The following is a 72,089-nucleotide window of genomic DNA, read 5'->3' on the forward strand; positions in this document are numbered from 1 at the left end:
TCCATTTGTTTCATGGGGGCTGAAATTCCTAGAAATGAAACCAATCCCAACGTGCACTTTCCAGTCTGTCTCTTTTACACTTAGTTCAGTTTTGCAGAGCTACTTGTCTTTGTTATAGGCTTATGCCATTTCTTCTCTACGTAGGGTAGAATAAGGCATTCGTTCATCCTGTTTGAAGACTTCTAAGACTATATCCCGTTCTATGACCCACTCTTATTCAAAACCGTCATTTGGGTTGGCTCACGATGTGCACTTCTGGATCAGTATCTATGAATATTAATGCACGCGTCTGTTTTCTGAATACAAGTGTGTTGAGTACATGCTAACAGCGATAATAGGTCGATGCGTGCTGAATGAAACTTGACATCACTTTGAGTATTTTGTCTTGAATAATCATGGATGTTTGATATATGTCAGACAACTGTAACCTTTTGGTGTATGTCTGTTTGTCTGATTGTTTATTTTGCAAACACATTAGGCCATGCATCCCTCCTTTTGCTTCAGACAGACAGTCATGTAAGCTGATTCACTTAAGATAGTGCTTAAAATCACCTATGATTTCCTGCTACCCTCTCCCATCTTTAGGATTTTGATGTCCTCCTTGCCTTCTTCTTCTTACTTCTTTGCAACTCAGGCTCTTCTTGCATTTGCAATAATGGTTTTGTTATTTCCATTTCATCTTGCTACTTTTCTACTCAGGGTAGGATTCTCAATTTTTGTTTTAGGATCAGTCTCAAACTGCTGAATTCTTTTAAGGTTTGCCGGTCAGTGAATATCCCTAGCTCTGCCGTTGTTATAAATGGCGGTCATTTGGCATAGGCTACCCTAGATTGCAGCTTTTTCTCATTCAGGATATGGTCTATGTCCTGGCACTCCTCCCCTTGTTGCAAATTTTCTGCCGAGATATCAGCTGAACCCCCTCTGGAGGTACTTTTGTGACTAAGTTTCTTTCCTCGAGGTGAATTTTACATCACTGGGATGATCATGAAATTTGTTTATTTGAATTCTACTGCTTCTTGTTGGTCTATTGGTATTCCACCTCTTTTGGACGCTGTGTACTTCCTGAATTCGTATAGATGATACTTTCTTGGATTTCAGCAAGTTTCATTCTGATTTTTCTACAAATTCCTTTTCAGAATGTACTAGTTTATCAATTGCTTTCCATTTGGGAATCCTATGAGTCCTATTCTTACCTGCTTGGTCTTAACCCAGGATTCAACAGTGATGTTAGCGTTGGTTTGCACTCGCTTTTCTGTGTCTTCTTCTGATGGAGGGATTTCTGTTCCCCCGTCCTCTAAGCCATTCACGATTCATTCTGCATTAATTAGTCTGCTTAGGATTGACTTTAGCCCAGTTTTTATCTCATCCATTGTGTTTTCTTATACTATTGGTTTCTTCTTTAGAGTTTCTCTTCCCCTTTTCTGGTATTCTGCCTTTTGTGATTCTGAGGCACTGTGGTTCATCATTGTTTTCCTCACCTCCATTTTCAGAGCTTGCTCTGGTAACGTTTTGCCGTCTAGTTGTTTGAAAGCTTATTTTTTGGGCCTTCAATCTCTTTGGAACTGAAAATGGTACTTCCTGTTTCTTTTACTATACTTCTTTTACCCTATAGTTCAGGTAATATCATGTATCTAATATAGACAAATTGGGCTTGGATAAGTGCAAACTTTAGACTTTTTGGTGTACGCATTTCCAAGGTATTTCTGTGAGGACAATTTTCCCTAGACCTTGATGCCATGCCCTGTTCCTGTGTGTGTTGTCTGGTATATCTCTAAATCCTGGTGTTGTCTTTGTTGTGATGAACACACCATACTGTTTCAGTTAGTTGATCCTCTTTTTTATTACATTTATCTCACAATTCTGAAAGGGCGCAGGGCACTTCCTCTAGTGGAAATGAAGCTTCTATAGGTTTTCAGCTCTGCATTCTTCTGTATGTCATTTTGAAGTGTCTCCAAAACAGCCAACAGAGAGTGCGCTTGTACTTTCTACTGCCATGGGAATGTCCCAATGTTACCAGTTCTTCCCAGAGCTTCTGTGTCTACAAAAACAACAGTGGAAGCATATGTATGGATGTCATACTTCAGGGCCTGCTGGGATGATCCCGCAGGCCGACCTATGTGTCCTCGGTGCAGTACCCTGTCAGTGCCGTCCAAAATGTAGCATCTGCATTTGGGTGATAATGCTGTAAGAAATGCTTCATCTTCTCGTACTGTGGACTTTGACCACTCTTCCTATTTCGCTCATTCTTGAGTAATGGGTTCACGAAGGCAACCACAGAGCTGTTCCGCATCCTCTGCCTCACACCAGAGTGTAATCCCTATCCAGGTTTGGAATGTAGCAGATCCTAAATCTTTTAATACTGATTTCAAACCCAACGCCCCCTGGAACCCTCAGTCCAGATGCATGATACCTCTGATTGAGCCCCACGTGTGCTCTATTGGCAAAATGTCAAATTGGACCCTGGTCCTGCAGATGCAGTGGATGTGGCCATAGGACATATCGATAAACTCAAACTCACGTGCCAGTGCTGTTCCTGTCTCACTGAATTCACAGTTTCCTTTGCTCTCTTGAAAGAACCCACCAAAACCCACAATGCATTCGAGATCCCTGAGTTCTGCGAGAGCAATCATCCTTAGCCCTATCCCTCTTTTTCCGCTGCCTCTGCTAGCTCAGATTTGGCAGCTCGGATCTTGGTCTCAGATTCAATTGTGGGGATATTTTGAACTGATTTCTTTGAGTTCTGTCAGCCAAGCTTCTGCTGTGCACTCTTCTAACACTCAGCACATCACCTTCAATCCCATGCCTGCTGCCCGCTTGAGAGTGTGCTTCCACGGAAAACAGAGTTTCACCTTTGATGCTCCTTTACCAGAGGTCAGATCCTGCACTGGTTTCCATTCTCTACTTTGCCTTTTCCTGCTTACGGTTTTTCTGAGGCCTCATCATGTCTTTGGATGTAACAGACCACTCTTACTCAAGTGTCCTGTGCCAAGGGCTGGGTGAGTGTGTGTTTACAATATTTGGTGTATGGTGTCTAGTGAGAGCAGTTTGCACTTGTTCTCTTCCTACTGGGCATCGACAAATCAACACATTTCACAAATAATTCACAGAAATTGGATATTAGTTTCGCTCCTTTTTCTTTACCGCCATGGACGGATGATTTGTCCTAAGACTCCAGCTTTGACATTATATTGATAAGACAGTTGCAGTCTTTAAGAAGGTTAATAGAATCGATTTACGTATTTTGGGATTTATATGAAAGTGAAGTTAGTTTTCGAAAATAACCAAATGAACCTAGAAACCAGACTTGACAATTTTTGTAAGATTTTGTCAGCTCTAAGGAAAAAACAGACAGTCTCAATGTAAAATAGCAGTCCAAATGTTTGAAGGGGACATGCCAACTCTTTTCTCTTGAAGCCTCCAACAACAAAAGGAACAATGAAATACCTATTGGAACCATGAAATAACCCACAACATTGTTTCCCTTGTGCACCAGGTGCCCTTTACTCCCAATGACACATACTAGGCAATGTTGTCATTTAAAGGTATAACATTCCTCTCTAGGAATATACAAGAAAATCTAAACAGAATATACACATTTAGGCTTGATTCAAAAAGCAATTAGAGGCATTTAACTATGAGAAACCTGCTGCAGATATCCTAGGCTATAGAAAACCAGGTGCTTTTCTATCAGTGCTGAGAAGGCTTAATCATCCGATCATGTTGGGTAAAACAATTTAACACAACCAAGTCTGCACCTCCAAGATATAGTGCACCCGGGGCTTGACGGAAGTGAATGACTGTCCACATAACCTGTGTCTATAATGTGTTTTCGACTTTTACAGTACAGTTCACTATCGGACTTCTAATATTATCCTGTAGTGTCTTGAAAAACTGAGATTCAAGTTCATTCAAAGATTCCCCTCACTTCCCACACTCCTTTCAGCCCAAAGAATACATAACCCCAGCATTTCCTTAATCTAGGGGAAGGTCATCATTTCTTTGTGTGAGCTAAGTATTCAATTCCTATCTATTTCAATCGAGAGTATTTGAATATTAAGGAGTTCACAGTTGTTCACCGCGTGTGAATGAGGAGGAACTCTGAATCTAGTAGGGGCTTGCTCTCCTCCTCCTGGATTCATTGCAGCTCAGGTTCTGATCCTTTGAAATGGATGCCTGAGTGGAGTGGAGGGAAGAGCATGTGATTGATAGCTAGGCACAAACGTGGGAATAGGCTTACCTGTGCTTGGTGCATTTCGGTCTGAATGATTCATAAATGCCTATTTGGGTGTGTGGATTCTCACGACCTCTTCCAAGAATATGAGCGCTTTATCATCTCTGCCATCTCTTCTCTTTTAGACGTCAGGAATCTTGGACCCGTTCTTGGAGCAGAGAATCGAGTAACTTTCTCAAGGGCACGTTGACTCTCCGTATGTTTCTGCCAGTATCAGCGAGGTTCAGTAGGTCTCATGAAAGCCTTTCGAGCCTGGTATTCTCTAGAGATGTCTCCATGCCGATATTCTCCACTGTGGCAGAACAACTTTCATCAATGTGTCCGCACATCTCCTCAATCCATGCAGCCAGTGTTTCTGCCAGCTTCTCTTCGTGTCTCCCATAAAGTCGACGTCAACAGGAATGGGCAAGTCTGAAGATACTTCGGAGCCTAACCAGTAAGCTGATGACAGGCAGATCTTCCACTGTCTGCCCTTTCAGATTCTGGAAACTGACCCGTGAACTCAGGTCTTTGGGCAGCAGCAGTATCTCGAACTTACTCAGCTTCCCGAACAAAAGACCTAAGCCAATCTCCACATAGGGCAGCAGACCCACCATCAAACTGATCCACCCACAGAATTCTGTCCAGTTACCTTGGATCCACCAGCCGCAACAAGCCTCGTGATACACACCAACATTCCACCTGGAATCCAACCGGTAACTGCCATCCACAGTGGTTGATGCATCAAGTCAGTGTTGGAGGTGATGCTGCATTAGACGAGAGTTTCCTAAGGGAAATGTGATTCTATCCACAAGGGTCCAATTTTCCTTTTCTCTTCCCTGTTTCCTTTTTTTTAAAATCTATATACACAGTACAAACTGAGGGAAGTGTGTCCATGTTCAGTTTATGGATTCACACCTATTTAAACTTTCTAACAGTTCACATTACACAGACACCCACTCAAGGAAACTCATGTTTGTGTAATATCCATTCACCCAGATTACATATCCTTCTGTTGCTTTCTGCTGAAACACCCACACTCTCAGAACATGGATCCATTTGTTTCATGGGGGCTGAAATTCCTAGAAATGAAACCAATCCCAACGTGCACTTTCCAGTCTGTCTCTTTTACACTTAGTTCAGTTTTGCAGAGCTACTTGTCTTTGTTATAGGCTTATGCCATTTCTTCTCTACGTAGGGTAGAATAAGGCATTCGTTCATGCTGTTTGAAGACTTCTAAGACTATATCCCGTTCTATGACCCACTCTTATTCAAAACCGTCATTTGGGTTGGCTCACGATGTGCACTTCTGGATCAGTATCTATGAATATTAATGCACGCGTCTGTTTTCTGAATACAAGTGTGTTGAGTACATGCTAACAGCGATAATAGGTCGATGCGTGCTGAATGAAACTTGACATCACTTTGAGTATTTTGTCTTGAATAATCATGGTTGTTTGGTATATGTCAGACAACTGTAACCTTTTGGTGTATGTCTGTTTGTCTGATTGTTTATTTTGCAAACACATTAGGCCATGCATCCCTCCTTTTGCTTCAGACAGACAGTCATGTAAGCTGATTCACTTAAGATAGTGCTTAAAATCACCTATGATTTCCTGCTACCCTCTCCCATCTTTAGGATTTTGATGTCCTCCTTGCCTTCTTCTTCTTACTTCTTTGCAACTCAGGCTCTTCTTGCATTTGCAATAATGGTTTTGTTATTTCCATTTCATCTTGCTACTTTTCTACTCAGGGTAGGATTCTCAATTTTTGTTTTAGGATCAGTCTCAAACTGCTGAAATCTTTTAAGGTTTGCCGGTCAGTGAATTTCCCTAGCTCTGCCGTTGTTATAAATGGCGGTCATTTGGCATAGGCTACCCTAGATTGCAGCTTTTTCTCATTCAGGATATGGTCTATGTCCTGGCCCTCCTCCCCTTGTTGCAAATTTTCTGCCGAGATATCAGCTGAACCCCCTCTGGAGGTACTTTTGTGACTAAGTTTCTTTCCTCGAGGTGAATTTTACATCACTGGGATGATCATGAAATTTGTTTATTTGAATTCTACTGCTTCTTGTTGGTCTATTGGTATTCCACCTCTTTTGGATGCTGTGTACTTCCTGAATTCGTATAGATGATACTTTCTTGGATTTCAGCAAGTTTCATTCTGATTTTTCTACAAATTCCTTTTCAGAATGTACTAGTTTATCAATTGCTTTCCATTTGGGAATCCTATGAGTCCTATTCTTACCTGCTTGGTCTTAACCCAGGATTCAACAGTGATGTTAGCGTTGGTTTGCACTCGCTTTTCTGTGTCTTCTTCTGATGGAGGGATTTCTGTTCCCCCGTCCACTAAGCCATTCACGATTCCTTCTGCATTAATTAGTCTGCTTAGGATTGACTTTAGCCCAGTTTTTATCTCATCCATTGTGTTTTCTTATACTATTGGTTTCTTCTTTAGAGTTTCTCTTCCCCTTTTCTGGTATTCTGCCTTTTGTGATTCTGAGGCACTGTGGTTCATCATTGTTTTCCTCACCTCCATTTTCAGAGCTTGCTCTGGAAACGTTATGCCGTCTAGTTGTTTGAAAGCTTATTTTTTGGGCCTTCAATCTCTTTGGAACTGAAAATGGTACTTCCTGTTTCTTTTACTATACTTCTTTTACCCTATAGTTCAGGTAATATCATGTATCTAATATAGACAAATTGGGCTTGGATAAGTGCAAACTTTAGACTTTTTGGTGTACGCATTTCCAAGGTATTTCTGTGAGGACAATTTTCCCTAGACCTTGATGCCATGCCCTGTTCCTGTGTGTGTTGTCTGGTATATCTCTAAATCCTGGTGTTGTCTTTTTTGTGATGAACACACCATACTGTTTCAGTTAGTTGATCCTCTTTTTTATTACATTTATCTCACAATTCTGAAAGGGCGCAGGGCACTTCCTCTAGTGGAAATGAAGCTTCTATAGGTTTTCAGCTCTGCATTCTTCTGTATGTCATTTTGAAGTGTCTCCAAAACAGCCAACAGAGAGTGCGCTTGTACTTTCTACTGCCATGGGAATGTCCCAATGTTACCAGTTCTTCCCAGAGCTTCTGTGTCTACAAAAACAACAGTGGAAGCATATGTATGGATGTCATACTTCAGGGCCTGCTGGGATGATCCCGCAGGCCGACCTATGTGTCCTCGGTGCAGTACCCTGTCAGTGCCGTCCAAAATGTAGCATCTGCATTTGGGTGATAATGCTGTAAGAAATGCTTCATCTTCTCGTACTGTGGACTTTGACCACTCTTCCTATTTCGCTCATTCTTGAGTAATGGGTTCACGAAGGCAACCACAGAGCTGTTCCGCATCCTCTGCCTCACACCAGAGTGTAATCCCTATCCAGGTTTGGAATGTAGCAGATCCTAAATCTTTTAATACTGATTTCAAACCCAACGCCCCCTGGAACCCTCAGTCCAGATGCATGATACCTCTGATTGAGCCCCACGTGTGCTCTATTGGCAAAATGTCAAATTGGACCCTGGTCCTGCAGATGCAGTGGATGTGGCCATAGGACATATCGATAAACTCAAACTCACGTGCCAGTGCTGTTCCTGTCTCACTGAATTCACAGTTTCCTTTGCTCTCTTGAAAGAACCCACCAAAACCCACAATGCATTCGAGATCCCTGAGTTCTGCGAGAGCAATCATCCTTAGCCCTATCCCTCTTTTTCCGCTGCCTCTGCTAGCTCAGATTTGGCAGCTCGGATCTTGGTCTCAGATTCAATTGTGGGGATATTTTGAACTGATTTCTTTGAGTTCTGTCAGCCAAGCTTCTGCTGTGCACTCTTCTAACACTCAGCACATCACCTTCAATCCCATGCCTGCTGCCCGCTTGAGAGTGTGCTTCCACGGAAAACAGAGTTTCACCTTTGATGCTCCTTTACCAGAGGTCAGATCCTGCACTGGTTTCCATTCTCTACTTTGCCTTTTCCTGCTTACGGTTTTTCTGAGGCCTCATCATGTCTTTGGATGTAACAGACCACTCTTACTCAAGTGTCCTGTGCCAAGGGCTGGGTGAGTGTGTGTTTACAATATTTGGTGTATGGTGTCTAGTGAGAGCAGTTTGCACTTGTTCTCTTCCTACTGGGCATCGACAAATCAACACATTTCACAAATAATTCACAGAAATTGGATATTAGTTTCGCTCCTTTTTCTTTACCGCCATGGACGGATGATTTGTCCTAAGACTCCAGCTTTGACATTATATTGATAAGACAGTTGCAGTCTTTAAGAAGGTTAATAGAATCGATTTACGTATTTTGGGATTTATATGAAAGTGAAGTTAGTTTTCGAAAATAACCAAATGAACCTAGAAACCAGACTTGACAATTTTTGTAAGATTTTGTCAGCTCTAAGGAAAAAACAGACAGTCTCAATGTAAAATAGCAGTCCAAATGTTTGAAGGGGACATGCCAACTCTTTTCTCTTGAAGCCTCCAACAACAAAAGGAACAATGAAATACCTATTGGAACCATGAAATAACCCACAACATTGTTTCCCTTGTGCACCAGGTGCCCTTTACTCCCAATGACACATACTAGGCAATGTTGTCATTTAAAGGTATAACATTCCTCTCTAGGAATATACAAGAAAATCTAAACAGAATATACACATTTAGGCTTGATTCAAAAAGCAATTAGAGGCATTTAACTATGAGAAACCTGCTGCAGATATCCTAGGCTATAGAAAACCAGGTGCTTTTCTATCAGTGCTGAGAAGGCTTAATCATCCGATCATGTTGGGTAAAACAATTTAACACAACCAAGTCTGCACCTCCAAGATATAGTGCACCCGGGGCTTGACGGAAGTGAATGACTGTCCACATAACCTGTGTCTATAATGTGTTTTCGACTTTTACAGTACAGTTCACTATCGGACTTCTAATATTATCCTGTAGTGTCTTGAAAAACTGAGATTCAAGTTCATTCAAAGATTCCCCTCACTTCCCACACTCCTTTCAGCCCAAAGAATACATAACCCCAGCATTTCCTTAATCTAGGGGAAGGTCATCATTTCTTTGTGTGAGCTAAGTATTCAATTCCTATCTATTTCAATCGAGAGTATTTGAATATTAAGGAGTTCACAGTTGTTCACCGCGTGTGAATGAGGAGGAACTCTGAATCTAGTAGGGGCTTGCTCTCCTCCTCCTGGATTCATTGCAGCTCAGGTTCTGATCCTTTGAAATGGATGCCTGAGTGGAGTGGAGGGAAGAGCATGTGATTGATAGCTAGGCACAAACGTGGGAATAGGCTTACCTGTGCTTGGTGCATTTCGGTCTGAATGATTCATAAATGCCTATTTGGGTGTGTGGATTCTCACGACCTCTTCCAAGAATATGAGCGCTTTATCATCTCTGCCATCTCTTCTCTTTTAGACGTCAGGAATCTTGGACCCGTTCTTGGAGCAGAGAATCGAGTAACTTTCTCAAGGGCACGTTGACTCTCCGTATGTTTCTGCCAGTATCAGCGAGGTTCAGTAGGTCTCATGAAAGTCTTTTGAGCCTGGTATTCTCTAGAGATGTCTCCATGCCGATATTCTCCACTGTGGCAGAACAACTTTCATCAATGTGTCCGCACATCTCCTCAATCCATGCAGCCAGTGTTTCTGCCAGCTTCTCTTCGTGTCTCCCATAAAGTCGACGTCAACAGGAATGGGCAAGTCTGAAGATACTTCGGAGCCTAACCAGTAAGCTGATGACAGGCAGATCTTCCACTGTCTGCCCTTTCAGATTCTGGAAACTGACCCGTGAACTCAGGTCTTTGGGCAGCAGCAGTATCTCGAACTTACTCAGCTTCCCGAACAAAAGACCTAAGCCAATCTCCACATAGGGCAGCAGACCCACCATCAAACTGATCCACCCACAGAATTCTGTCCAGTTACCTTGGATCCACCAGCCGCAACAAGCCTCGTGATACACACCAACATTCCACCTGGAATCCAACCGGTAACTGCCATCCACAGTGGTTGATGCATCAAGTCAGTGTTGGAGGTGATGCTGCATTAGACGAGAGTTTCCTAAGGGAAATGTGATTCTATCCACAAGGGTCCAATTTTCCTTTTCTCTTCCCTGTTTCCTTTTTTTCAAATCTATATACACAGTACAAACTGAGGGAAGTGTGTCCATGTTCAGTTTATGGATTCACACCTATTTAAACTTTCTAACAGTTCACATTACACAGACACCCACTCAAGGAAACTCATGTTTGTGTAATATCCATTCACCCAGATTACATATCCTTCTGTTGCTTTCTGCTGAAACACCCACACTCTCAGAACATGGATCCATTTGTTTCATGGGGGCTGAAATTCCTAGAAATGAAACCAATCCCAACGTGCACTTTCCAGTCTGTCTCTTTTACACTTAGTTCAGTTTTGCAGAGCTACTTGTCTTTGTTATAGGCTTATGCCATTTCTTCTCTACGTAGGGTAGAATAAGGCATTCGTTCATCCTGTTTGAAGACTTCTAAGACTATATCCCGTTCTATGACCCACTCTTATTCAAAACCGTCATTTGGGTTGGCTCACGATGTGCACTTCTGGATCAGTATCTATGAATATTAATGCACGCGTCTGTTTTCTGAATACAAGTGTGTTGAGTACATGCTAACAGCGATAATAGGTCGATGCGTGCTGAATGAAACTTGACATCACTTTGAGTATTTTGTCTTGAATAATCATGGTTGTTTGGTATATGTCAGACAACTGTAACCTTTTGGTGTATGTCTGTTTGTCTGATTGTTTATTTTGCAAACACATTAGGCCATGCATCCCTCCTTTTGCTTCAGACAGACAGTCATGTAAGCTGATTCACTTAAGATAGTGCTTAAAATCACCTATGATTTCCTGCTACCCTCTCCCATCTTTAGGATTTTGATGTCCTCCTTGCCTTCTTCTTCTTACTTCTTTGCAACTCAGGCTCTTCTTGCATTTGCAATAATGGTTTTGTTATTTCCATTTCATCTTGCTACTTTTCTACTCAGGGTAGGATTCTCAATTTTTGTTTTAGGATCAGTCTCAAACTGCTGAATTCTTTTAAGGTTTGCCGGTCAGTGAATTTCCCTAGCTCTGCCGTTGTTATAAATGGCGGTCATTTGGCATAGGCTACCCTAGATTGCAGCTTTTTCTCATTCAGGATATGGTCTATGTCCTGGCCCTCCTCCCCTTGTTGCAAATTTTCTGCCGAGATATCAGCTGAACCCCCTCTGGAGGTACTTTTGTGACTAAGTTTCTGTCCTCGAGGTGAATTTTACATCACTGGGATGATCATGAAATTTGTTTATTTGAATTCTACTGCTTCTTGTTGGTCTATTGGTATTCCACCTCTTTTGGACGCTGTGTACTTCCTGAATTCGTATAGATGATACTTTCTTGGATTTCAGCAAGTTTCATTCTGATTTTTCTACAAATTCCTTTTCAGAATGTACTAGTTTATCAATTGCTTTCAATTTGGGAATCCTATGAGTCCTATTCTTACCTGCTTTGTCTTAACCCAGGATTCAACAGTGATGTTAGCTTTGGTTTGCACTCGCTTTTCTGTGTCTTCTTCTGATGGAGGGATTTCTGTTCCCCCGTCCTCTAAGCCATTCACGATTCCTTCTGCATTAATTAGTCTGCTTAGGATTGACTTTAGCCCAGTTTTTATCTCATCCATTGTGTTTTCTTATACTATTGGTTTCTTCTTTAGAGTTTCTCTTCCCCTTTTCTGGTATTCTGCCTTTTGTGATTCTGAGGCACTGTGGTTCATCATTGTTTTCCTCACCTCCATTTTCAGAGCTTGCTCTGGTAACGTTTTGCCGTCTAGTTGTTTGAAAGCTTATTTTTTGGGCCTTCAATCTCTTTGGAACTGAAAATGGTACTTCCTGTTTCTTTTACTATACTTCTTTTACCCTATAGTTCAGGTAATATCATGTATCTAAAATAGACATATTGGGCTTGGATAAGTGCAAACTTTAGACTTTTTGGTGTACGCATTTCCAAGGTATTTCTGTGAGGACAATTTTCCCTAGACCTTGATGCCATGCCCTGTTCCTGTGTGTGTTGTCTGGTATATCTCTAAATCCTGGTGTTGTCTTTGTTGTGATGAACACACCATACTGTTTCAGTTAGTTGATCCTCTTTTTTATTACATTTATCTCACAATTCTGAAAGGGCGCAGGGCACTTCCTCTAGTGGAAATGAAGCTTCTATAAGTTTTCAGCTCTGCATTCTTCTGTATGTCATTTTGAAGTGTCTCCAAAACAGCCAACAGAGAGTGCGCTTGTACTTTCTACTGCCATGGGAATGTCCCAATGTTACCAGTTCTTCCCAGAGCTTCTGTGTCTACAAAAACAACAGTGGAAGCATATGTATGGATGTCATACTTCAGGGCCTGCTGGGATGATCCCGCAGGCCGACCTATGTGTCCTCGGTGCAGTACCCTGTCAGTGCCGTCCAAAATGTAGCATCTGCATTTGGGTGATAATGCTGTAAGAAATGCTTCATCTTCTCGTACTGTGGACTTTCACCACTCTTCCTATTTCGCTCATTCTTGAGTAATGGGTTCACGAAGGCAACCACAGAGCTGTTCCGCATCCTCTGCCTCAAACCAGAGTGTAATCCCTATCCAGGTTTGGAATGTAGCAGATCCTAAATCTTTTAATACTGATTTCAAACCCAACGCCCCCTGGAACCCTCAGTCCAGAAGCATGATACCTCTGATTGAGCCCCACGTGTGCTCTATTGGCAAAATGTCAAATTGGACCCTGGTCCTGCAGATGCAGTGGATGTGGCCATAGGACATATCGATAAACTCAAACTCACGTGCCAGTGCTGTTCCTGTCTCACTGAATTCACAGTTTCTTTGCTCTCTTGAAAGAACCCACCAAAACCCACAATGCATTCGAGATCCCTGAGTTCTGCGAGAGCAATCATCCTTAGCCCTATCCCTCTTTTTCCGCTGCCTCTGCTAGCTCAGATTTGGCAGCTCGGATCTTGGTCTCAGATTCAATTGTGGGGATATTTTGAACTGATTTCTTTGAGTTCTGTCAGCCAAGCTTCTGCTGTGCACTCTTCTAACACTCAGCACATCACCTTCAATCCCATGCCTGCTGCCCGCTTGAGAGTGTGCTTCCACGGAAAACAGAGTTTCACCTTTGATGCTCCTTTACCAGAGGTCAGATCCTGCACTGGTTTCCATTCTCTACTTTGCCTTTTCCTGCTTACGGTTTTTCTGAGGCCTCATCATGTCTTTGGATGTTACAGACCACTCTTAGTCAAGTGTCCTTTGCCAAGGGCTGGGTGAGTGTGTGTTTACAATATTTGGTGTATGGTGTCTAGTGAGAGCAGTTTGCACTTGTTCTCTTCCTACTGGGCATCGACAAATCAACACATTTCACAAATAATTCACAGAAATTGGATATTAGTTTCGCTCCTTTTTCTTTACCGCCATGGACGGATGATTTGTCCTAAGACTCCAGCTTTGACATTATATTGATAAGACAGTTGCAGTCTTTAAGAAGGTTAATAGAATCGATTTACGTATTTTGGGATTTATATGAAAGTGAAGTTAGTTTTCGAAAATAACCAAATGAACCTAGAAACCAGACTTGACAATTTTTGTAAGATTTTGTCAGCTCTAAGGAAAAAACAGACAGTCTCAATGTAAAATAGCAGTCCAAATGTTTGAAGGGGACATGCCAACTCTTTTCTCTTGAAGCCTCCAACAACAAAAGGAACAATGAAATACCTATTGGAACCATGAAATAACCCACAACATTGTTTCCCTTGTGCACCAGGTGCCCTTTACTCCCAATGACACATACTAGGCAATGTTGTCATTTAAAGGTATAACATTCCTCTCTAGGAATATACAAGAAAATCTAAACAGAATATACACATTTAGGCTTGATTCAAAAAGCAATTAGAGGCATTTAACTATGAGAAACCTGCTGCAGATATCCTAGGCTATAGAAAACCAGGTGCTTTTCTATCAGTGCTGAGAAGGCTTAATCATCCGATCATGTTGGGTAAAACAATTTAACACAACCAAGTCTGCACCTCCAAGATATAGTGCACCCGGGGCTTGACGGAAGTGAATGACTGTCCACATAACCTGTGTCTATAATGTGTTTTCGACTTTTACAGTACAGTTCACTATCGGACTTCTAATATTATCCTGTAGCGTCTTGATAAACTGAGGCCTAATACATATTCAAGTTCATTCAAAGATTCCCCTCACTTCCCACACTCCTTTCAGCCCAAAGAATACATAACCCCAGCATTTCCTTAATCTAGGGGAAGGTCATCATTTCTTTGTGTGAGCTAAGTATTCAATTCCTATCTATTTCAATCGAGAGTATTTGAATATTAAGGAGTTCACAGTTGTTCACCGCGTGTGAATGAGGAGGAACTCTGAATCTAGTAGGGGCTTGCTCTCCTCCTCCTGGATTCATTGCAGCTCAGGTTCTGATCCTTTGAAATGGATGCCTGAGTGGAGTGGAGGGAAGAGCATGTGATTGATAGCTAGGCACAAACGTGGGAATAGGCTTACCTGTGCTTGGTGCATTTCGGTCTGAATGATTCATAAATGCCTATTTGGGTGTGTGGATTCTCACGACCTCTTCCAAGAATATGAGCGCTTTATCATCTCTGCCATCTCTTCTCTTTTAGACGTCAGGAATCTTGGACCCGTTCTTGGAGCAGAGAATCGAGTAACTTTCTCAAGGGCACGTTGACTCTCCGTATGTTTCTGCCAGTATCAGCGAGGTTCAGTAGGTCTCATGAAAGCCTTTCGAGCCTGGTATTCTCTAGAGATGTCTCCATGCCGATATTCTCCACTGTGGCAGAACAACTTTCATCAATGTGTCCGCACATCTCCTCAATCCATGCAGCCAGTGTTTCTGCCAGCTTCTCTTCGTGTCTCCCATAAAGTCGACGTCAACAGGAATGGGCAAGTCTGAAGATACTTCGGAGCCTAACCAGTAAGCTGATGACAGGCAGATCTTCCACTGTCTGCCCTTTCAGATTCTGGAAACTGACCCGTGAACTCAGGTCTTTGGGCAGCAGCAGTATCTCGAACTTACTCAGCTTCCCGAACAAAAGACCTAAGCCAATCTCCACATAGGGCAGCAGACCCACCATCAAACTGATCCACCCACAGAATTCTGTCCAGTTACCTTGGATCCACCAGCCGCAACAAGCCTCGTGATACACACCAACATTCCACCTGGAATCCAACCGGTAACTGCCATCCACAGTGGTTGATGCATCAAGTCAGTGTTGGAGGTGATGCTGCATTAGACGAGAGTTTCCTAAGGGAAATGTGATTCTATCCACAAGGGTCCAATTTTCCTTTTCTCTTCCCTGTTTCCTTTTTTTCAAATCTATATACACAGTACAAACTGAGGGAAGTGTGTCCATGTTCAGTTTATGGATTCACACCTATTTAAACTTTCTAACAGTTCACATTACACAGACACCCACTCAAGGAAACTCATGTTTGTGTAATATCCATTCACCCAGATTACATATCCTTCTGTTGCTTTCTGCTGAAACACCCACACTCTCAGAACATGGATCCATTTGTTTCATGGGGGCTGAAATTCCTAGAAATGAAACCAATCCCAACGTGCACTTTCCAGTCTGTCTCTTTTACACTTAGTTCAGTTTTGCAGAGCTACTTGTCTTTGTTATAGGCTTATGCCATTTCTTCTCTACGTAGGGTAGAATAAGGCATTCGTTCATCCTGTTTGAAGACTTCTAAGACTATATCCCGTTCTATGACCCACTCTTATTCAAAACCGTCATTTGGGTTGGCTCACGATGTGCACTTCTGGATCAGTATCTATGAATATTAATGCACGCGTCTGTTTTCTGAATACAAGTGTGTTGAGTACATGCTAACAGCGATAATAGGTCGATGCGTGCTGAATGAAACTTGACATCACTTTGAGTATTTTGTCTTGAATAATCATGGTTGTTTGGTATATGTCAGACAACTGTAACCTTTTGGTGTATGTCTGTTTGTCTGATTGTTTATTTTGCAAACACATTAGGCCATGCATCCCTCCTTTTGCTTCAGACAGACAGTCATGTAAGCTGATTCACTTAAGATAGTGCTTAAAATCACCTATGATTTCCTGCTACCCTCTCCCATCTTTAGGATTTTGATGTCCTCCTTGCCTTCTTCTTCTTACTTCTTTGCAACTCAGGCTCTTCTTGCATTTGCAATAATGCTTTTGTTATTTCCATTTCATCTTGCTACTTTTCTACTCAGGGTAGGATTCTCAATTTTTGTTTTAGGATCAGTCTCAAACTGCTGAATTCTTTTAAGGTTTGCCGGTCAGTGAATTTCCCTAGCTCTGCCGTTGTTATAAATGGCGGTCATTTGGCATAGGCTACCCTAGATTGCAGCTTTTTCTCATTCAGGATATGGTCTATGTCCTGGCCCTCCTCCCCTTGTTGCAAATTTTCTGCCGAGATATCAGCTGAACCCCCTCTGGAGGTACTTTTGTGACTAAGTTTCTGTCCTCGAGGTGAATTTTACATCACTGGGATGATCATGAAATTTGTTTATTTGAATTCTACTGCTTCTTGTTGGTCTATTGGTATTCCACCTCTTTTGGACGCTGTGTACTTCCTGAATTCGTATAGATGATACTTTCTTGGATTTCAGCAAGTTTCATTCTGATTTTTCTACAAATTCCTTTTCAGAATGTACTAGTTTATCAAATGCTTTCCATTTGGGAATCCTATGAGTCCTATTCTTACCTGCTTGGTCTTAACCCAGGATTCAACAGTGATGTTAGCGTTGGTTTGCACTCGCTTTTCTGTGTCTTCTTCTGATGGAGGGATTTCTGTTCCCCCGTCCTCTAAGCCATTCACGATTCCTTCTGCATTAATTAGTCTGCTTAGGATTGACTTTAGCCCAGTTTTTATCTCATCCATTGTGTTTTCTTATACTATTGGTTTCTTCTTTAGAGTTTCTCTTCCCCTTTTCTGGTATTCTGCCTTTTGTGATTCTGAGGCACTGTGGTTCATCATTGTTTTCCTCACCTCCATTTTCAGAGCTTGCTCTGGTAACGTTTTGCCGTCTAGTTGTTTGAAAGCTTATTTTTTGGGCCTTCAATCTCTTTGGAACTGAAAATGGTACTTCCTGTTTCTTTTACTATACTTCTTTTACCCTATATTTCAGGTAATATCATGTATCTAAAATAGACATATTGGGCTTGGATAAGTGCAAACTTTAGACTTTTTGGTGTACGCATTTCCAAGGTATTTCTGTGAGGACAATTTTCCCTAGACCTTGATGCCATGCCCTGTTCCTGTGTGTGTTGTCTGGTATATCTCTAAATCCTGGTGTTGTCTTTGTTGTGATGAACACACCATACTGTTTCAGTTAGTTGATCCTCTTTTTTATTACATTTATCTCACAATTCTGAAAGGGCGCAGGGCACTTCCTCTAGTGGAAATGAAGCTTCTATAGGTTTTCAGCTCTGCATTCTTCTGTATGTCATTTTGAAGTGTCTCCAAAACAGCCAACAGAGAGTGCGCTTGTACTTTCTACTGCCATGGGAATGTCCCAATGTTACCAGTTCTTCCCAGAGCTTCTGTGTCTACAAAAACAACAGTGGAAGCATATGTATGGATGTCATACTTCAGGGCCTGCTGGGATGATCCCGCAGGCCGACCTATGTGTCCTCGGTGCAGTACCCTGTCAGTGCCGTCCAAAATGTAGCATCTGCATTTGGGTGATAATGCTGTAAGAAATGCTTCATCTTCTCATACTGTGGACTTTGACCACTCTTCCTATTTCGCTCATTCTTGAGTAATGGGTTCACGAAGGCAACCACAGAGCTGTTCCGCATCCTCTGCCTCAAACCAGAGTGTAATCCCTATCCAGGTTTGGAATGTAGCAGATCCTAAATCTTTTAATACTGATTTCAAACCCAACGCCCCCTGGAACCCTCAGTCCAGATGCATGATACCTCTGATTGAGCCCCCCGTGTGCTCTATTGGCAAAATGTCAAATTGGACCCTGGTCCTGCAGATGCAGTGGATGTGGCCATAGGACATATCGATAAACTCAAACTCACGTGCCAGTGCTGTTCCTGTCTCACTGAATTCACAGTTTCCTTTGCTCTCTTGAAAGAACCCACCAAAACCCACAATGCATTCGAGATCCCTGAGTTCTGCGAGAGCAATCATCCTTAGCCCTATCCCTCTTTTTCCGCTGCCTCTGCTAGCTCAGATTTGGCAGCTCGGATCTTGGTCTCAGATTCAATTGTGGGGATATTTTGAACTGATTTCTTTGAGTTCTGTCAGCCAAGCTTCTGCTGTGCACTCTTCTAACACTCAGCACATCACCTTCAATCCCATGCCTGCTGCCCGCTTGAGAGTGTGCTTCCACGGAAAACAGAGTTTCACCTTTGATGCTCCTTTACCAGAGGTCAGATCCTGCACTGGTTTCCATTCTCTACTTTGCCTTTTCCTGCTTACGGTTTTTCTGAGGCCTCATCATGTCTTTGGATGTAACAGACCACTCTTACTCAAGTGTCCTGTGCCAAGGGCTGGGTGAGTGTGGGTTTACAATATTTGGTGTATGGTGTCTAGTGAGAGCAGTTTGCACTTGTTCTCTTCCTACTGGGCATCGACAAATCAACACATTTCACAAATAATTCACAGAAATTGGATATTAGTTTCGCTCCTTTTTCTTTACCGCCATGGACGGATGATTTGTCCTAAGACTCCAGCTTTGACATTATATTGATAAGACAGTTGCAGTCTTTAAGAAGGTTAATAGAATCGATTTACGTATTTTGGGATTTATATGAAAGTGAAGTTAGTTTTCGAAAATAACCAAATGAACCTAGAAACCAGACTTGACAATTTTTGTAAGATTTTGTCAGCTCTAAGGAAAAAACAGACAGTCTCAATGTAAAATAGCAGTCCAAATGTTTGAAGGGGACATGCCAACTCTTTTCTCTTGAAGCCTCCAACAACAAAAGGAACAATGAAATACCTATTGGAACCATGAAATAACCCACAACATTGTTTCCCTTGTGCACCAGGTGCCCTTTACTCCCAATGACACATACTAGGCAATGTTGTCATTTAAAGGTATAACATTCCTCTCTAGGAATATACAAGAAAATCTAAACAGAATATACACATTTAGGCTTGATTCAAAAAGCAATTAGAGGCATTTAACTATGAGAAACCTGCTGCAGATATCCTAGGCTATAGAAAACCAGGTGCTTTTCTATCAGTGCTGAGAAGGCTTAATCATCCGATCATGTTGGGTAAAACAATTTAACACAACCAAGTCTGCACCTCCAAGATATAGTGCACCCGGGGCTTGACGGAAGTGAATGACTGTCCACATAACCTGTGTCTATAATGTGTTTTCGACTTTTACAGTACAGTTCACTATCGGACTTCTAATATTATCCTGTAGTGTCTTGAAAAACTGAGATTCAAGTTCATTCAAAGATTCCCCTCACTTCCCACACTCCTTTCAGCCCAAAGAATACATAACCCCAGCATTTCCTTAATCTAGGGGAAGGTCATCATTTCTTTGTGTGAGCTAAGTATTCAATTCCTATCTATTTCAATCGAGAGTATTTGAATATTAAGGAGTTCACAGTTGTTCACCGCGTGTGAATGAGGAGGAACTCTGAATCTAGTAGGGGCTTGCTCTCCTCCTCCTGGATTCATTGCAGCTCAGGTTCTGATCCTTTGAAATGGATGCCTGAGTGGAGTGGAGGGAAGAGCATGTGATTGATAGCTAGGCACAAACGTGGGAATAGGCTTACCTGTGCTTGGTGCATTTCGGTCTGAATGATTCATAAATGCCTATTTGGGTGTGTGGATTCTCACGACCTCTTCCAAGAATATGAGCGCTTTATCATCTCTGCCATCTCTTCTCTTTTAGACGTCAGGAATCTTGGACCCGTTCTTGGAGCAGAGAATCGAGTAACTTTCTCAAGGGCACGTTGACTCTCCGTATGTTTCTGCCAGTATCAGCGAGGTTCAGTAGGTCTCATGAAAGTCTTTCGAGCCTGGTATTCTCTAGAGATGTCTCCATGCCGATATTCTCCACTGTGGCAGAACAACTTTCATCAATGTGTCCGCACATCTCCTCAATCCATGCAGCCAGTGTTTCTGCCAGCTTCTCTTCGTGTCTCCCATAAAGTCGACGTCAACAGGAATGGGCAAGTCTGAAGATACTTCGGAGCCTAACCAGTAAGCTGATGACAGGCAGATCTTCCACTGTCTGCCCTTTCAGATTCTGGAAACTGACCCGTGAACTCAGGTCTTTGGGCAGCAGCAGTATCTCGAACTTACTCAGCTTCCCGAACAAAAGACCTAAGCCAATCTCCACATAGGGCAGCAGACCCACCATCAAACTGATCCACCCACAGAATTCTGTCCAGTTACCTTGGATCCACCAGCCGCAACAAGCCTCGTGATACACACCAACATTCCACCTGGAATCCAACCGGTAACTGCCATCCACAGTGGTTGATGCATCAAGTCAGTGTTGGAGGTGATGCTGCATTAGACGAGAGTTTCCTAAGGGAAATGTGATTCTATCCACAAGGGTCCAATTTTCCTTTTCTCTTCCCTGTTTCCTTTTTTTCAAATCTATATACACAGTACAAACTGAGGGAAGTGTGTCCATGTTCAGTTTATGGATTCACACCTATTTAAACTTTCTAACAGTTCACATTACACAGACACCCACTCAAGGAAACTCATGTTTGTGTAATATCCATTCACCCAGATTACATATCCTTCTGTTGCTTTCTGCTGAAACACCCACACTCTCAGAACATGGATCCATTTGTTTCATGGGGGCTGAAATTCCTAGAAATGAAACCAATCCCAACGTGCACTTTCCAGTCTGTCTCTTTTACACTTAGTTCAGTTTTGCAGAGCTACTTGTCTTTGTTATAGGCTTATGCCATTTCTTCTCTACGTAGGGTAGAATAAGGCATTCGTTCATCCTGTTTGAAGACTTCTAAGACTATATCCCGTTCTATGACCCACTCTTATTCAAAACCGTCATTTGGGTTGGCTCACGATGTGCACTTCTGGATCAGCATCTATGAATATTAATGCACGCGTCTGTTTTCTGAATACAAGTGTGTTGAGTACATGCTAACAGCGATAATAGGTCGATGCGTGCTGAATGAAACTTGACATCACTTTGAGTATTTTGTCTTGAATAATCATGGTTGTTTGGTATATGTCAGACAACTGTAACCTTTTGGTGTATGTCTGTTTGTCTGATTGTTTATTTTGCAAACACATTAGGCCATGCATCCCTCCTTTTGCTTCAGACAGACAGTCATGTAAGCTGATTCACTTAAGATAGTGCTTAAAATCACCTATGATTTCCTGCTACCCTCTCCCATCTTTAGGATTTTGATGTCCTCCTTGCCTTCTTCTTCTTACTTCTTTGCAACTCAGGCTCTTCTTGCATTTGCAATAATGGTTTTGTTATTTCCATTTCATCTTGCTACTTTTCTACTCAGGGTAGGATTCTCAATTTTTGTTTTAGGATCAGTCTCAAACTGCTGAAATCTTTTAAGGTTTGCCGGTCAGTGAATTTCCCTAGCTCTGCCGTTGTTATAAATGGCGGTCATTTGGCATAGGCTACCCTAGATTGCAGCTTTTTCTCATTCAGGATATGGTCTATGTCCTGGCACTCCTCCCCTTGTTGCAAATTTTCTGCCGAGATATCAGCTGAACCCCCTCTGGAGGTACTTTTGTGACTAAGTTTCTTTCCTCGAGGTGAATTTTACATCACTGGGATGATCATGAAATTTGTTTATTTGAATTCTACTGCTTCTTGTTGGTCTATTGGTATTCCACCTCTTTTGGACGCTGTGTACTTCCTGAATTCGTATAGATGATACTTTCTTGGATTTCAGCAAGTTTCATTCTGATTTTTCTACAAATTCCTTTTCAGAATGTACTATTTTATCAATTGCTTTCCATTTGGGAATCCTATGAGTCCTATTCTTACCTGCTTTGTCTTAACCCAGGATTCGACAGTGATGTTAGCGTTGGTTTGCACTCGCTTTTCTGTGTCTTCTTCTGATGGAGGGATTTCTGTTCCCCCGTCCTCTAAGCCATTCACGATTCCTTCTGCATTAATTAGTCTGCTTAGGATTGACTTTAGCCCAGTTTTTATCTCATCCATTGTGTTTTCTTATACTATTGGTTTCTTCTTTAGAGTTTCTCTTCCCCTTTTCTGGTATTCTGCCTTTTGTGATTCTGAGGCACTGTGGTTCATCATTGTTTTCCTCACCTCCATTTTCAGAGCTTGCTCTGGTAACGTTTTGCCGTCTAGTTGTTTGAAAGCTTATTTTTTGGGCCTTCAATCTCTTTGGAACTGAAAATGGTACTTCCTGTTTCTTTTACTATACTTCTTTTACCCTATAGTTCAGGTAATATCATGTATCTAATATAGACAAATTGGGCTTGGATAAGTGCAAACTTTAGACTTTTTGGTGTACGCATTTCCAAGGTATTTCTGTGAGGACAATTTTCCCTAGACCTTGATGCCATGCCCTGTTCCTGTGTGTGTTGTCTGGTATATCTCTAAATCCTGGTGTTGTCTTTGTTGTGATGAACACACCATACTGTTTCAGTTAGTTGATCCTCTTTTTTATTACATTTATCTCACAATTCTGAAAGGGCGCAGGGCACTTCCTCTAGTGGAAATGAAGCTTCTATAGGTTTTCAGCTCTGCATTCTTCTGTATGTCATTTTGAAGTGTCTCCAAAACAGCCAACAGAGAGTGCGCTTGTACTTTCTACTGCCATGGGAATGTCCCAATGTTACCAGTTCTTCCCAGAGCTTCTGTGTCTACAAAAACAACAGTGGAAGCATATGTATGGATGTCATACTTCAGGGCCTGCTGGGATGATCCCGCAGGCCGACCTATGTGTCCTCGGTGCAGTACCCTGTCAGTGCCGTCCAAAATGTAGCATCTGCATTTGGGTGATAATGCTGTAAGAAATGCTTCATCTTCTCGTACTGTGGACTTTGACCACTCTTCCTATTTCGCTCATTCTTGAGTAATGGGTTCACGAAGGCAACCACAGAGCTGTTCCGCATCCTCTGCCTCAAACCAGAGTGTAATCCCTATCCAGGTTTGGAATGTAGCAGATCCTAAATCTTTTAATACTGATTTCAAACCCAACGCCCCCTGGAACCCTCAGTCCAGATGCATGATACCTCTGATTGAGCCCCACGTGTGCTCTATTGGCAAAATGTCAAATTGGACCCTGGTCCTGCAGATGCAGTGGATGTGGCCATAGGACATATCGATAAACTCAAACTCACGTGCCAGTGCTGTTCCTGTCTCACTGAGTTCACAGTTTCCTTTGCTCTCTTGAAAGAACCCACCAAAACCCACAATGCATTCGAGATCCCTGAGTTCTGCGAGAGCAATCATCCTTAGCCCTATCCCTCTTTTTCCGCTGCCTCTGCTAGCTCAGATTTGGCAGCTCGGATCTTGGTCTCAGATTCAATTGTGGGGATATTTTGAACTGATTTCTTTGAGTTCTGTCAGCCAAGCTTCTGCTGTGCACTCTTCTAACACTCAGCACATCACCTTCAATCCCATGCCTGCTGCCCGCTTGAGAGTGTGCTTCCACGGAAAACAGAGTTTCACCTTTGATGCTCCTTTACCAGAGGTCAGATCCTGCACTGGTTTCCATTCTCTACTTTGCCTTTTCCTGCTTACGGTTTTTCTGAGGCCTCATCATGTCTTTGGATGTAACAGACCACTCTTACTCAAGTGTCCTGTGCCAAGGGCTGGGTGAGTGTGGGTTTACAATATTTGGTGTATGGTGTCTAGTGAGAGCAGTTTGCACTTGTTCTCTTCCTACTGGGCATCGACAAATCAACACATTTCACAAATAATTCACAGAAATTGGATATTAGTTTCGCTCCTTTTTCTTTACCGCCATGGACGGATGATTTGTCCTAAGACTCCAGCTTTGACATTATATTGATAAGACAGTTGCAGTCTTTAAGAAGGTTAATAGAATCGATTTACGTATTTTGGGATTTATATGAAAGTGAAGTTAGTTTTCGAAAATAACCAAATGAACCTAGAAACCAGACTTGACAATTTTTGTAAGATTTTGTCAGCTCTAAGGAAAAAACAGACAGTCTCAATGTAAAATAGCAGTCCAAATGTTTGAAGGGGACATGCCAACTCTTTTCTCTTGAAGCCTCCAACAACAAAAGGAACAATGAAATACCTATTGGAACCATGAAATAACCCACAACATTGTTTCCCTTGTGCACCAGGTGCCCTTTACTCCCAATGACACATACTAGGCAATGTTGTCATTTAAAGGTATAACATTCCTCTCTAGGAATATACAAGAAAATCTAAACAGAATATACACATTTAGGCTTGATTCAAAAAGCAATTAGAGGCATTTAACTATGAGAAACCTGCTGCAGATATCCTAGGCTATAGAAAACCAGGTGCTTTTCTATCAGTGCTGAGAAGGCTTAATCATCCGATCATGTTGGGTAAAACAATTTAACACAACCAAGTCTGCACCTCCAAGATATAGTGCACCCGGGGCTTGACGGAAGTGAATGACTGTCCACATAACCTGTGTCTATAATGTGTTTTCGACTTTTACAGTACAGTTCACTATCGGACTTCTAATATTATCCTGTAGTGTCTTGAAAAACTGAGATTCAAGTTCATTCAAAGATTCCCCTCACTTCCCACACTCCTTTCAGCCCAAAGAATACATAACCCCAGCATTTCCTTAATCTAGGGGAAGGTCATCATTTCTTTGTGTGAGCTAAGTATTCAATTCCTATCTATTTCAATCGAGAGTATTTGAATATTAAGGAGTTCACAGTTGTTCACCGCGTGTGAATGAGGAGGAACTCTGAATCTAGTAGGGGCTTGCTCTCCTCCTCCTGGATTCATTGCAGCTCAGGTTCTGATCCTTTGAAATGGATGCCTGAGTGGAGTGGAGGGAAGAGCATGTGATTGATAGCTAGGCACAAACGTGGGAATAGGCTTACCTGTGCTTGGTGCATTTCGGTCTGAATGATTCATAAATGCCTATTTGGGTGTGTGGATTCTCACGACCTCTTCCAAGAATATGAGCGCTTTATCATCTCTGCCATCTCTTCTCTTTTAGACGTCAGGAATCTTGGACCCGTTCTTGGAGCAGAGAATCGAGTAACTTTCTCAAGGGCACGTTGACTCTCCGTATGTTTCTGCCAGTATCAGCGAGGTTCAGTAGGTCTCATGAAAGTCTTTTGAGCCTGGTATTCTCTAGAGATGTCTCCATGCCGATATTCTCCACTGTGGCAGAACAACTTTCATCAATGTGTCCGCACATCTCCTCAATCCATGCAGCCAGTGTTTCTGCCAGCTTCTCTTCGTGTCTCCCATAAAGTCGACGTCAACAGGAATGGGCAAGTCTGAAGATACTTCGGAGCCTAACCAGTAAGCTGATGACAGGCAGATCTTCCACTGTCTGCCCTTTCAGATTCTGGAAACTGACCCGTGAACTCAGGTCTTTGGGCAGCAGCAGTATCTCGAACTTACTCAGCTTCCCGAACAAAAGACCTAAGCCAATCTCCACATAGGGCAGCAGACCCACCATCAAACTGATCCACCCACAGAATTCTGTCCAGTTACCTTGGATCCACCAGCCGCAACAAGCCTCGTGATACACACCAACATTCCACCTGGAATCCAACCGGTAACTGCCATCCACAGTGGTTGATGCATCAAGTCAGTGTTGGAGGTGATGCTGCATTAGACGAGAGTTTCCTAAGGGAAATGTGATTCTATCCACAAGGGTCCAATTTTCCTTTTCTCTTCCCTGTTTCCTTTTTTTCAAATCTATATACACAGTACAAACTGAGGGAAGTGTGTCCATGTTCAGTTTATGGATTCACACCTATTTAAACTTTCTAACAGTTCACATTACACAGACACCCACTCAAGGAAACTCATGTTTGTGTAATATCCATTCACCCAGATTACATATCCTTCTGTTGCTTTCTGCTGAAACACCCACACTCTCAGAACATGGATCCATTTGTTTCATGGGGGCTGAAATTCCTAGAAATGAAACCAATCCCAACGTGCACTTTCCAGTCTGTCTCTTTTACACTTAGTTCAGTTTTGCAGAGCTACTTGTCTTTGTTATAGGCTTATGCCATTTCTTCTCTACGTAGGGTAGAATAAGGCATTCGTTCATCCTGTTTGAAGACTTCTAAGACTATATCCCGTTCTATGACCCACTCTTATTCAAAACCGTCATTTGGGTTGGCTCACGATGTGCACTTCTGGATCAGTATCTATGAATATTAATGCACGCGTCTGTTTTCTGAATACAAGTGTGTTGAGTACATGCTAACAGCGATAATAGGTCGATGCGTGCTGAATGAAACTTGACATCACTTTGAGTATTTTGTCTTGAATAATCATGGTTGTTTGGTATATGTCAGACAACTGTAACCTTTTGGTGTATGTCTGTTTGTCTGATTGTTTATTTTGCAAACACATTAGGCCATGCATCCCTCCTTTTGCTTCAGACAGACAGTCATGTAAGCTGATTCACTTAAGATAGTGCTTAAAATCACCTATGATTTCCTGCTACCCTCTCCCATCTTTAGGATTTTGATGTCCTCCTTGCCTTCTTCTTCTTACTTCTTTGCAACTCAGGCTCTTCTTGCATTTGCAATAATGGTTTTGTTATTTCCATTTCATCTTGCTACTTTTCTACTCAGGGTAGGATTCTCAATTTTTGTTTTAGGATCAGTCTCAAACTGCTGAATTCTTTTAAGGTTTGCCGGTCAGTGAATTTCCCTAGCTCTGCCGTTGTTATAAATGGCGGTCATTTGGCATAGGCTACCCTAGATTGCAGCTTTTTCTCATTCAGGATATGGTCTATGTCCTGGCCCTCCTCCCCTTGTTGCAAATTTTCTGCCGAGATATCAGCTGAACCCCCTCTGGAGGTACTTTTGTGACTAAGTTTCTGTCCTCGAGGTGAATTTTACATCACTGGGATGATCATGAAATTTGTTTATTTGAATTCTACTGCTTCTTGTTGGTCTATTGGTATTCCACCTCTTTTGGACGCTGTGTACTTCCTGAATTCGTATAGATGATACTTTCTTGGATTTCAGCAAGTTTCATTCTGATTTTTCTACAAATTCCTTTTCAGAATGTACTAGTTTATCAATTGCTTTCAATTTGGGAATCCTATGAGTCCTATTCTTACCTGCTTTGTCTTAACCCAGGATTCAACAGTGATGTTAGCTTTGGTTTGCACTCGCTTTTCTGTGTCTTCTTCTGATGGAGGGATTTCTGTTCCCCCGTCCTCTAAGCCATTCACGATTCATTCTGCATTAATTAGTCTGCTTAGGATTGACTTTAGCCCAGTTTTTATCTCATCCATTGTGTTTTCTTATACTATTGGTTTCTTCTTTAGAGTTTCTCTTCCCCTTTTCTGGTATTCTGCCTTTTGTGATTCTGAGGCACTGTGGTTCATCATTGTTTTCCTCACCTCCATTTTCAGAGCTTGCTCTGGTAACGTTTTGCCGTCTAGTTGTTTGAAAGCTTATTTTTTGGGCCTTCAATCTCTTTGGAACTGAAAATGGTACTTCCTGTTTCTTTTACTATACTTCTTTTACCCTATAGTTCAGGTAATATCATGTATCTAAAATAGACAAATTGGGCTTGGATAAGTGCAAACTTTAGACTTTTTGGTGTACGCATTTCCAAGGTATTTCTGTGAGGACAATTTTCCCTAGACCTTGATGCCATGCCCTGTTCCTGTGTGTGTTGTCTGGTATATCTCTAAATCCTGGTGTTGTCTTTGTTGTGATGAACACACCATACTGTTTCAGTTAGTTGATCCTCTTTTTTATTACATTTATCTCACAATTCTGAAAGGGCGCAGGGCACTTCCTCTAGTGGAAATGAAGCTTCTATAGGTTTTCAGCTCTGCATTCTTCTGTATGTCATTTTGAAGTGTCTCCAAAACAGCCAACAGAGAGTGCGCTTGTACTTTCTACTGCCATGGGAATGTCCCAATGTTACCAGTTCTTCCCAGAGCTTCTGTGTCTACAAAAACAACAGTGGAAGCATATGTATGGATGTCATACTTCAGGGCCTGCTGGGATGATCCCGCAGGCCGACCTATGTGTCCTCGGTGCAGTACCCTGTCAGTGCCGTCCAAAATGTAGCATCTGCATTTGGGTGATAATGCTGTAAGAAATGCTTCATCTTCTCGTACTGTGGACTTTGACCACTCTTCCTATTTCGCTCATTCTTGAGTAATGGGTTCACGAAGGCAACCACAGAGCTGTTCCGCATCCTCTGCCTCAAACCAGAGTGTAATCCCTATCCAGGTTTGGAATGTAGCAGATCCTAAATCTTTTAATACTGATTTCAAACCCAACGCCCCCTGGAACCCTCAGTCCAGAAGCATGATACCTCTGATTGAGCCCCACGTGTGCTCTATTGGCAAAATGTCAAATTGGACCCTGGTCCTGCAGATGCAGTGGATGTGGCCATAGGACATATCGATAAACTCAAACTCACGTGCCAGTGCTGTTCCTGTCTCACTGAATTCACAGTTTCTTTGCTCTCTTGAAAGAACCCACCAAAACCCACAATGCATTCGAGATCCCTGAGTTCTGCGAGAGCAATCATCCTTAGCCCTATCCCTCTTTTTCCGCTGCCTCTGCTAGCTCAGATTTGGCAGCTCGGATCTTGGTCTCAGATTCAATTGTGGGGATATTTTGAACTGATTTCTTTGAGTTCTGTCAGCCAAGCTTCTGCTGTGCACTCTTCTAACACTCAGCACATCACCTTCAATCCCATGCCTGCTGCCCGCTTGAGAGTGTGCTTCCACGGAAAACAGAGTTTCACCTTTGATGCTCCTTTACCAGAGGTCAGATCCTGCACTGGTTTCCATTCTCTACTTTGCCTTTTCCTGCTTACGGTTTTTCTGAGGCCTCATCATGTCTTTGGATGTTACAGACCACTCTTAGTCAAGTGTCCTTTGCCAAGGGCTGGGTGAGTGTGTGTTTACAATATTTGGTGTATGGTGTCTAGTGAGAGCAGTTTGCACTTGTTCTCTTCCTACTGGGCATCGACAAATCAACACATTTCACAAATAATTCACAGAAATTGGATATTAGTTTCGCTCCTTTTTCTTTACCGCCATGGACGGATGATTTGTCCTAAGACTCCAGCTTTGACATTATATTGATAAGACAGTTGCAGTCTTTAAGAAGGTTAATAGAATCGATTTACGTATTTTGGGATTTATATGAAAGTGAAGTTAGTTTTCGAAAATAACCAAATGAACCTAGAAACCAGACTTGACAATTTTTGTAAGATTTTGTCAGCTCTAAGGAAAAAACAGACAGTCTCAATGTAAAATAGCAGTCCAAATGTTTGAAGGGGACATGCCAACTCTTTTCTCTTGAAGCCTCCAACAACAAAAGGAACAATGAAATACCTATTGGAACCATGAAATAACCCACAACATTGTTTCCCTTGTGCACCAGGTGCCCTTTACTCCCAATGACACATACTAGGCAATGTTGTCATTTAAAGGTATAACATTCCTCTCTAGGAATATACAAGAAAATCTAAACAGAATATACACATTTAGGCTTGATTCAAAAAGCAATTAGAGGCATTTAACTATGAGAAACCTGCTGCAGATATCCTAGGCTATAGAAAACCAGGTGCTTTTCTATCAGTGCTGAGAAGGCTTAATCATCCGATCATGTTGGGTAAAACAATTTAACACAACCAAGTCTGCACCTCCAAGATATAGTGCACCCGGGGCTTGACGGAAGTGAATGACTGTCCACATAACCTGTGTCTATAATGTGTTTTCGACTTTTACAGTACAGTTCACTATCGGACTTCTAATATTATCCTGTAGTGTCTTGAAAAACTGAGGCCTAATACATATTCAAGTTCATTCAAAGATTCCCCTCACTTCCCACACTCCTTTCAGCCCAAAGAATACATAACCCCAGCATTTCCTTAATCTAGGGGAAGGTCATCATTTCTTTGTGTGAGCTAAGTATTCAATTCCTATCTATTTCAATCGAGAGTATTTGAATATTAAGGAGTTCACAGTTGTTCACCGCGTGTGAATGAGGAGGAACTCTGAATCTAGTAGGGGCTTGCTCTCCTCCTCCTGGATTCATTGCAGCTCAGGTTCTGATCCTTTGAAATGGATGCCTGAGTGGAGTGGAGGGAAGAGCATGTGATTGATAGCTAGGCACAAACGTGGGAATAGGCTTACCTGTGCTTGGTGCATTTCGGTCTGAATGATTCATAAATGCCTATTTGGGTGTGTGGATTCTCACGACCTCTTCCAAGAATATGAGCGCTTTATCATCTCTGCCATCTCTTCTCTTTTAGACGTCAGGAATCTTGGACCCGTTCTTGGAGCAGAGAATCGAGTAACTTTCTCAAGGGCACGTTGACTCTCCGTATGTTTCTGCCAGTATCAGCGAGGTTCAGTAGGTCTCATGAAAGCCTTTCGAGCCTGGTATTCTCTAGAGATGTCTCCATGCCGATATTCTCCACTGTGGCAGAACAACTTTCATCAATGTGTCCGCACATCTCCTCAATCCATGCAGCCAGTGTTTCTGCCAGCTTCTCTTCGTGTCTCCCATAAAGTCGACGTCAACAGGAATGGGCAAGTCTGAAGATACTTCGGAGCCTAACCAGTAAGCTGATGACAGGCAGATCTTCCACTGTCTGCCCTTTCAGATTCTGGAAACTGACCCGTGAACTCAGGTCTTTGGGCAGCAGCAGTATCTCGAACTTACTCAGCTTCCCGAACAAAAGACCTAAGCCAATCTCCACATAGGGCAGCAGACCCACCATCAAACTGATCCACCCACAGAATTCTGTCCAGTTACCTTGGATCCACCAGCCGCAACAAGCCTCGTGATACACACCAACATTCCACCTGGAATCGAACCGGTAACTGCCATCCACAGTGGTTGATGCTTCAAGTCAGTGTTGGAGGTGATGCTGCATTAGACGAGAGTTTCCTAAGGGAAATGTGATTCTATCCACAAGGGTCCAATTTTCCTTTTCTCTTCCCTGTTTCCTTTTTTTTAAAATCTATATACACAGTACAAACTGAGGGAAGTGTGTCCATGTTCAGTTTATGGATTCACACCTATTTAAACTTTCTAACAGTTCACATTACACAGACACCCACTCAAGGAAACTCATGTTTGTGTAATATCCATTCACCCAGATTACATATCCTTCTGTTGCTTTCTGCTGAAACACCCACACTCTCAGAACATGGATCCATTTGTTTCATGGGGGCTGAAATTCCTAGAAATGAAACCAATCCCAACGTGCACTTTCCAGTCTGTCTCTTTTACACTTAGTTCAGTTTTGCAGAGCTACTTGTCTTTGTTATAGGCTTATGCCATTTCTTCTCTACGTAGGGTAGAATAAGGCATTCGTTCATCCTGTTTGAAGACTTCTAAGACTATATCCCGTTCTATGACCCACTCTTATTCAAAACCGTCATTTGGGTTGGCTCACGATGTGCACTTCTGGATCAGTATCTATGAATATTAATGCACGCGTCTGTTTTCTGAATACAAGTGTGTTGAGTACATGCTAACAGCGATAATAGGTCGATGCGTGCTGAATGAAACTTGACATCACTTTGAGTATTTTGTCTTGAATAATCATGGTTGTTTGGTATATGTCAGACAACTGTAACCTTTTGGTGTATGTCTGTTTGTCTGATTGTTTATTTTGCAAACACATTAGGCCATGCATCCCTCCTTTTGCTTCAGACAGACAGTCATGTAAGCTGATTCACTTAAGATAGTGCTTAAAATCACCTATGATTTCCTGCTACCCTCTCCCATCTTTAGGATTTTGATGTCCTCCTTGCCTTCTTCTTCTTACTTCTTTGCAACTCAGGCTCTTCTTGCATTTGCAATAATGGTTTTGTTATTTCCATTTCATCTTGCTACTTTTCTACTCAGGGTAGGATTCTCAATTTTTGTTTTAGGATCAGTCTCAAACTGCTGAATTCTTTTAAGGTTTGCCGGTCAGTGTATATCCCTAGCTCTGCCGTTGTTATAAATGGCGGTCATTTGGCATAGGCTACCCTAGATTGCAGCTTTTTCTCATTCAGGATATGGTCTATGTCCTGGCACTCCTCCCCTTGTTGCAAATTTTCTGCCGAGATATCAGCTGAACCCCCTCTGGAGGTACTTTTGTGACTAAGTTTCTTTCCTCGAGGTGAATTTTACATCACTGGGATGATCATGAAATTTGTTTATTTGAATTCTACTGCTTCTTGTTGGTCTATTGGTATTCCACCTCTTTTGGACGCTGTGTACTTCCTGAATTCGTATAGATGATACTTTCTTGGATTTCAGCAAGTTTCATTCTGATTTTTCTACAAATTCCTTTTCAGAATGTACTAGTTTATCAAATGCTTTCCATTTGGGAATCCTATGAGTCCTATTCTTACCTGCTTGGTCTTAACCCAGGATTCAACAGTGATGTTAGCGTTGGTTTGCACTCGCTTTTCTGTGTCTTCTTCTGATGGAGGGATTTCTGTTCCCCCGTCCTCTAAGCCATTCACGATTCATTCTGCATTAATTAGTCTGCTTAGGATTGACTTTAGCCCAGTTTTTATCTCATCCATTGTGTTTTCTTATACTATTGGTTTCTTCTTTAGAGTTTCTCTTCCCCTTTTCTGGTATTCTGCCTTTTGTGATTCTGAGGCACTGTGGTTCATCATTGTTTTCCTCACCTCCATTTTCAGAGCTTGCTCTGGTAACGTTTTGCCGTCTAGTTGTTTGAAAGCTTATTTTTTGGGCCTTCAATCTCTTTGGAACTGAAAATGGTACTTCCTGTTTCTTTTACTATACTTCTTTTACCCTATAGTTCAGGTAATATCATGTATCTAAAATAGACAAATTGGGCTTGGATAAGTGCAAACTTTAGACTTTTTGGTGTACGCATTTCCAAGGTATTTCTGTGAGGACAATTTTCCCTAGACCTTGATGCCATGCCCTGTTCCTGTGTGTGTTGTCTGGTATATCTCTAAATCCTGGTGTTGTCTTTGTTGTGATGAACACACCATACTGTTTCAGTTAGTTGATCCTCTTTTTTATTACATTTATCTCACAATTCTGAAAGGGCGCAGGGCACTTCCTCTAGTGGAAATGAAGCTTCTATAAGTTTTCAGCTCTGCATTCTTCTGTATGTCATTTTGAAGTGTCTCCAAAACAGCCAACAGAGAGTGCGCTTGTACTTTCTACTGCCATGGGAATGTCCCAATGTTACCAGTTCTTCCCAGAGCTTCTGTGTCTACAAAAACAACAGTGGAAGCATATGTATGGATGTCATACTTCAGGGCCTGCTGGGATGATCCCGCAGGCCGACCTATGTGTCCTCGGTGCAGTACCCTGTCAGTGCCGTCCAAAATGTAGCATCTGCATTTGGGTGATAATGCTGTAAGAAATGCTTCATCTTCTCGTACTGTGGACTTTGACCACTCTTCCTATTTCGCTCATTCTTGAGTAATGGGTTCACGAAGGCAACCACAGAGCTGTTCCGCATCCTCTGCCTCAAACCAGAGTGTAATCCCTATCCAGGTTTGGAATGTAGCAGATCCTAAATCTTTTAATACTGATTTCAAACCCAACGCCCCCTGGAACCCTCAGTCCAGAAGCATGATACCTCTGATTGAGCCCCACGTGTGCTCTATTGGCAAAATGTCAAATTGGACCCTGGTCCTGCAGATGCAGTGGATGTGGCCATAGGACATATCGATAAACTCAAACTCACGTGCCAGTGCTGTTCCTGTCTCACTGAATTCACAGTTTCTTTGCTCTCTTGAAAGAACCCACCAAAACCCACAATGCATTCGAGATCCCTGAGTTCTGCGAGAGCAATCATCCTTAGCCCTATCCCTCTTTTTCCGCTGCCTCTGCTAGCTCAGATTTGGCAGCTCGGATCTTGGTCTCAGATTCAATTGTGGGGATATTTTGAACTGATTTCTTTGAGTTCTGTCAGCCAAGCTTCTGCTGTGCACTCTTCTAACACTCAGCACATCACCTTCAATCCCATGCCTGCTGCCCGCTTGAGAGTGTGCTTCCACGGAAAACAGAGTTTCACCTTTGATGCTCCTTTACCAGAGGTCAGATCCTGCACTGGTTTCCATTCTCTACTTTGCCTTTTCCTGCTTACGGTTTTTCTGAGGCCTCATCATGTCTTTGGATGTTACAGACCACTCTTAGTCAAGTGTCCTTTGCCAAGGGCTGGGTGAGTGTGTGTTTACAATATTTGGTGTATGGTGTCTAGTGAGAGCAGTTTGCACTTGTTCTCTTCCTACTGGGCATCGACAAATCAACACATTTCACAAATAATTCACAGAAATTGGATATTAGTTTCGCTCCTTTTTCTTTACCGCCATGGACGGATGATTTGTCCTAAGACTCCAGCTTTGACATTATATTGATAAGACAGTTGCAGTCTTTAAGAAGGTTAATAGAATCGATTTACGTATTTTGGGATTTATATGAAAGTGAAGTTAGTTTTCGAAAATAACCAAATGAACCTAGAAACCAGACTTGACAATTTTTGTAAGATTTTGTCAGCTCTAAGGAAAAAACAGACAGTCTCAATGTAAAATAGCAGTCCAAATGTTTGAAGGGGACATGCCAACTCTTTTCTCTTGAAGCCTCCAACAACAAAAGGAACAATGAAATACCTATTGGAACCATGAAATAACCCACAACATTGTTTCCCTTGTGCACCAGGTGCCCTTTACTCCCAATGACACATACTAGGCAATGTTGTCATTTAAAGGTATAACATTCCTCTCTAGGAATATACAAGAAAATCTAAACAGAATATACACATTTAGGCTTGATTCAAAAAGCAATTAGAGGCATTTAACTATGAGAAACCTGCTGCAGATATCCTAGGCTATAGAAAACCAGGTGCTTTTCTATCAGTGCTGAGAAGGCTTAATCATCCGATCATGTTGGGTAAAACAATTTAACACAACCAAGTCTGCACCTCCAAGATATAGTGCACCCGGGGCTTGACGGAAGTGAATGACTGTCCACATAACCTGTGTCTATAATGTGTTTTCGACTTTTACAGTACAGTTCACTATCGGACTTCTAATATTATCCTGTAGTGTCTTGAAAAACTGAGGCCTAATACATATTCAAGTTCATTCAAAGATTCCCCTCACTTCCCACACTCCTTTCAGCCCAAAGAATACATAACCCCAGCATTTCCTTAATCTAGGGGAAGGTCATCATTTCTTTGTGTGAGCTAAGTATTCAATTCCTATATATTTCAATCGAGAGTATTTGAATATTAAGGAGTTCACAGTTGTTCACCGCGTGTGAATGAGGAGGAACTCTGAATCTAGTAGGGGCTTGCTCTCCTCCTCCTGGATTCATTGCAGCTCAGGTTCTGATCCTTTGAAATGGATGCCTGAGTGGAGTGGAGGGAAGAGCATGTGATTGATAGCTAGGCACAAACGTGGGAATAGGCTTACCTGTGCTTGGTGCATTTCGGTCTGAATGATTCATAAATGCCTATTTGGGTGTGTGGATTCTCACGACCTCTTCCAAGAATATGAGCGCTTTATCATCTCTGCCATCTCTTCTCTTTTAGACGTCAGGAATCTTGGACCCGTTCTTGGAGCAGAGAATCGAGTAACTTTCTCAAGGGCACGTTGACTCTCCGTATGTTTCTGCCAGTATCAGCGAGGTTCAGTAGGTCTCATGAAAGCCTTTCGAGCCTGGTATTCTCTAGAGATGTCTCCATGCCGATATTCTCCACTGTGGCAGAACAACTTTCATCAATGTGTCCGCACATCTCCTCAATCCATGCAGCCAGTGTTTCTGCCAGCTTCTCTTCGTGTCTCCCATAAAGTCGACGTCAACAGGAATGGGCAAGTCTGAAGATACTTCGGAGCCTAACCAGTAAGCTGATGACAGGCAGATCTTCCACTGTCTGCCCTTTCAGATTCTGGAAACTGACCCGTGAACTCAGGTCTTTGGGCAGCAGCAGTATCTCGAACTTACTCAGCTTCCCGAACAAAAGACCTAAGCCAATCTCCACATAGGGCAGCAGACCCACCATCAAACTGATCCACCCACAGAATTCTGTCCAGTTACCTTGGATCCACCAGCCGCAACAAGCCTCGTGATACACACCAACATTCCACCTGGAATCCAACCGGTAACTGCCATCCACAGTGGTTGATGCATCAAGTCAGTGTTGGAGGTGATGCTGCATTAGACGAGAGTTTCCTAAGGGAAATGTGATTCTATCCACAAGGGTCCAATTTTCCTTTTCTCTTCCCTGTTTCCTTTTTTTCAAATCTATATACACAGTACAAACTGAGGGAAGTGTGTCCATGTTCAGTTTATGGATTCACACCTATTTAAACTTTCTAACAGTTCACATTACACAGACACCCACTCAAGGAAACTCATGTTTGTGTAATATCCATTCACCCAGATTACATATCCTTCTGTTGCTTTCTGCTGAAACACCCACACTCTCAGAACATGGATCCATTTGTTTCATGGGGGCTGAAATTCCTAGAAATGAAACCAATCCCAACGTGCACTTTCCAGTCTGTCTCTTTTACACTTAGTTCAGTTTTGCAGAGCTACTTGTCTTTGTTATAGGCTTATGCCATTTCTTCTCTACGTAGGGTAGAATAAGGCATTCGTTCATCCTGTTTGAAGACTTCTAAGACTATATCCCGTTCTATGACCCACTCTTATTCAAAACCGTCATTTGGGTTGGCTCACGATGTGCACTTCTGGATCAGTATCTATGAATATTAATGCACGCGTCTGTTTTCTGAATACAAGTGTGTTGAGTACATGCTAACAGCGATAATAGGTCGATGCGTGCTGAATGAAACTTGACATCACTTTGAGTATTTTGTCTTGAATAATCATGGATGTTTGATATATGTCAGACAACTGTAACCTTTTGGTGTATGTCTGTTTGTCTGATTGTTTATTTTGCAAACACATTAGGCCATGCATCCCTCCTTTTGCTTCAGACAGACAGTCATGTAAGCTGATTCACTTAAGATAGTGCTTAAAATCACCTATGATTTCCTGCTACCCTCTCCCATCTTTAGGATTTTGATGTCCTCCTTGCCTTCTTCTTCTTACTTCTTTGCAACTCAGGCTCTTCTTGCATTTGCAATAATGGTTTTGTTATTTCCATTTCATCTTGCTACTTTTCTACTCAGGGTAGGATTCTCAATTTTTGTTTTAGGATCAGTCTCAAACTGCTGAATTCTTTTAAGGTTTGCCGGTCAGTGAATATCCCTAGCTCTGCCGTTGTTATAAATGGCGGTCATTTGGCATAGGCTACCCTAGATTGCAGCTTTTTCTCATTCAGGATATGGTCTATGTCCTGGCACTCCTCCCCTTGTTGCAAATTTTCTGCCGAGATATCAGCTGAACCCCCTCTGGAGGTACTTTTGTGACTAAGTTTCTTTCCTCGAGGTGAATTTTACATCACTGGGATGATCATGAAATTTGTTTATTTGAATTCTACTGCTTCTTGTTGGTCTATTGGTATTCCACCTCTTTTGGACGCTGTGTACTTCCTGAATTCGTATAGATGATACTTTCTTGGATTTCAGCAAGTTTCATTCTGATTTTTCTACAAATTCCTTTTCAGAATGTACTAGTTTATCAATTGCTTTCCATTTGGGAATCCTATGAGTCCTATTCTTACCTGCTTGGTCTTAACCCAGGATTCAACAGTGATGTTAGCGTTGGTTTGCACTCGCTTTTCTGTGTCTTCTTCTGATGGAGGGATTTCTGTTCCCCCGTCCTCTAAGCCATTCACGATTCATTCTGCATTAATTAGTCTGCTTAGGATTGACTTTAGCCCAGTTTTTATCTCATCCATTGTGTTTTCTTATACTATTGGTTTCTTCTTTAGAGTTTCTCTTCCCCTTTTCTGGTATTCTGCCTTTTGTGATTCTGAGGCACTGTGGTTCATCATTGTTTTCCTCACCTCCATTTTCAGAGCTTGCTCTGGTAACGTTTTGCCGTCTAGTTGTTTGAAAGCTTATTTTTTGGGCCTTCAATCTCTTTGGAACTGAAAATGGTACTTCCTGTTTCTTTTACTATACTTCTTTTACCCTATAGTTCAGGTAATATCATGTATCTAATATAGACAAATTGGGCTTGGATAAGTGCAAACTTTAGACTTTTTGGTGTACGCATTTCCAAGGTATTTCTGTGAGGACAATTTTCCCTAGACCTTGATGCCATGCCCTGTTCCTGTGTGTGTTGTCTGGTATATCTCTAAATCCTGGTGTTGTCTTTGTTGTGATGAACACACCATACTGTTTCAGTTAGTTGATCCTCTTTTTTATTACATTTATCTCACAATTCTGAAAGGGCGCAGGGCACTTCCTCTAGTGGAAATGAAGCTTCTATAGGTTTTCAGCTCTGCATTCTTCTGTATGTCATTTTGAAGTGTCTCCAAAACAGCCAACAGAGAGTGCGCTTGTACTTTCTACTGCCATGGGAATGTCCCAATGTTACCAGTTCTTCCCAGAGCTTCTGTGTCTACAAAAACAACAGTGGAAGCATATGTATGGATGTCATACTTCAGGGCCTGCTGGGATGATCCCGCAGGCCGACCTATGTGTCCTCGGTGCAGTACCCTGTCAGTGCCGTCCAAAATGTAGCATCTGCATTTGGGTGATAATGCTGTAAGAAATGCTTCATCTTCTCGTACTGTGGACTTTGACCACTCTTCCTATTTCGCTCATTCTTGAGTAATGGGTTCACGAAGGCAACCACAGAGCTGTTCCGCATCCTCTGCCTCACACCAGAGTGTAATCCCTATCCAGGTTTGGAATGTAGCAGATCCTAAATCTTTTAATACTGATTTCAAACCCAACGCCCCCTGGAACCCTCAGTCCAGATGCATGATACCTCTGATTGAGCCCCACGTGTGCTCTATTGGCAAAATGTCAAATTGGACCCTGGTCCTGCAGATGCAGTGGATGTGGCCATAGGACATATCGATAAACTCAAACTCACGTGCCAGTGCTGTTCCTGTCTCACTGAATTCACAGTTTCCTTTGCTCTCTTGAAAGAACCCACCAAAACCCACAATGCATTCGAGATCCCTGAGTTCTGCGAGAGCAATCATCCTTAGCCCTATCCCTCTTTTTCCGCTGCCTCTGCTAGCTCAGATTTGGCAGCTCGGATCTTGGTCTCAGATTCAATTGTGGGGATATTTTGAACTGATTTCTTTGAGTTCTGTCAGCCAAGCTTCTGCTGTGCACTCTTCTAACACTCAGCACATCACCTTCAATCCCATGCCTGCTGCCCGCTTGAGAGTGTGCTTCCACGGAAAACAGAGTTTCACCTTTGATGCTCCTTTACCAGAGGTCAGATCCTGCACTGGTTTCCATTCTCTACTTTGCCTTTTCCTGCTTACGGTTTTTCTGAGGCCTCATCATGTCTTTGGATGTAACAGACCACTCTTACTCAAGTGTCCTGTGCCAAGGGCTGGGTGAGTGTGTGTTTACAATATTTGGTGTATGGTGTCTAGTGAGAGCAGTTTGCACTTGTTCTCTTCCTACTGGGCATCGACAAATCAACACATTTCACAAATAATTCACAGAAATTGGATATTAGTTTCGCTCCTTTTTCTTTACCGCCATGGACGGATGATTTGTCCTAAGACTCCAGCTTTGACATTATATTGATAAGACAGTTGCAGTCTTTAAGAAGGTTAATAGAATCGATTTACGTATTTTGGGATTTATATGAAAGTGAAGTTAGTTTTCGAAAATAACCAAATGAACCTAGAAACCAGACTTGACAATTTTTGTAAGATTTTGTCAGCTCTAAGGAAAAAACAGACAGTCTCAATGTAAAATAGCAGTCCAAATGTTTGAAGGGGACATGCCAACTCTTTTCTCTTGAAGCCTCCAACAACAAAAGGAACAATGAAATACCTATTGGAACCATGAAATAACCCACAACATTGTTTCCCTTGTGCACCAGGTGCCCTTTACTCCCAATGACACATACTAGGCAATGTTGTCATTTAAAGGTATAACATTCCTCTCTAGGAATATACAAGAAAATCTAAACAGAATATACACATTTAGGCTTGATTCAAAAAGCAATTAGAGGCATTTAACTATGAGAAACCTGCTGCAGATATCCTAGGCTATAGAAAACCAGGTGCTTTTCTATCAGTGCTGAGAAGGCTTAATCATCCGATCATGTTGGGTAAAACAATTTAACACAACCAAGTCTGCACCTCCAAGATATAGTGCACCCGGGGCTTGACGGAAGTGAATGACTGTCCACATAACCTGTGTCTATAATGTGTTTTCGACTTTTACAGTACAGTTCACTATCGGACTTCTAATATTATCCTGTAGTGTCTTGAAAAACTGAGATTCAAGTTCATTCAAAGATTCCCCTCACTTCCCACACTCCTTTCAGCCCAAAGAATACATAACCCCAGCATTTCCTTAATCTAGGGGAAGGTCATCATTTCTTTGTGTGAGCTAAGTATTCAATTCCTATCTATTTCAATCGAGAGTATTTGAATATTAAGGAGTTCACAGTTGTTCACCGCGTGTGAATGAGGAGGAACTCTGAATCTAGTAGGGGCTTGCTCTCCTCCTCCTGGATTCATTGCAGCTCAGGTTCTGATCCTTTGAAATGGATGCCTGAGTGGAGTGGAGGGAAGAGCATGTGATTGATAGCTAGGCACAAACGTGGGAATAGGCTTACCTGTGCTTGGTGCATTTCGGTCTGAATGATTCATAAATGCCTATTTGGGTGTGTGGATTCTCACGACCTCTTCCAAGAATATGAGCGCTTTATCATCTCTGCCATCTCTTCTCTTTTAGACGTCAGGAATCTTGGACCCGTTCTTGGAGCAGAGAATCGAGTAACTTTCTCAAGGGCACGTTGACTCTCCGTATGTTTCTGCCAGTATCAGCGAGGTTCAGTAGGTCTCATGAAAGCCTTTCGAGCCTGGTATTCTCTAGAGATGTCTCCATGCCGATATTCTCCACTGTGGCAGAACAACTTTCATCAATGTGTCCGCACATCTCCTCAATCCATGCAGCCAGTGTTTCTGCCAGCTTCTCTTCGTGTCTCCCATAAAGTCGACGTCAACAGGAATGGGCAAGTCTGAAGATACTTCGGAGCCTAACCAGTAAGCTGATGACAGGCAGATCTTCCACTGTCTGCCCTTTCAGATTCTGGAAACTGACCCGTGAACTCAGGTCTTTGGGCAGCAGCAGTATCTCGAACTTACTCAGCTTCCCGAACAAAAGACCTAAGCCAATCTCCACATAGGGCAGCAGACCCACCATCAAACTGATCCACCCACAGAATTCTGTCCAGTTACCTTGGATCCACCAGCCGCAACAAGCCTCGTGATACACACCAACATTCCACCTGGAATCCAACCGGTAACTGCCATCCACAGTGGTTGATGCATCAAGTCAGTGTTGGAGGTGATGCTGCATTAGACGAGAGTTTCCTAAGGGAAATGTGATTCTATCCACAAGGGTCCAATTTTCCTTTTCTCTTCCCTGTTTCCTTTTTTTTAAAATCTATATACACAGTACAAACTGAGGGAAGTGTGTCCATGTTCAGTTTATGGATTCACACCTATTTAAACTTTCTAACAGTTCACATTACACAGACACCCACTCAAGGAAACTCATGTTTGTGTAATATCCATTCACCCAGATTACATATCCTTCTGTTGCTTTCTGCTGAAACACCCACACTCTCAGAACATGGATCCATTTGTTTCATGGGGGCTGAAATTCCTAGAAATGAAACCAATCCCAACGTGCACTTTCCAGTCTGTCTCTTTTACACTTAGTTCAGTTTTGCAGAGCTACTTGTCTTTGTTATAGGCTTATGCCATTTCTTCTCTACGTAGGGTAGAATAAGGCATTCGTTCATGCTGTTTGAAGACTTCTAAGACTATATCCCGTTCTATGACCCACTCTTATTCAAAACCGTCATTTGGGTTGGCTCACGATGTGCACTTCTGGATCAGTATCTATGAATATTAATGCACGCGTCTGTTTTCTGAATACAAGTGTGTTGAGTACATGCTAACAGCGATAATAGGTCGATGCGTGCTGAATGAAACTTGACATCACTTTGAGTATTTTGTCTTGAATAATCATGGTTGTTTGGTATATGTCAGACAACTGTAACCTTTTGGTGTATGTCTGTTTGTCTGATTGTTTATTTTGCAAACACATTAGGCCATGCATCCCTCCTTTTGCTTCAGACAGACAGTCATGTAAGCTGATTCACTTAAGATAGTGCTTAAAATCACCTATGATTTCCTGCTACCCTCTCCCATCTTTAGGATTTTGATGTCCTCCTTGCCTTCTTCTTCTTACTTCTTTGCAACTCAGGCTCTTCTTGCATTTGCAATAATGGTTTTGTTATTTCCATTTCATCTTGCTACTTTTCTACTCAGGGTAGGATTCTCAATTTTTGTTTTAGGATCAGTCTCAAACTGCTGAAATCTTTTAAGGTTTGCCGGTCAGTGAATTTCCCTAGCTCTGCCGTTGTTATAAATGGCGGTCATTTGGCATAGGCTACCCTAGATTGCAGCTTTTTCTCATTCAGGATATGGTCTATGTCCTGGCCCTCCTCCCCTTGTTGCAAATTTTCTGCCGAGATATCAGCTGAACCCCCTCTGGAGGTACTTTTGTGACTAAGTTTCTTTCCTCGAGGTGAATTTTACATCACTGGGATGATCATGAAATTTGTTTATTTGAATTCTACTGCTTCTTGTTGGTCTATTGGTATTCCACCTCTTTTGGATGCTGTGTACTTCCTGAATTCGTATAGATGATACTTTCTTGGATTTCAGCAAGTTTCATTCTGATTTTTCTACAAATTCCTTTTCAGAATGTACTAGTTTATCAATTGCTTTCCATTTGGGAATCCTATGAGTCCTATTCTTACCTGCTTGGTCTTAAACCAGGATTCAACAGTGATGTTAGCGTTGGTTTGCACTCGCTTTTCTGTGTCTTCTTCTGATGGAGGGATTTCTGTTCCCCCGTCCACTAAGCCATTCACGATTCCTTCTGCATTAATTAGTCTGCTTAGGATTGACTTTAGCCCAGTTTTTATCTCATCCATTGTGTTTTCTTATACTATTGGTTTCTTCTTTAGAGTTTCTCTTCCCCTTTTCTGGTATTCTGCCTTTTGTGATTCTGAGGCACTGTGGTTCATCATTGTTTTCCTCACCTCCATTTTCAGAGCTTGCTCTGGAAACGTTATGCCGTCTAGTTGTTTGAAAGCTTATTTTTTGGGCCTTCAATCTCTTTGGAACTGAAAATGGTACTTCCTGTTTCTTTTACTATACTTCTTTTACCCTATAGTTCAGGTAATATCATGTATCTAATATAGACAAATTGGGCTTGGATAAGTGCAAACTTTAGACTTTTTGGTGTACGCATTTCCAAGGTATTTCTGTGAGGACAATTTTCCCTAGACCTTGATGCCATGCCCTGTTCCTGTGTGTGTTGTCTGGTATATCTCTAAATCCTGGTGTTGTCTTTTTTGTGATGAACACACCATACTGTTTCAGTTAGTTGATCCTCTTTTTTATTACATTTATCTCACAATTCTGAAAGGGCGCAGGGCACTTCCTCTAGTGGAAATGAAGCTTCTATAGGTTTTCAGCTCTGCATTCTTCTGTATGTCATTTTGAAGTGTCTCCAAAACAGCCAACAGAGAGTGCGCTTGTACTTTCTACTGCCATGGGAATGTCCCAATGTTACCAGTTCTTCCCAGAGCTTCTGTGTCTACAAAAACAACAGTGGAAGCATATGTATGGATGTCATACTTCAGGGCCTGCTGGGATGATCCCGCAGGCCGACCTATGTGTCCTCGGTGCAGTACCCTGTCAGTGCCGTCCAAAATGTAGCATCTGCATTTGGGTGATAATGCTGTAAGAAATGCTTCATCTTCTCGTACTGTGGACTTTGACCACTCTTCCTATTTCGCTCATTCTTGAGTAATGGGTTCACGAAGGCAACCACAGAGCTGTTCCGCATCCTCTGCCTCACACCAGAGTGTAATCCCTATCCAGGTTTGGAATGTAGCAGATCCTAAATCTTTTAATACTGATTTCAAACCCAACGCCCCCTGGAACCCTCAGTCCAGATGCATGATACCTCTGATTGAGCCCCACGTGTGCTCTATTGGCAAAATGTCAAATTGGACCCTGGTCCTGCAGATGCAGTGGATGTGGCCATAGGACATATCGATAAACTCAAACTCACGTGCCAGTGCTGTTCCTGTCTCACTGAATTCACAGTTTCCTTTGCTCTCTTGAAAGAACCCACCAAAACCCACAATGCATTCGAGATCCCTGAGTTCTGCGAGAGCAATCATCCTTAGCCCTATCCCTCTTTTTCCGCTGCCTCTGCTAGCTCAGATTTGGCAGCTCGGATCTTGGTCTCAGATTCAATTGTGGGGATATTTTGAACTGATTTCTTTGAGTTCTGTCAGCCAAGCTTCTGCTGTGCACTCTTCTAACACTCAGCACATCACCTTCAATCCCATGCCTGCTGCCCGCTTGAGAGTGTGCTTCCACGGAAAACAGAGTTTCACCTTTGATGCTCCTTTACCAGAGGTCAGATCCTGCACTGGTTTCCATTCTCTACTTTGCCTTTTCCTGCTTACGGTTTTTCTGAGGCCTCATCATGTCTTTGGATGTAACAGACCACTCTTACTCAAGTGTCCTGTGCCAAGGGCTGGGTGAGTGTGTGTTTACAATATTTGGTGTATGGTGTCTAGTGAGAGCAGTTTGCACTTGTTCTCTTCCTACTGGGCATCGACAAATCAACACATTTCACAAATAATTCACAGAAATTGGATATTAGTTTCGCTCCTTTTTCTTTACCGCCATGGACGGATGATTTGTCCTAAGACTCCAGCTTTGACATTATATTGATAAGACAGTTGCAGTCTTTAAGAAGGTTAATAGAATCGATTTACGTATTTTGGGATTTATATGAAAGTGAAGTTAGTTTTCGAAAATAACCAAATGAACCTAGAAACCAGACTTGACAATTTTTGTAAGATTTTGTCAGCTCTAAGGAAAAAACAGACAGTCTCAATGTAAAATAGCAGTCCAAATGTTTGAAGGGGACATGCCAACTCTTTTCTCTTGAAGCCTCCAACAACAAAAGGAACAATGAAATACCTATTGGAACCATGAAATAACCCACAACATTGTTTCCCTTGTGCACCAGGTGCCCTTTACTCCCAATGACACATACTAGGCAATGTTGTCATTTAAAGGTATAACATTCCTCTCTAGGAATATACAAGAAAATCTAAACAGAATATACACATTTAGGCTTGATTCAAAAAGCAATTAGAGGCATTTAACTATGAGAAACCTGCTGCAGATATCCTAGGCTATAGAAAACCAGGTGCTTTTCTATCAGTGCTGAGAAGGCTTAATCATCCGATCATGTTGGGTAAAACAATTTAACACAACCAAGTCTGCACCTCCAAGATATAGTGCACCCGGGGCTTGACGGAAGTGAATGACTGTCCACATAACCTGTGTCTATAATGTGTTTTCGACTTTTACAGTACAGTTCACTATCGGACTTCTAATATTATCCTGTAGTGTCTTGAAAAACTGAGATTCAAGTTCATTCAAAGATTCCCCTCACTTCCCACACTCCTTTCAGCCCAAAGAATACATAACCCCAGCATTTCCTTAATCTAGGGGAAGGTCATCATTTCTTTGTGTGAGCTAAGTATTCAATTCCTATCTATTTCAATCGAGAGTATTTGAATATTAAGGAGTTCACAGTTGTTCACCGCGTGTGAATGAGGAGGAACTCTGAATCTAGTAGGGGCTTGCTCTCCTCCTCCTGGATTCATTGCAGCTCAGGTTCTGATCCTTTGAAATGGATGCCTGAGTGGAGTGGAGGGAAGAGCATGTGATTGATAGCTAGGCACAAACGTGGGAATAGGCTTACCTGTGCTTGGTGCATTTCGGTCTGAATGATTCATAAATGCCTATTTGGGTGTGTGGATTCTCACGACCTCTTCCAAGAATATGAGCGCTTTATCATCTCTGCCATCTCTTCTCTTTTAGACGTCAGGAATCTTGGACCCGTTCTTGGAGCAGAGAATCGAGTAACTTTCTCAAGGGCACGTTGACTCTCCGTATGTTTCTGCCAGTATCAGCGAGGTTCAGTAGGTCTCATGAAAGTCTTTTGAGCCTGGTATTCTCTAGAGATGTCTCCATGCCGATATTCTCCACTGTGGCAGAACAACTTTCATCAATGTGTCCGCACATCTCCTCAATCCATGCAGCCAGTGTTTCTGCCAGCTTCTCTTCGTGTCTCCCATAAAGTCGACGTCAACAGGAATGGGCAAGTCTGAAGATACTTCGGAGCCTAACCAGTAAGCTGATGACAGGCAGATCTTCCACTGTCTGCCCTTTCAGATTCTGGAAACTGACCCGTGAACTCAGGTCTTTGGGCAGCAGCAGTATCTCGAACTTACTCAGCTTCCCGAACAAAAGACCTAAGCCAATCTCCACATAGGGCAGCAGACCCACCATCAAACTGATCCACCCACAGAATTCTGTCCAGTTACCTTGGATCCACCAGCCGCAACAAGCCTCGTGATACACACCAACATTCCACCTGGAATCCAACCGGTAACTGCCATCCACAGTGGTTGATGCATCAAGTCAGTGTTGGAGGTGATGCTGCATTAGACGAGAGTTTCCTAAGGGAAATGTGATTCTATCCACAAGGGTCCAATTTTCCTTTTCTCTTCCCTGTTTCCTTTTTTTCAAATCTATATACACAGTACAAACTGAGGGAAGTGTGTCCATGTTCAGTTTATGGATTCACACCTATTTAAACTTTCTAACAGTTCACATTACACAGACACCCACTCAAGGAAACTCATGTTTGTGTAATATCCATTCACCCAGATTACATATCCTTCTGTTGCTTTCTGCTGAAACACCCACACTCTCAGAACATGGATCCATTTGTTTCATGGGGGCTGAAATTCCTAGAAATGAAACCAATCCCAACGTGCACTTTCCAGTCTGTCTCTTTTACACTTAGTTCAGTTTTGCAGAGCTACTTGTCTTTGTTATAGGCTTATGCCATTTCTTCTCTACGTAGGGTAGAATAAGGCATTCGTTCATCCTGTTTGAAGACTTCTAAGACTATATCCCGTTCTATGACCCACTCTTATTCAAAACCGTCATTTGGGTTGGCTCACGATGTGCACTTCTGGATCAGTATCTATGAATATTAATGCACGCGTCTGTTTTCTGAATACAAGTGTGTTGAGTACATGCTAACAGCGATAATAGGTCGATGCGTGCTGAATGAAACTTGACATCACTTTGAGTATTTTGTCTTGAATAATCATGGTTGTTTGGTATATGTCAGACAACTGTAACCTTTTGGTGTATGTCTGTTTGTCTGATTGTTTATTTTGCAAACACATTAGGCCATGCATCCCTCCTTTTGCTTCAGACAGACAGTCATGTAAGCTGATTCACTTAAGATAGTGCTTAAAATCACCTATGATTTCCTGCTACCCTCTCCCATCTTTAGGATTTTGATGTCCTCCTTGCCTTCTTCTTCTTACTTCTTTGCAACTCAGGCTCTTCTTGCATTTGCAATAATGGTTTTGTTATTTCCATTTCATCTTGCTACTTTTCTACTCAGGGTAGGATTCTCAATTTTTGTTTTAGGATCAGTCTCAAACTGCTGAATTCTTTTAAGGTTTGCCGGTCAGTGAATTTCCCTAGCTCTGCCGTTGTTATAAATGGCGGTCATTTGGCATAGGCTACCCTAGATTGCAGCTTTTTCTCATTCAGGATATGGTCTATGTCCTGGCCCTCCTCCCCTTGTTGCAAATTTTCTGCCGAGATATCAGCTGAACCCCCTCTGGAGGTACTTTTGTGACTAAGTTTCTGTCCTCGAGGTGAATTTTACATCACTGGGATGATCATGAAATTTGTTTATTTGAATTCTACTGCTTCTTGTTGGTCTATTGGTATTCCACCTCTTTTGGACGCTGTGTACTTCCTGAATTCGTATAGATGATACTTTCTTGGATTTCAGCAAGTTTCATTCTGATTTTTCTACAAATTCCTTTTCAGAATGTACTAGTTTATCAATTGCTTTCAATTTGGGAATCCTATGAGTCCTATTCTTACCTGCTTTGTCTTAACCCAGGATTCAACAGTGATGTTAGCTTTGGTTTGCACTCGCTTTTCTGTGTCTTCTTCTGATGGAGGGATTTCTGTTCCCCCGTCCTCTAAGCCATTCACGATTCCTTCTGCATTAATTAGTCTGCTTAGGATTGACTTTAGCCCAGTTTTTATCTCATCCATTGTGTTTTCTTATACTATTGGTTTCTTCTTTAGAGTTTCTCTTCCCCTTTTCTGGTATTCTGCCTTTTGTGATTCTGAGGCACTGTGGTTCATCATTGTTTTCCTCACCTCCATTTTCAGAGCTTGCTCTGGTAACGTTTTGCCGTCTAGTTGTTTGAAAGCTTATTTTTTGGGCCTTCAATCTCTTTGGAACTGAAAATGGTACTTCCTGTTTCTTTTACTATACTTCTTTTACCCTATAGTTCAGGTAATATCATGTATCTAAAATAGACATATTGGGCTTGGATAAGTGCAAACTTTAGACTTTTTGGTGTACGCATTTCCAAGGTATTTCTGTGAGGACAATTTTCCCTAGACCTTGATGCCATGCCCTGTTCCTGTGTGTGTTGTCTGGTATATCTCTAAATCCTGGTGTTGTCTTTGTTGTGATGAACACACCATACTGTTTCAGTTAGTTGATCCTCTTTTTTATTACATTTATCTCACAATTCTGAAAGGGCGCAGGGCACTTCCTCTAGTGGAAATGAAGCTTCTATAAGTTTTCAGCTCTGCATTCTTCTGTATGTCATTTTGAAGTGTCTCCAAAACAGCCAACAGAGAGTGCGCTTGTACTTTCTACTGCCATGGGAATGTCCCAATGTTACCAGTTCTTCCCAGAGCTTCTGTGTCTACAAAAACAACAGTGGAAGCATATGTATGGATGTCATACTTCAGGGCCTGCTGGGATGATCCCGCAGGCCGACCTATGTGTCCTCGGTGCAGTACCCTGTCAGTGCCGTCCAAAATGTAGCATCTGCATTTGGGTGATAATGCTGTAAGAAATGCTTCATCTTCTCGTACTGTGGACTTTCACCACTCTTCCTATTTCGCTCATTCTTGAGTAATGGGTTCACGAAGGCAACCACAGAGCTGTTCCGCATCCTCTGCCTCAAACCAGAGTGTAATCCCTATCCAGGTTTGGAATGTAGCAGATCCTAAATCTTTTAATACTGATTTCAAACCCAACGCCCCCTGGAACCCTCAGTCCAGAAGCATGATACCTCTGATTGAGCCCCACGTGTGCTCTATTGGCAAAATGTCAAATTGGACCCTGGTCCTGCAGATGCAGTGGATGTGGCCATAGGACATATCGATAAACTCAAACTCACGTGCCAGTGCTGTTCCTGTCTCACTGAATTCACAGTTTCTTTGCTCTCTTGAAAGAACCCACCAAAACCCACAATGCATTCGAGATCCCTGAGTTCTGCGAGAGCAATCATCCTTAGCCCTATCCCTCTTTTTCCGCTGCCTCTGCTAGCTCAGATTTGGCAGCTCGGATCTTGGTCTCAGATTCAATTGTGGGGATATTTTGAACTGATTTCTTTGAGTTCTGTCAGCCAAGCTTCTGCTGTGCACTCTTCTAACACTCAGCACATCACCTTCAATCCCATGCCTGCTGCCCGCTTGAGAGTGTGCTTCCACGGAAAACAGAGTTTCACCTTTGATGCTCCTTTACCAGAGGTCAGATCCTGCACTGGTTTCCATTCTCTACTTTGCCTTTTCCTGCTTACGGTTTTTCTGAGGCCTCATCATGTCTTTGGATGTTACAGACCACTCTTAGTCAAGTGTCCTTTGCCAAGGGCTGGGTGAGTGTGTGTTTACAATATTTGGTGTATGGTGTCTAGTGAGAGCAGTTTGCACTTGTTCTCTTCCTACTGGGCATCGACAAATCAACACATTTCACAAATAATTCACAGAAATTGGATATTAGTTTCGCTCCTTTTTCTTTACCGCCATGGACGGATGATTTGTCCTAAGACTCCAGCTTTGACATTATATTGATAAGACAGTTGCAGTCTTTAAGAAGGTTAATAGAATCGATTTACGTATTTTGGGATTTATATGAAAGTGAAGTTAGTTTTCGAAAATAACCAAATGAACCTAGAAACCAGACTTGACAATTTTTGTAAGATTTTGTCAGCTCTAAGGAAAAAACAGACAGTCTCAATGTAAAATAGCAGTCCAAATGTTTGAAGGGGACATGCCAACTCTTTTCTCTTGAAGCCTCCAACAACAAAAGGAACAATGAAATACCTATTGGAACCATGAAATAACCCACAACATTGTTTCCCTTGTGCACCAGGTGCCCTTTACTCCCAATGACACATACTAGGCAATGTTGTCATTTAAAGGTATAACATTCCTCTCTAGGAATATACAAGAAAATCTAAACAGAATATACACATTTAGGCTTGATTCAAAAAGCAATTAGAGGCATTTAACTATGAGAAACCTGCTGCAGATATCCTAGGCTATAGAAAACCAGGTGCTTTTCTATCAGTGCTGAGAAGGCTTAATCATCCGATCATGTTGGGTAAAACAATTTAACACAACCAAGTCTGCACCTCCAAGATATAGTGCACCCGGGGCTTGACGGAAGTGAATGACTGTCCACATAACCTGTGTCTATAATGTGTTTTCGACTTTTACAGTACAGTTCACTATCGGACTTCTAATATTATCCTGTAGCGTCTTGATAAACTGAGGCCTAATACATATTCAAGTTCATTCAAAGATTCCCCTCACTTCCCACACTCCTTTCAGCCCAAAGAATACATAACCCCAGCATTTCCTTAATCTAGGGGAAGGTCATCATTTCTTTGTGTGAGCTAAGTATTCAATTCCTATCTATTTCAATCGAGAGTATTTGAATATTAAGGAGTTCACAGTTGTTCACCGCGTGTGAATGAGGAGGAACTCTGAATCTAGTAGGGGCTTGCTCTCCTCCTCCTGGATTCATTGCAGCTCAGGTTCTGATCCTTTGAAATGGATGCCTGAGTGGAGTGGAGGGAAGAGCATGTGATTGATAGCTAGGCACAAACGTGGGAATAGGCTTACCTGTGCTTGGTGCATTTCGGTCTGAATGATTCATAAATGCCTATTTGGGTGTGTGGATTCTCACGACCTCTTCCAAGAATATGAGCGCTTTATCATCTCTGCCATCTCTTCTCTTTTAGACGTCAGGAATCTTGGACCCGTTCTTGGAGCAGAGAATCGAGTAACTTTCTCAAGGGCACGTTGACTCTCCGTATGTTTCTGCCAGTATCAGCGAGGTTCAGTAGGTCTCATGAAAGCCTTTCGAGCCTGGTATTCTCTAGAGATGTCTCCATGCCGATATTCTCCACTGTGGCAGAACAACTTTCATCAATGTGTCCGCACATCTCCTCAATCCATGCAGCCAGTGTTTCTGCCAGCTTCTCTTCGTGTCTCCCATAAAGTCGACGTCAACAGGAATGGGCAAGTCTGAAGATACTTCGGAGCCTAACCAGTAAGCTGATGACAGGCAGATCTTCCACTGTCTGCCCTTTCAGATTCTGGAAACTGACCCGTGAACTCAGGTCTTTGGGCAGCAGCAGTATCTCGAACTTACTCAGCTTCCCGAACAAAAGACCTAAGCCAATCTCCACATAGGGCAGCAGACCCACCATCAAACTGATCCACCCACAGAATTCTGTCCAGTTACCTTGGATCCACCAGCCGCAACAAGCCTCGTGATACACACCAACATTCCACCTGGAATCCAACCGGTAACTGCCATCCACAGTGGTTGATGCATCAAGTCAGTGTTGGAGGTGATGCTGCATTAGACGAGAGTTTCCTAAGGGAAATGTGATTCTATCCACAAGGGTCCAATTTTCCTTTTCTCTTCCCTGTTTCCTTTTTTTCAAATCTATATACACAGTACAAACTGAGGGAAGTGTGTCCATGTTCAGTTTATGGATTCACACCTATTTAAACTTTCTAACAGTTCACATTACACAGACACCCACTCAAGGAAACTCATGTTTGTGTAATATCCATTCACCCAGATTACATATCCTTCTGTTGCTTTCTGCTGAAACACCCACACTCTCAGAACATGGATCCATTTGTTTCATGGGGGCTGAAATTCCTAGAAATGAAACCAATCCCAACGTGCACTTTCCAGTCTGTCTCTTTTACACTTAGTTCAGTTTTGCAGAGCTACTTGTCTTTGTTATAGGCTTATGCCATTTCTTCTCTACGTAGGGTAGAATAAGGCATTCGTTCATCCTGTTTGAAGACTTCTAAGACTATATCCCGTTCTATGACCCACTCTTATTCAAAACCGTCATTTGGGTTGGCTCACGATGTGCACTTCTGGATCAGTATCTATGAATATTAATGCACGCGTCTGTTTTCTGAATACAAGTGTGTTGAGTACATGCTAACAGCGATAATAGGTCGATGCGTGCTGAATGAAACTTGACATCACTTTGAGTATTTTGTCTTGAATAATCATGGTTGTTTGGTATATGTCAGACAACTGTAACCTTTTGGTGTATGTCTGTTTGTCTGATTGTTTATTTTGCAAACACATTAGGCCATGCATCCCTCCTTTTGCTTCAGACAGACAGTCATGTAAGCTGATTCACTTAAGATAGTGCTTAAAATCACCTATGATTTCCTGCTACCCTCTCCCATCTTTAGGATTTTGATGTCCTCCTTGCCTTCTTCTTCTTACTTCTTTGCAACTCAGGCTCTTCTTGCATTTGCAATAATGCTTTTGTTATTTCCATTTCATCTTGCTACTTTTCTACTCAGGGTAGGATTCTCAATTTTTGTTTTAGGATCAGTCTCAAACTGCTGAATTCTTTTAAGGTTTGCCGGTCAGTGAATTTCCCTAGCTCTGCCGTTGTTATAAATGGCGGTCATTTGGCATAGGCTACCCTAGATTGCAGCTTTTTCTCATTCAGGATATGGTCTATGTCCTGGCCCTCCTCCCCTTGTTGCAAATTTTCTGCCGAGATATCAGCTGAACCCCCTCTGGAGGTACTTTTGTGACTAAGTTTCTGTCCTCGAGGTGAATTTTACATCACTGGGATGATCATGAAATTTGTTTATTTGAATTCTACTGCTTCTTGTTGGTCTATTGGTATTCCACCTCTTTTGGACGCTGTGTACTTCCTGAATTCGTATAGATGATACTTTCTTGGATTTCAGCAAGTTTCATTCTGATTTTTCTACAAATTCCTTTTCAGAATGTACTAGTTTATCAAATGCTTTCCATTTGGGAATCCTATGAGTCCTATTCTTACCTGCTTGGTCTTAACCCAGGATTCAACAGTGATGTTAGCGTTGGTTTGCACTCGCTTTTCTGTGTCTTCTTCTGATGGAGGGATTTCTGTTCCCCCGTCCTCTAAGCCATTCACGATTCCTTCTGCATTAATTAGTCTGCTTAGGATTGACTTTAGCCCAGTTTTTATCTCATCCATTGTGTTTTCTTATACTATTGGTTTCTTCTTTAGAGTTTCTCTTCCCCTTTTCTGGTATTCTGCCTTTTGTGATTCTGAGGCACTGTGGTTCATCATTGTTTTCCTCACCTCCATTTTCAGAGCTTGCTCTGGTAACGTTTTGCCGTCTAGTTGTTTGAAAGCTTATTTTTTGGGCCTTCAATCTCTTTGGAACTGAAAATGGTACTTCCTGTTTCTTTTACTATACTTCTTTTACCCTATATTTCAGGTAATATCATGTATCTAAAATAGACATATTGGGCTTGGATAAGTGCAAACTTTAGACTTTTTGGTGTACGCATTTCCAAGGTATTTCTGTGAGGACAATTTTCCCTAGACCTTGATGCCATGCCCTGTTCCTGTGTGTGTTGTCTGGTATATCTCTAAATCCTGGTGTTGTCTTTGTTGTGATGAACACACCATACTGTTTCAGTTAGTTGATCCTCTTTTTTATTACATTTATCTCACAATTCTGAAAGGGCGCAGGGCACTTCCTCTAGTGGAAATGAAGCTTCTATAGGTTTTCAGCTCTGCATTCTTCTGTATGTCATTTTGAAGTGTCTCCAAAACAGCCAACAGAGAGTGCGCTTGTACTTTCTACTGCCATGGGAATGTCCCAATGTTACCAGTTCTTCCCAGAGCTTCTGTGTCTACAAAAACAACAGTGGAAGCATATGTATGGATGTCATACTTCAGGGCCTGCTGGGATGATCCCGCAGGCCGACCTATGTGTCCTCGGTGCAGTACCCTGTCAGTGCCGTCCAAAATGTAGCATCTGCATTTGGGTGATAATGCTGTAAGAAATGCTTCATCTTCTCATACTGTGGACTTTGACCACTCTTCCTATTTCGCTCATTCTTGAGTAATGGGTTCACGAAGGCAACCACAGAGCTGTTCCGCATCCTCTGCCTCAAACCAGAGTGTAATCCCTATCCAGGTTTGGAATGTAGCAGATCCTAAATCTTTTAATACTGATTTCAAACCCAACGCCCCCTGGAACCCTCAGTCCAGATGCATGATACCTCTGATTGAGCCCCCCGTGTGCTCTATTGGCAAAATGTCAAATTGGACCCTGGTCCTGCAGATGCAGTGGATGTGGCCATAGGACATATCGATAAACTCAAACTCACGTGCCAGTGCTGTTCCTGTCTCACTGAATTCACAGTTTCCTTTGCTCTCTTGAAAGAACCCACCAAAACCCACAATGCATTCGAGATCCCTGAGTTCTGCGAGAGCAATCATCCTTAGCCCTATCCCTCTTTTTCCGCTGCCTCTGCTAGCTCAGATTTGGCAGCTCGGATCTTGGTCTCAGATTCAATTGTGGGGATATTTTGAACTGATTTCTTTGAGTTCTGTCAGCCAAGCTTCTGCTGTGCACTCTTCTAACACTCAGCACATCACCTTCAATCCCATGCCTGCTGCCCGCTTGAGAGTGTGCTTCCACGGAAAACAGAGTTTCACCTTTGATGCTCCTTTACCAGAGGTCAGATCCTGCACTGGTTTCCATTCTCTACTTTGCCTTTTCCTGCTTACGGTTTTTCTGAGGCCTCATCATGTCTTTGGATGTAACAGACCACTCTTACTCAAGTGTCCTGTGCCAAGGGCTGGGTGAGTGTGGGTTTACAATATTTGGTGTATGGTGTCTAGTGAGAGCAGTTTGCACTTGTTCTCTTCCTACTGGGCATCGACAAATCAACACATTTCACAAATAATTCACAGAAATTGGATATTAGTTTCGCTCCTTTTTCTTTACCGCCATGGACGGATGATTTGTCCTAAGACTCCAGCTTTGACATTATATTGATAAGACAGTTGCAGTCTTTAAGAAGGTTAATAGAATCGATTTACGTATTTTGGGATTTATATGAAAGTGAAGTTAGTTTTCGAAAATAACCAAATGAACCTAGAAACCAGACTTGACAATTTTTGTAAGATTTTGTCAGCTCTAAGGAAAAAACAGACAGTCTCAATGTAAAATAGCAGTCCAAATGTTTGAAGGGGACATGCCAACTCTTTTCTCTTGAAGCCTCCAACAACAAAAGGAACAATGAAATACCTATTGGAACCATGAAATAACCCACAACATTGTTTCCCTTGTGCACCAGGTGCCCTTTACTCCCAATGACACATACTAGGCAATGTTGTCATTTAAAGGTATAACATTCCTCTCTAGGAATATACAAGAAAATCTAAACAGAATATACACATTTAGGCTTGATTCAAAAAGCAATTAGAGGCATTTAACTATGAGAAACCTGCTGCAGATATCCTAGGCTATAGAAAACCAGGTGCTTTTCTATCAGTGCTGAGAAGGCTTAATCATCCGATCATGTTGGGTAAAACAATTTAACACAACCAAGTCTGCACCTCCAAGATATAGTGCACCCGGGGCTTGACGGAAGTGAATGACTGTCCACATAACCTGTGTCTATAATGTGTTTTCGACTTTTACAGTACAGTTCACTATCGGACTTCTAATATTATCCTGTAGTGTCTTGAAAAACTGAGATTCAAGTTCATTCAAAGATTCCCCTCACTTCCCACACTCCTTTCAGCCCAAAGAATACATAACCCCAGCATTTCCTTAATCTAGGGGAAGGTCATCATTTCTTTGTGTGAGCTAAGTATTCAATTCCTATCTATTTCAATCGAGAGTATTTGAATATTAAGGAGTTCACAGTTGTTCACCGCGTGTGAATGAGGAGGAACTCTGAATCTAGTAGGGGCTTGCTCTCCTCCTCCTGGATTCATTGCAGCTCAGGTTCTGATCCTTTGAAATGGATGCCTGAGTGGAGTGGAGGGAAGAGCATGTGATTGATAGCTAGGCACAAACGTGGGAATAGGCTTACCTGTGCTTGGTGCATTTCGGTCTGAATGATTCATAAATGCCTATTTGGGTGTGTGGATTCTCACGACCTCTTCCAAGAATATGAGCGCTTTATCATCTCTGCCATCTCTTCTCTTTTAGACGTCAGGAATCTTGGACCCGTTCTTGGAGCAGAGAATCGAGTAACTTTCTCAAGGGCACGTTGACTCTCCGTATGTTTCTGCCAGTATCAGCGAGGTTCAGTAGGTCTCATGAAAGTCTTTCGAGCCTGGTATTCTCTAGAGATGTCTCCATGCCGATATTCTCCACTGTGGCAGAACAACTTTCATCAATGTGTCCGCACATCTCCTCAATCCATGCAGCCAGTGTTTCTGCCAGCTTCTCTTCGTGTCTCCCATAAAGTCGACGTCAACAGGAATGGGCAAGTCTGAAGATACTTCGGAGCCTAACCAGTAAGCTGATGACAGGCAGATCTTCCACTGTCTGCCCTTTCAGATTCTGGAAACTGACCCGTGAACTCAGGTCTTTGGGCAGCAGCAGTATCTCGAACTTACTCAGCTTCCCGAACAAAAGACCTAAGCCAATCTCCACATAGGGCAGCAGACCCACCATCAAACTGATCCACCCACAGAATTCTGTCCAGTTACCTTGGATCCACCAGCCGCAACAAGCCTCGTGATACACACCAACATTCCACCTGGAATCCAACCGGTAACTGCCATCCACAGTGGTTGATGCATCAAGTCAGTGTTGGAGGTGATGCTGCATTAGACGAGAGTTTCCTAAGGGAAATGTGATTCTATCCACAAGGGTCCAATTTTCCTTTTCTCTTCCCTGTTTCCTTTTTTTCAAATCTATATACACAGTACAAACTGAGGGAAGTGTGTCCATGTTCAGTTTATGGATTCACACCTATTTAAACTTTCTAACAGTTCACATTACACAGACACCCACTCAAGGAAACTCATGTTTGTGTAATATCCATTCACCCAGATTACATATCCTTCTGTTGCTTTCTGCTGAAACACCCACACTCTCAGAACATGGATCCATTTGTTTCATGGGGGCTGAAATTCCTAGAAATGAAACCAATCCCAACGTGCACTTTCCAGTCTGTCTCTTTTACACTTAGTTCAGTTTTGCAGAGCTACTTGTCTTTGTTATAGGCTTATGCCATTTCTTCTCTACGTAGGGTAGAATAAGGCATTCGTTCATCCTGTTTGAAGACTTCTAAGACTATATCCCGTTCTATGACCCACTCTTATTCAAAACCGTCATTTGGGTTGGCTCACGATGTGCACTTCTGGATCAGTATCTATGAATATTAATGCACGCGTCTGTTTTCTGAATACAAGTGTGTTGAGTACATGCTAACAGCGATAATAGGTCGATGCGTGCTGAATGAAACTTGACATCACTTTGAGTATTTTGTCTTGAATAATCATGGTTGTTTGGTATATGTCAGACAACTGTAACCTTTTGGTGTATGTCTGTTTGTCTGATTGTTTATTTTGCAAACACATTAGGCCATGCATCCCTCCTTTTGCTTCAGACAGACAGTCATGTAAGCTGATTCACTTAAGATAGTGCTTAAAATCACCTATGATTTCCTGCTACCCTCTCCCATCTTTAGGATTTTGATGTCCTCCTTGCCTTCTTCTTCTTACTTCTTTGCAACTCAGGCTCTTCTTGCATTTGCAATAATGGTTTTGTTATTTCCATTTCATCTTGCTACTTTTCTACTCAGGGTAGGATTCTCAATTTTTGTTTTAGGATCAGTCTCAAACTGCTGAAATCTTTTAAGGTTTGCCGGTCAGTGAATTTCCCTAGCTCTGCCGTTGTTATAAATGGCGGTCATTTGGCATAGGCTACCCTAGATTGCAGCTTTTTCTCATTCAGGATATGGTCTATGTCCTGGCACTCCTCCCCTTGTTGCAAATTTTCTGCCGAGATATCAGCTGAACCCCCTCTGGAGGTACTTTTGTGACTAAGTTTCTTTCCTCGAGGTGAATTTTACATCACTGGGATGATCATGAAATTTGTTTATTTGAATTCTACTGCTTCTTGTTGGTCTATTGGTATTCCACCTCTTTTGGACGCTGTGTACTTCCTGAATTCGTATAGATGATACTTTCTTGGATTTCAGCAAGTTTCATTCTGATTTTTCTACAAATTCCTTTTCAGAATGTACTATTTTATCAATTGCTTTCCATTTGGGAATCCTATGAGTCCTATTCTTACCTGCTTTGTCTTAACCCAGGATTCGACAGTGATGTTAGCGTTGGTTTGCACTCGCTTTTCTGTGTCTTCTTCTGATGGAGGGATTTCTGTTCCCCCGTCCTCTAAGCCATTCACGATTCCTTCTGCATTAATTAGTCTGCTTAGGATTGACTTTAGCCCAGTTTTTATCTCATCCATTGTGTTTTCTTATACTATTGGTTTCTTCTTTAGAGTTTCTCTTCCCCTTTTCTGGTATTCTGCCTTTTGTGATTCTGAGGCACTGTGGTTCATCATTGTTTTCCTCACCTCCATTTTCAGAGCTTGCTCTGGTAACGTTTTGCCGTCTAGTTGTTTGAAAGCTTATTTTTTGGGCCTTCAATCTCTTTGGAACTGAAAATGGTACTTCCTGTTTCTTTTACTATACTTCTTTTACCCTATAGTTCAGGTAATATCATGTATCTAATATAGACAAATTGGGCTTGGATAAGTGCAAACTTTAGACTTTTTGGTGTACGCATTTCCAAGGTATTTCTGTGAGGACAATTTTCCCTAGACCTTGATGCCATGCCCTGTTCCTGTGTGTGTTGTCTGGTATATCTCTAAATCCTGGTGTTGTCTTTGTTGTGATGAACACACCATACTGTTTCAGTTAGTTGATCCTCTTTTTTATTACATTTATCTCACAATTCTGAAAGGGCGCAGGGCACTTCCTCTAGTGGAAATGAAGCTTCTATAGGTTTTCAGCTCTGCATTCTTCTGTATGTCATTTTGAAGTGTCTCCAAAACAGCCAACAGAGAGTGCGCTTGTACTTTCTACTGCCATGGGAATGTCCCAATGTTACCAGTTCTTCCCAGAGCTTCTGTGTCTACAAAAACAACAGTGGAAGCATATGTATGGATGTCATACTTCAGGGCCTGCTGGGATGATCCCGCAGGCCGACCTATGTGTCCTCGGTGCAGTACCCTGTCAGTGCCGTCCAAAATGTAGCATCTGCATTTGGGTGATAATGCTGTAAGAAATGCTTCATCTTCTCGTACTGTGGACTTTGACCACTCTTCCTATTTCGCTCATTCTTGAGTAATGGGTTCACGAAGGCAACCACAGAGCTGTTCCGCATCCTCTGCCTCAAACCAGAGTGTAATCCCTATCCAGGTTTGGAATGTAGCAGATCCTAAATCTTTTAATACTGATTTCAAACCCAACGCCCCCTGGAACCCTCAGTCCAGATGCATGATACCTCTGATTGAGCCCCACGTGTGCTCTATTGGCAAAATGTCAAATTGGACCCTGGTCCTGCAGATGCAGTGGATGTGGCCATAGGACATATCGATAAACTCAAACTCACGTGCCAGTGCTGTTCCTGTCTCACTGAGTTCACAGTTTCCTTTGCTCTCTTGAAAGAACCCACCAAAACCCACAATGCATTCGAGATCCCTGAGTTCTGCGAGAGCAATCATCCTTAGCCCTATCCCTCTTTTTCCGCTGCCTCTGCTAGCTCAGATTTGGCAGCTCGGATCTTGGTCTCAGATTCAATTGTGGGGATATTTTGAACTGATTTCTTTGAGTTCTGTCAGCCAAGCTTCTGCTGTGCACTCTTCTAACACTCAGCACATCACCTTCAATCCCATGCCTGCTGCCCGCTTGAGAGTGTGCTTCCACGGAAAACAGAGTTTCACCTTTGATGCTCCTTTACCAGAGGTCAGATCCTGCACTGGTTTCCATTCTCTACTTTGCCTTTTCCTGCTTACGGTTTTTCTGAGGCCTCATCATGTCTTTGGATGTAACAGACCACTCTTACTCAAGTGTCCTGTGCCAAGGGCTGGGTGAGTGTGGGTTTACAATATTTGGTGTATGGTGTCTAGTGAGAGCAGTTTGCACTTGTTCTCTTCCTACTGGGCATCGACAAATCAACACATTTCACAAATAATTCACAGAAATTGGATATTAGTTTCGCTCCTTTTTCTTTACCGCCATGGACGGATGATTTGTCCTAAGACTCCAGCTTTGACATTATATTGATAAGACAGTTGCAGTCTTTAAGAAGGTTAATAGAATCGATTTACGTATTTTGGGATTTATATGAAAGTGAAGTTAGTTTTCGAAAATAACCAAATGAACCTAGAAACCAGACTTGACAATTTTTGTAAGATTTTGTCAGCTCTAAGGAAAAAACAGACAGTCTCAATGTAAAATAGCAGTCCAAATGTTTGAAGGGGACATGCCAACTCTTTTCTCTTGAAGCCTCCAACAACAAAAGGAACAATGAAATACCTATTGGAACCATGAAATAACCCACAACATTGTTTCCCTTGTGCACCAGGTGCCCTTTACTCCCAATGACACATACTAGGCAATGTTGTCATTTAAAGGTATAACATTCCTCTCTAGGAATATACAAGAAAATCTAAACAGAATATACACATTTAGGCTTGATTCAAAAAGCAATTAGAGGCATTTAACTATGAGAAACCTGCTGCAGATATCCTAGGCTATAGAAAACCAGGTGCTTTTCTATCAGTGCTGAGAAGGCTTAATCATCCGATCATGTTGGGTAAAACAATTTAACACAACCAAGTCTGCACCTCCAAGATATAGTGCACCCGGGGCTTGACGGAAGTGAATGACTGTCCACATAACCTGTGTCTATAATGTGTTTTCGACTTTTACAGTACAGTTCACTATCGGACTTCTAATATTATCCTGTAGTGTCTTGAAAAACTGAGATTCAAGTTCATTCAAAGATTCCCCTCACTTCCCACACTCCTTTCAGCCCAAAGAATACATAACCCCAGCATTTCCTTAATCTAGGGGAAGGTCATCATTTCTTTGTGTGAGCTAAGTATTCAATTCCTATCTATTTCAATCGAGAGTATTTGAATATTAAGGAGTTCACAGTTGTTCACCGCGTGTGAATGAGGAGGAACTCTGAATCTAGTAGGGGCTTGCTCTCCTCCTCCTGGATTCATTGCAGCTCAGGTTCTGATCCTTTGAAATGGATGCCTGAGTGGAGTGGAGGGAAGAGCATGTGATTGATAGCTAGGCACAAACGTGGGAATAGGCTTACCTGTGCTTGGTGCATTTCGGTCTGAATGATTCATAAATGCCTATTTGGGTGTGTGGATTCTCACGACCTCTTCCAAGAATATGAGCGCTTTATCATCTCTGCCATCTCTTCTCTTTTAGACGTCAGGAATCTTGGACCCGTTCTTGGAGCAGAGAATCGAGTAACTTTCTCAAGGGCACGTTGACTCTCCGTATGTTTCTGCCAGTATCAGCGAGGTTCAGTAGGTCTCATGAAAGTCTTTTGAGCCTGGTATTCTCTAGAGATGTCTCCATGCCGATATTCTCCACTGTGGCAGAACAACTTTCATCAATGTGTCCGCACATCTCCTCAATCCATGCAGCCAGTGTTTCTGCCAGCTTCTCTTCGTGTCTCCCATAAAGTCGACGTCAACAGGAATGGGCAAGTCTGAAGATACTTCGGAGCCTAACCAGTAAGCTGATGACAGGCAGATCTTCCACTGTCTGCCCTTTCAGATTCTGGAAACTGACCCGTGAACTCAGGTCTTTGGGCAGCAGCAGTATCTCGAACTTACTCAGCTTCCCGAACAAAAGACCTAAGCCAATCTCCACATAGGGCAGCAGACCCACCATCAAACTGATCCACCCACAGAATTCTGTCCAGTTACCTTGGATCCACCAGCCGCAACAAGCCTCGTGATACACACCAACATTCCACCTGGAATCCAACCGGTAACTGCCATCCACAGTGGTTGATGCATCAAGTCAGTGTTGGAGGTGATGCTGCATTAGACGAGAGTTTCCTAAGGGAAATGTGATTCTATCCACAAGGGTCCAATTTTCCTTTTCTCTTCCCTGTTTCCTTTTTTTCAAATCTATATACACAGTACAAACTGAGGGAAGTGTGTCCATTTTCAGTTTATGGATTCACACCTATTTAAACTTTCTAACAGTTCACATTACACAGACACCCACTCAAGGAAACTCATGTTTGTGTAATATCCATTCACCCAGATTACATATCCTTCTGTTGCTTTCTGCTGAAACACCCACACTCTCAGAACATGGATCCATTTGTTTCATGGGGGCTGAAATTCCTAGAAATGAAACCAATCCCAACGTGCACTTTCCAGTCTGTCTCTTTTACACTTAGTTCAGTTTTGCAGAGCTACTTGTCTTTGTTATAGGCTTATGCCATTTCTTCTCTACGTAGGGTAGAATAAGGCATTCGTTCATCCTGTTTGAAGACTTCTAAGACTATATCCCGTTCTATGACCCACTCTTATTCAAAACCGTCATTTGGGTTGGCTCACGATGTGCACTTCTGGATCAGTATCTATGAATATTAATGCACGCGTCTGTTTTCTGAATACAAGTGTGTTGAGTACATGCTAACAGCGATAATAGGTCGATGCGTGCTGAATGAAACTTGACATCACTTTGAGTATTTTGTCTTGAATAATCATGGTTGTTTGGTATATGTCAGACAACTGTAACCTTTTGGTGTATGTCTGTTTGTCTGATTGTTTATTTTGCAAACACATTAGGCCATGCATCCCTCCTTTTGCTTCAGACAGACAGTCATGTAAGCTGATTCACTTAAGATAGTGCTTAAAATCACCTATGATTTCCTGCTACCCTCTCCCATCTTTAGGATTTTGATGTCCTCCTTGCCTTCTTCTTCTTACTTCTTTGCAACTCAGGCTCTTCTTGCATTTGCAATAATGGTTTTGTTATTTCCATTTCATCTTGCTACTTTTCTACTCAGGGTAGGATTCTCAATTTTTGTTTTAGGATCAGTCTCAAACTGCTGAATTCTTTTAAGGTTTGCCGGTCAGTGAATTTCCCTAGCTCTGCCGTTGTTATAAATGGCGGTCATTTGGCATAGGCTACCCTAGATTGCAGCTTTTTCTCATTCAGGATATGGTCTATGTCCTGGCCCTCCTCCCCTTGTTGCAAATTTTCTGCCGAGATATCAGCTGAACCCCCTCTGGAGGTACTTTTGTGACTAAGTTTCTGTCCTCGAGGTGAATTTTACATCACTGGGATGATCATGAAATTTGTTTATTTGAATTCTACTGCTTCTTGTTGGTCTATTGGTATTCCACCTCTTTTGGACGCTGTGTACTTCCTGAATTCGTATAGATGATACTTTCTTGGATTTCAGCAAGTTTCATTCTGATTTTTCTACAAATTCCTTTTCAGAATGTACTAGTTTATCAATTGCTTTCAATTTGGGAATCCTATGAGTCCTATTCTTACCTGCTTTGTCTTAACCCAGGATTCAACAGTGATGTTAGCTTTGGTTTGCACTCGCTTTTCTGTGTCTTCTTCTGATGGAGGGATTTCTGTTCCCCCGTCCTCTAAGCCATTCACGATTCCTTCTGCATTAATTAGTCTGCTTAGGATTGACTTTAGCCCAGTTTTTATCTCATCCATTGTGTTTTCTTATACTATTGGTTTCTTCTTTAGAGTTTCTCTTCCCCTTTTCTGGTATTCTGCCTTTTGTGATTCTGAGGCACTGTGGTTCATCATTGTTTTCCTCACCTCCATTTTCAGAGCTTGCTCTGGTAACGTTTTGCCGTCTAGTTGTTTGAAAGCTTATTTTTTGGGCCTTCAATCTCTTTGGAACTGAAAATGGTACTTCCTGTTTCTTTTACTATACTTCTTTTACCCTATATTTCAGGTAATATCATGTATCTAAAATAGACAAATTGGGCTTGGATAAGTGCAAACTTTAGACTTTTTGGTGTACGCATTTCCAAGGTATTTCTGTGAGGACAATTTTCCCTAGACCTTGATGCCATGCCCTGTTCCTGTGTGTGTTGTCTGGTATATCTCTAAATCCTGGTGTTGTCTTTGTTGTGATGAACACACCATACTGTTTCAGTTAGTTGATCCTCTTTTTTATTACATTTATCTCACAATTCTGAAAGGGCGCAGGGCACTTCCTCTAGTGGAAATGAAGCTTCTATAAGTTTTCAGCTCTGCATTCTTCTGTATGTCATTTTGAAGTGTCTCCAAAACAGCCAACAGAGAGTGCGCTTGTACTTTCTACTGCCATGGGAATGTCCCAATGTTACCAGTTCTTCCCAGAGCTTCTGTGTCTACAAAAACAACAGTGGAAGCATATGTATGGATGTCATACTTCAGGGCCTGCTGGGATGATCCCGCAGGCCGACCTATGTGTCCTCGGTGCAGTACCCTGTCAGTGCCGTCCAAAATGTAGCATCTGCATTTGGGTGATAATGCTGTAAGAAATGCTTCATCTTCTCGTACTGTGGACTTTGACCACTCTTCCTATTTCGCTCATTCTTGAGTAATGGGTTCACGAAGGCAACCACAGAGCTGTTCCGCATCCTCTGCCTCAAACCAGAGTGTAATCCCTATCCAGGTTTGGAATGTAGCAGATCCTAAATCTTTTAATACTGATTTCAAACCCAACGCCCCCTGGAACCCTCAGTCCAGAAGCATGATACCTCTGATTGAGCCCCACGTGTGCTCTATTGGCAAAATGTCAAATTGGACCCTGGTCCTGCAGATGCAGTGGATGTGGCCATAGGACATATCGATAAACTCAAACTCACGTGCCAGTGCTGTTCCTGTCTCACTGAATTCACAGTTTCTTTGCTCTCTTGAAAGAACCCACCAAAACCCACAATGCATTCGAGATCCCTGAGTTCTGCGAGAGCAATCATCCTTAGCCCTATCCCTCTTTTTCCGCTGCCTCTGCTAGCTCAGATTTGGCAGCTCGGATCTTGGTCTCAGATTCAATTGTGGGGATATTTTGAACTGATTTCTTTGAGTTCTGTCAGCCAAGCTTCTGCTGTGCACTCTTCTAACACTCAGCACATCACCTTCAATCCCATGCCTGCTGCCCGCTTGAGAGTGTGCTTCCACGGAAAACAGAGTTTCACCTTTGATGCTCCTTTACCAGAGGTCAGATCCTGCACTGGTTTCCATTCTCTACTTTGCCTTTTCCTGCTTACGGTTTTTCTGAGGCCTCATCATGTCTTTGGATGTTACAGACCACTCTTAGTCAAGTGTCCTTTGCCAAGGGCTGGGTGAGTGTGTGTTTACAATATTTGGTGTATGGTGTCTAGTGAGAGCAGTTTGCACTTGTTCTCTTCCTACTGGGCATCGACAAATCAACACATTTCACAAATAATTCACAGAAATTGGATATTAGTTTCGCTCCTTTTTCTTTACCGCCATGGACGGATGATTTGTCCTAAGACTCCAGCTTTGACATTATATTGATAAGACAGTTGCAGTCTTTAAGAAGGTTAATAGAATCGATTTACGTATTTTGGGATTTATATGAAAGTGAAGTTAGTTTTCGAAAATAACCAAATGAACCTAGAAACCAGACTTGACAATTTTTGTAAGATTTTGTCAGCTCTAAGGAAAAAACAGACAGTCTCAATGTAAAATAGCAGTCCAAATGTTTGAAGGGGACATGCCAACTCTTTTCTCTTGAAGCCTCCAACAACAAAAGGAACAATGAAATACCTATTGGAACCATGAAATAACCCACAACATTGTTTCCCTTGTGCACCAGGTGCCCTTTACTCCCAATGACACATACTAGGCAATGTTGTCATTTAAAGGTATAACATTCCTCTCTAGGAATATACAAGAAAATCTAAACAGAATATACACATTTAGGCTTGATTCAAAAAGCAATTAGAGGCATTTAACTATGAGAAACCTGCTGCAGATATCCTAGGCTATAGAAAACCAGGTGCTTTTCTATCAGTGCTGAGAAGGCTTAATCATCCGATCATGTTGGGTAAAACAATTTAACACAACCAAGTCTGCACCTCCAAGATATAGTGCACCCGGGGCTTGACGGAAGTGAATGACTGTCCACATAACCTGTGTCTATAATGTGTTTTCGACTTTTACAGTACAGTTCACTATCGGACTTCTAATATTATCCTGTAGCGTCTTGATAAACTGAGGCCTAATACATATTCAAGTTCATTCAAAGATTCCCCTCACTTCCCACACTCCTTTCAGCCCAAAGAATACATAACCCCAGCATTTCCTTAATCTAGGGGAAGGTCATCATTTCTTTGTGTGAGCTAAGTATTCAATTCCTATCTATTTCAATCGAGAGTATTTGAATATTAAGGAGTTCACAGTTGTTCACCGCGTGTGAATGAGGAGGAACTCTGAATCTAGTAGGGGCTTGCTCTCCTCCTCCTGGATTCATTGCAGCTCAGGTTCTGATCCTTTGAAATGGATGCCTGAGTGGAGTGGAGGGAAGAGCATGTGATTGATAGCTAGGCACAAACGTGGGAATAGGCTTACCTGTGCTTGGTGCATTTCGGTCTGAATGATTCATAAATGCCTATTTGGGTGTGTGGATTCTCACGACCTCTTCCAAGAATATGAGCGCTTTATCATCTCTGCCATCTCTTCTCTTTTAGACGTCAGGAATCTTGGACCCGTTCTTGGAGCAGAGAATCGAGTAACTTTCTCAAGGGCACGTTGACTCTCCGTATGTTTCTGCCAGTATCAGCGAGGTTCAGTAGGTCTCATGAAAGTCTTTCGAGCCTGGTATTCTCTAGAGATGTCTCCATGCCGATATTCTCCACTGTGGCAGAACAACTTTCATCAATGTGTCCGCACATCTCCTCAATCCATGCAGCCAGTGTTTCTGCCAGCTTCTCTTCGTGTCTCCCATAAAGTCGACGTCAACAGGAATGGGCAAGTCTGAAGATACTTCGGAGCCTAACCAGTAAGCTGATGACAGGCAGATCTTCCACTGTCTGCCCTTTCAGATTCTGGAAACTGACCCGTGAACTCAGGTCTTTGGGCAGCAGCAGTATCTCGAACTTACTCAGCTTCCCGAACAAAAGACCTAAGCCAATCTCCACATAGGGCAGCAGACCCACCATCAAACTGATCCACCCACAGAATTCTGTCCAGTTACCTTGGATCCACCAGCCGCAACAAGCCTCGTGATACACACCAACATTCCACCTGGAATCCAACCGGTAACTGCCATCCACAGTGGTTGATGCATCAAGTCAGTGTTGGAGGTGATGCTGCATTAGACGAGAGTTTCCTAAGGGAAATGTGATTCTATCCACAAGGGTCCAATTTTCCTTTTCTCTTCCCTGTTTCCTTTTTTTTAAAATCTATATACACAGTACAAACTGAGGGAAGTGTGTCCATGTTCAGTTTATGGATTCACACCTATTTAAACTTTCTAACAGTTCACATTACACAGACACCCACTCAAGGAAACTCATGTTTGTGTAATATCCATTCACCCAGATTACATATCCTTCTGTTGCTTTCTGCTGAAACACCCACACTCTCAGAACATGGATCCATTTGTTTCATGGGGGCTGAAATTCCTAGAAATGAAACCAATCCCAACGTGCACTTTCCAGTCTGTCTCTTTTACACTTAGTTCAGTTTTGCAGAGCTACTTGTCTTTGTTATAGGCTTATGCCATTTCTTCTCTACGTAGGGTAGAATAAGGCATTCGTTCATCCTGTTTGAAGACTTCTAAGACTATATCCCGTTCTATGACCCACTCTTATTCAAAACCGTCATTTGGGTTGGCTCACGATGTGCACTTCTGGATCAGTATCTATGAATATTAATGCACGCGTCTGTTTTCTGAATACAAGTGTGTTGAGTACATGCTAACAGCGATAATAGGTCGATGCGTGCTGAATGAAACTTGACATCACTTTGAGTATTTTGTCTTGAATAATCATGGTTGTTTGGTATATGTCAGACAACTGTAACCTTTTGGTGTATGTCTGTTTGTCTGATTGTTTATTTTGCAAACACATTAGGCCATGCATCCCTCCTTTTGCTTCAGACAGACAGTCATGTAAGCTGATTCACTTAAGATAGTGCTTAAAATCACCTATGATTTCCTGCTACCCTCTCCCATCTTTAGGATTTTGATGTCCTCCTTGCCTTCTTCTTCTTACTTCTTTGCAACTCAGGCTCTTCTTGCATTTGCAATAATGGTTTTGTTATTTCCATTTCATCTTGCTACTTTTCTACTCAGGGTAGGATTCTCAATTTTTGTTTTAGGATCAGTCTCAAACTGCTGAATTCTTTTAAGGTTTGCCGGTCAGTGAATTTCCCTAGCTCTGCCGTTGTTATAAATGGCGGTCATTTGGCATAGGCTACCCTAGATTGCAGCTTTTTCTCATTCAGGATATGGTCTATGTCCTGGCACTCCTCCCCTTGTTGCAAATTTTCTGCCGAGATATCAGCTGAACCCCCTCTGGAGGTACTTTTGTGACTAAGTTTCTTTCCTCGAGGTGAATTTTACATCACTGGGATGATCATGAAATTTGTTTATTTGAATTCTACTGCTTCTTGTTGGTCTATTGGTATTCCACCTCTTTTGGACGCTGTGTACTTCCTGAATTCGTATAGATGATACTTTCTTGGATTTCAGCAAGTTTCATTCTGATTTTTCTACAAATTCCTTTTCAGAATGTACTAGTTTATCAATTGCTTTCCATTTGGGAATCCTATGAGTCCTATTCTTACCTGCTTTGTCTTAACCCAGGATTCGACAGTGATGTTAGCGTTGGTTTGCACTCGCTTTTCTGTGTCTTCTTCTGATGGAGGGATTTCTGTTCCCCCGTCCTCTAAGCCATTCACGATTCCTTCTGCATTAATTAGTCTGCTTAGGATTGACTTTAGCCCAGTTTTTATCTCATCCATTGTGTTTTCTTATACTATTGGTTTCTTCTTTAGAGTTTCTCTTCCCCTTTTCTGGTATTCTGCCTTTTGTGATTCTGAGGCACTGTGGTTCATCATTGTTTTCCTCACCTCCATTTTCAGAGCTTGCTCTGGTAACGTTTTGCCGTCTAGTTGTTTGAAAGCTTATTTTTTGGGCCTTCAATCTCTTTGGAACTGAAAATGGTACTTCCTGTTTCTTTTACTATACTTCTTTTACCCTATAGTTCAGGTAATATCATGTATCTAATATAGACAAATTGGGCTTGGATAAGTGCAAACTTTAGACTTTTTGGTGTACGCATTTCCAAGGTATTTCTGTGAGGACAATTTTCCCTAGACCTTGATGCCATGCCCTGTTCCTGTGTGTGTTGTCTGGTATATCTCTAAATCCTGGTGTTGTCTTTGTTGTGATGAACACACCATACTGTTTCAGTTAGTTGATCCTCTTTTTTATTACATTTATCTCACAATTCTGAAAGGGCGCAGGGCACTTCCTCTAGTGGAAATGAAGCTTCTATAGGTTTTCAGCTCTGCATTCTTCTGTATGTCATTTTGAAGTGTCTCCAAAACAGCCAACAGTGAGTGCGCTTGTACTTTCTACTGCCATGGGAATGTCCCAATGTTACCAGTTCTTCCCAGAGCTTCTGTGTCTACAAAAACAACAGTGGAAGCATATGTATGGATGTCATACTTCAGGGCCTGCTGGGATGATCCCGCAGGCCGACCTATGTGTCCTCGGTGCAGTACCCTGTCAGTGCCGTCCAAAATGTAGCATCTGCATTTGGGTGATAATGCTGTAAGAAATGCTTCATCTTCTCGTACTGTGGACTTTGACCACTCTTCCTATTTCGCTCATTCTTGAGTAATGGGTTCACGAAGGCAACCACAGAGCTGTTCCGCATCCTCTGCCTCAAACCAGAGTGTAATCCCTATCCAGGTTTGGAATGTAGCAGATCCTAAATCTTTTAATACTGATTTCAAACCCAACGCCCCCTGGAACCCTCAGTCCAGATGCATGATACCTCTGATTGAGCCCCACGTGTGCTCTATTGGCAAAATGTCAAATTGGACCCTGGTCCTGCAGATGCAGTGGATGTGGCCATAGGACATATCGATAAACTCAAACTCACGTGCCAGTGCTGTTCCTGTCTCACTGAGTTCACAGTTTCCTTTGCTCTCTTGAAAGAACCCACCAAAACCCACAATGCATTCGAGATCCCTGAGTTCTGCGAGAGCAATCATCCTTAGCCCTATCCCTCTTTTTCCGCTGCCTCTGCTAGCTCAGATTTGGCAGCTCGGATCTTGGTCTCAGATTCAATTGTGGGGATATTTTGAACTGATTTCTTTGAGTTCTGTCAGCCAAGCTTCTGCTGTGCACTCTTCTAACACTCAGCACATCACCTTCAATCCCATGCCTGCTGCCCGCTTGAGAGTGTGCTTCCACGGAAAACAGAGTTTCACCTTTGATGCTCCTTTACCAGAGGTCAGATCCTGCACTGGTTTCCATTCTCTACTTTGCCTTTTCCTGCTTACGGTTTTTCTGAGGCCTCATCATGTCTTTGGATGTAACAGACCACTCTTACTCAAGTGTCCTGTGCCAAGGGCTGGGTGAGTGTGTGTTTACAATATTTGGTGTATGGTGTCTAGTGAGAGCAGTTTGCACTTGTTCTCTTCCTACTGGGCATCGACAAATCAACACATTTCACAAATAATTCACAGAAATTGGATATTAGTTTCGCTCCTTTTTCTTTACCGCCATGGACGGATGATTTGTCCTAAGACTCCAGCTTTGACATTATATTGATAAGACAGTTGCAGTCTTTAAGAAGGTTAATAGAATCGATTTACGTATTTTGGGATTTATATGAAAGTGAAGTTAGTTTTCGAAAATAACCAAATGAACCTAGAAACCAGACTTGACAATTTTTGTAAGATTTTGTCAGCTCTAAGGAAAAAACAGACAGTCTCAATGTAAAATAGCAGTCCAAATGTTTGAAGGGGACATGCCAACTCTTTTCTCTTGAAGCCTCCAACAACAAAAGGAACAATGAAATACCTATTGGAACCATGAAATAACCCACAACATTGTTTCCCTTGTGCACCAGGTGCCCTTTACTCCCAATGACACATACTAGGCAATGTTGTCATTTAAAGGTATAACATTCCTCTCTAGGAATATACAAGAAAATCTAAACAGAATATACACATTTAGGCTTGATTCAAAAAGC

This window comes from Camelus bactrianus, unplaced genomic scaffold (genome assembly GCF_048773025.1).
Source record: "Camelus bactrianus isolate YW-2024 breed Bactrian camel unplaced genomic scaffold, ASM4877302v1 HiC_scaffold_27, whole genome shotgun sequence".
NCBI lineage: Eukaryota > Metazoa > Chordata > Mammalia > Artiodactyla > Camelidae > Camelus > Camelus bactrianus.